We start from the raw sequence: 72,089 nt of genomic DNA, 5'->3' as shown, positions 1-72,089 counted from the left end.
CATCTCTCCTAGCATAAAATCCTAAGCAGATCCTTATCCTTAATCTAGCATGCAATTCTCATAACATATAACGTAATAAACATGTATGGATATTTTGGGAATCACTTACTTGAGCTCGGCCGATTGCACACATCACATCCCTTTCTTTTGTTAGAAATCCCTTTAATAAAATATTTGTTTTATGAAAATTCACCAAATCCTCAGTTTAGTTCAGACATACCTGAGAGTATGCTCGAATCCCTCAAACCAAGATTCTAATAAAAACTTGTAACATCCCGAAATCCATAAGGTAAAAGTTTCATTTCTAACATAATCAAAACATAAATTCCCTTTTTCTCAAAAATTTAAGGTGTTTCATAAATAAATAGTTATCAGAGTACAATCCCCAAAATATCTAAGATGCAGAAAAAACATGGGTGTATGCGCTGTGATGAAGTCAGGCTCTTCCCTTCTAAACCTGAAGTACTTGAAACCATAAACAACAAACTTTAAGCACAAACTTTAGTGAGTTCCCCAAGATACCACATATCATACATATCATTCATACAATAGAGAGTGTTATGTGCCAACCATAGTCTTGTTATTGTGCAATGAGTCGTGTCATGGTCTTTCCTTGCCAGGTCGGGGGCCAAAGTCATGGGTCTTACAGTCAAGTGCCATTAGCCACCTCCTGGTCTTCCATGCAAGCATCATAAAGACAACTAGCATACAATCTACAACTAACTATCTACTTAACTACCAGGGTCTGAACCCTGGTCTTGCATACAAATTTGCCAGGAGCAACCTTCAGATCTTTCATTCAATGCTAAGGGCCATCCCTTGGTCTTTTAAAAATACATAAGCTAATTGACTGGCATCGGTGCATTCGACCCATAGATACAGTGAGGAGACTCACCTCAAACCAAGATAACTGAACACTCGAACTGCTGCTACCGGAGACCTTGCACTGAAATCATCAAATAAGATTCCATCAATAATTGATTCTCGACCCAATCAATAATTCTAACCCAAAGACCAACCTTCAGGGTAAAAGTCCATTTTACCCTTTCCTTACTTTCCTAAAAATCCAAGGACCAATCCACTAGCATCAAAAAGCCCAAATATCCAAATTGGGCCCAAAACCGTCATGTGCCTAACCTGAGAAGGCTGAATAACCTAAAAGGATAAAAATATCCAATGGTCAACCTGGTTAAACTTCTGGTCAATGATCCAAGGTCAAAAAGTCAACGAATCAAGAAAACCCAACAGACTGAGTACGCCCAACGTACTCAGTTGGTACGCTCAGCGTACACCCATCTAACTTAGTACCCTGCGTACTCACCTTACCCATAACTAACTTAGAAGAAGTCTTAATCCCTTAACCCAAAGTTGTTAACTTTGAGCATTTGCATGGCTCAATGGGTCCCAAATCCAAGTTCTTACTTTACCACTTCAACAAAGAGGCTAATACATGCGCATGGGTTGATATCAACTATCAAAGATCACATTTTTATGCATTTGGGACACCTAAAACGTCTAGATCTAGTGTCCAAAGTCTTGGGGCAAGCTCAATCTCATAAATACAAACCAAAGGGACCAAAAATTGCCATAAACCACCCTAAACAAGATCTAACCAAAGAGATGCCAATATAAGAGCTTGTTTACCTTCAATAGGTTGCAAAAGGTGAGAAACTTTTGGATCTAAAATCCCCACGCCAAGAGACGATCCTTCAACAATCTTCAATCTCTTCAAAATGCGCAAGAACACTCCAAAATCACTCACAAGAGCTTAAGAACTCAAAGATGGTGGCTAGGGGTCGAGATTAGGGTTTAGGAGGTATGGAGGCTGATAAGAGATAAGGCTCATGGATTAAAAGATGTTTAAATAGGGGTAAAACTCTAAAAATGAGGGTTTTTAGCTGAAGGGAGTATGCCCCCGTACCCATTAGTACGCCCGACGTACTCAAAAGATAATCGCGATCCAACCACCCACTATGCCCAACGTAGTTGATGAGTACGCGCTGCGTGCTCGATCAAGCTCCAAACACTTAAACTTCATTTAGCCATAACTCCTTCGTTCTAAGTCCGTTTCCGACAAACTTTATATCTACAGAAAGGTGACGAGGAGCCCTACACTTCTAATAACTCTCCTCACCTTAACACTTCCCGAACAAAAACCCAAAATTCATAAAGGCCCGAACTACCAAATTATGATTATATCCTTGGGCTCCAAAACAAATTCAACACTCAAAACACTTAATGTATAATTCCCACATCCAAAAAGGGATAATTCTCTCTTCCCCCAAGGCACGCAGCCTTAAAATAACTGATGATCGGGTCACAAACCCGAATAATGAAGCGATTCGAAACCGAGTGTTACAATGGGACTAAAAGATGACATTTTCCACCCTAAAATGAGATCTAAGCTTGCAACGGTCAAGGTTTGAGATTTATACCTTCAATGGGTCAAAAATGGTGCCAAACTTCTAGATCTACAAGCTCTTCACACGTCCTTGCTTCTTCTCAAGCTTCCTTCTTCTTCAAAGGCTCTAAAGAACACCAAAAATCACTCAAGAAGCTCACAAATGCACTAAGGTGGCTTAGGTTTTGATATTTGCACTTCAAGTGAAAGGGAGGCTGAAAAGGTAAGGGCCCTAGGGGACTTAAGTGATGGGTTTTATACAAACAATCCTATGTGTGCATGCAACCCTGGATACAGATCTATATTTTCACTATTAAATACATAACATTATGAACACATGAAGAACCCTAGCATGCTCCTAGGTATTTTGAAATTCATGAAGTAGAAGGGATTACATACCTCTTGTTGTTATGTTGTAATAACAACCTAAATCTTCAATATTCTTGTCTTTGAAAGCAAGTACCACAAGTGTAGTACCTCTAATGGCTCACAAACACCAAGAGCAAATAGAGAGGCAAGAGAGAGAGCGGGGAGGTATAAAATTCGGCTCTAGGAACCCTAGGTATCAAGTCACCGAATTTCTTATGCCAATGGGTCTTTATATAGGTGTAGGAATTAGGGTTTCGGTCCTTATCTTTATCTGGTTGCTTAGCCACCAAGCAACCCAAAGGATAAACCTAGAAACCTTATCATGGACGAATTATAAGGCCTTATCCCCTTGAATTTGTCCACCCTATCATATAGGGCATCCTTTGCCCTACTTTGCAACTATCACATAATTACAGTTCAGTCCCCACCTAGTTTAATTAACTTCTTTTGATCACAAAATTAATTCTTAATTAATTCTTGACCAATGTTAATTAAACAAATATGATTTCTCTTTTAATATATTATTCTTATAATATATTAATAAACCATAATAACCTCTTTCTCTATTATTTCTCCAGTCAAGTTGCTTTGGTGAAGGCAACCCAAAAGGAGCATGCATAACCGGGTCAAGTACTTACAAAATATAGTTACGGGCTTAGACACTAATCTAACAGTCTTCCACATGGATAAGTTTAGTAATCATAAATGCAAGTAGAATCTGATTAGCAATCGTAGCTCTCAAAGACGCTATCGAACTCTGATCTTAGCAGCAACCTGTCCTTTAGACAAGGGATCATATATTCCTTCATTCTAGATATCGTATGAACTAATACATGGATATTAATCATACTCCCTGTTCACGTGTTGTTTCCCGATTTCCGATTTATGACGACTGACAACAGACTACAGTTGAACACATCAACTTAGGCTCGGCTTGGCCAAGCCCTTAGGGTGTCATCACTAAATCATCGAGGGGCCCACAGATATCACTTTTATACCACTTTGGGTAAAAGGAACGGATAAAATTCGACTCAATGCTCGCGTGTACTCACTCACCGAATCACACACAACAATACATTTTATAACACCAAGTTACTGGTGCATTTACATATTATCAATGTGTAACCGACTCGCAAGATACAACTCACACATCTCGGATTCAAGAATATAAGATATTACCGTCTCACCAATCACTCGTGATAAAATCCATGAAGCGATCCAAGTGAGCGTGGGTTTAATCCAATACTCTAATCTCATAGCAGCACTCATGAACTCTGCAGCAAACTTGTGCTATGTCTAAACGCTTTAGTCAATCTACAGACGGATTCATGATAGTCTTCTTTCATACTTACTTCCAAAGTATGTGCGACTGTGGAGGGTTTGAATAATCTTATTATTCGGGAAGTCAAAACATGCAAAGTGAAACACAAGAATAATACTAATCCCATATGGCCCCAAACTTTTGAGTATAAATAAAACACCTTTTATTTAATCACCATATTGATTACTCATTATTTGTTGTTTCGGGTAATCAACCTCTTACTTGAATTATAACAACAATTGTCCCATGCACCAAGCATGCACACTATGTTTACCTATGGTCTTTACTTTGTGAAATAGATCAAATGAACACATTTCCAATGATACTCATTTCACAATTCCTAATCTTAATCAATTAGCGTAAGAATACAAATTCTTGCCACTACTAAAATATGTTAGATTCTAACATTTTATGCAACGATCCTTTCGTAATACCACAACACCAAAGTCACCAAGACTTTGCCAATGAAATTACAAAGTACTCTATTAGAGATTGTTTCAAGACAATTTCATAGTCATGAAGTCTCACATTCAAAGTACATTCCTTTGAACATCCTTCTTGCATAAAAGTTTCTAATCTAGACATAGATTCTTAACGTCCAACTCCCAATAAGGAAACATTTCCATATTTTCCATATGACAACTCATTCTAAATAGAATCTTATATATTCATAATAATGTCATTATTCCATTCGTTACTATACTTCCAATTGTCCGCAAGTAACCAATCCTTAGATTGTCCTTGACAGATGTTTAATTATTTTACTCAAATCCGGTTCTATTCCCTTTTTCCGTTTGAATGCCCTAGGCATTTGGAAAAATTTTAGAACGGTCGAATATTATAGCATATGCAATCGATCATATACTGGAAGCGTATGGGATACGATTCATAATGAAAAACGTGATACTTTATCAGCTTCTTGCTATAATATTGTCATAATATTCCTATTTACCGTGTTCTCAAAATTCGAACTATGAAGAGGGATGTCGTAATCATAATCGAACTTTGAGAATGCAAATAATAAATATATCATTGACTAAATTCAATTAAAACTTCTCGATATAAGCTTTATATTGGAAACGAAGTACAACATTCTCTCCCTTAATTATAGCAAAAACAACTTTTCAACCCCTACAACTTTGCAAAGTGAAACTTTTGTTTTTCTATAATTAATATTGCCAACTTGCAATACTTAAAATAATAATAATCATGCTCCCACTAACATGATGATTATATCTATTCCAGCATAACATTTATACTCCCACTAGCTTTGACACGTATTTAGAAAATAGTTGGACTTCTAAAAGACAATACTTATTAACTTCCAAAGTTCATATTTCCAATACGATGTGCTTCGATAAGCCTTTATCTAAGCTTCTCAAAATCACACACCTTTCCTTAGACAGTTCATATGTGTGTCTAAACTAATTCAGAACTTATATTACTAAGTCCCAAATGTTCAGACTAATCGCCAAATCTCACAATTCTAACTATGAAGAGGGATGTCTTAACAATAATCAAATTTGAGAATGCAATTTACATAATCGCTATCTCCTTCAAATCTATCTTAGTGAAAGCGTTTCCTCACAATCATTTTCAGGAAGGAGAGAAACCTTATGACACTTAGATTTTATGGTGCATGTGTTCCTATCCATGCAAATTTGTCATAAGCATAATCATAAGATAATGTTTGTGACAAATTCAAACTCTTATGGACATAACTTGTTCATTCTTAATTTCTTGCCATCAAGGGTCTCACCATTGCTTCCAAGTTATTTAACAGCTCACCTATGCTAGTCAATGTACTTTCATTGAACAAGGTGTTTGCCCTTATGTAGTCAATTGAGAACTCGTAGAACTCATATGCATAAGTAACTTTATTGGAATGGCATAGAAATAAAATTTTGTCAACACAATAGGTTATAAACCTCAAGTCGTGTGCTAGCATTTAATAGGTTTACTTCTTGATTTGTTCTTGAAACTTTTTAAGATCTTTAGACTCCCACTGACCTCTTGATATATTAGATTCTCTTATCAAGAAACATTCCTTGACAAAACAAATATCCAAGAGTTAATGTGTGTCTATATCAAGACGAAGCCTACACACAATTTGGTACTAGTTGGTCTTTGTCTTATTCAAGACATCACAACTTACCAAAATGTGCAAGTGTAAGAGCATTCCTACTTAAGATTATGTCACTCAAGTCACAATCTTGGAGTATTACTCTAAGACTTGATTTAGAAATGAAGTACGATACATCTTATTGACTTAACCACTACAACAATTCTCAATTCCTCTTCTTAGCCAAACTAGTGCACTAAGGTGTCCTTAGAGGATGAATTGTGATATGGTTCTTAATTATTAAGACGATCATAAACATGATACAAAAGTACTCTCCCTTCTTCTTAGATTGGAGATATCTTTTATCTTTCTGCCTTCATTGATTCTTCTTATTCGTTCTGCCATTCATTGAAACTTTTCAATGCTTTAGAATTACACTTAATCTTGTAAGTATAACCACATTTACTAGACCTTTAGTAAATCACAATGAATAATGTTATTATTATTTATGGTGGACTTGACTAGTGCACAACATTGTGTACTAGTTCCTTTAGTCCTTCACTTGACTCACATACTTATGTGAACAAGGAATTAGTTTTAATTACTTAAGTACCAAGATTTCCATACATCACAAATACAAGTTGTATGATTCCAAGTTTCAGACCAATTGAAACTTGGGCGATGGGAATCTTTCCTTACTTAGAAAATTATGACACTACCATAAATAACATAACTAAGAATCACATCCATTTCAACATTGCTAATAATAGAAATATTCAAACATCAAATTTTCATACATGTCATTGCAAGGATAAATAATAAGACAAAATCAAAATTTATTTTATTGCGGAAAAATTTGTCCTTACAACGCAACTCAAATGAAAAACTATGATATTACATTTCTTAGCAATCTATCCTAACTCTAAAGTAGCAGCTCAAAATCCAATCATCGAATCATGCGATCGAAATCCATTTCTTCGTGATCAGACTCAGCTCACTTCTTCCTTTAAGCTTCCTCTCTTTTCTTCGATCCTTCAAAACATCAAAAATGCAATCTTATCCCATAAGGTACCGAGAATCAAAAATAGGAACTTATAAAGTTAGTTAATGGATTTTACCTAAAGTAGAGCCATACGTCTTGACTCTCCCATTTCTTAGATCTCTTAGGTAGACAGGACAACTTCGTCTCCAATGCCCCTTCTCTTGGCAATAAAAGCAAATTGACCTCTTTAGAACAGCACATGGAAGTACTTTAGACTTTGCCTTTCTCTTATGATTAAACTTTTCGACCATGGCATGTCTTTCGTTGCCATTGCCTATGTCCATGGAGGTTTGGAAGGCAGATCTACCAATCAACTTTGCTTCTCCGGTATGCCAAATCAATGCTGATTTGGTAGCAACAAGCAAATAGGTGAGATCGATGAGGGTCACGTTGTGGTCTATCATATAATACTCTCTTACGAACTCACTATATGAGTCAGGAAGCGACTGAAGAACCCAGTCAATAGCCAGCTTCTCACAGACGACTCCCAACATTCTTAACCTATCAATGTGTGACTTCATCTTTAAGACGTGTGCACACACTGACTTTCCTTCTTCATGTTTACTTGCCAAAATGGATCGAGTGAGCTTGAACTTTTCAAGCCTTTGAACTTGTGGGTTAGGGAGAACAATAGGAGGAGGTGGAGGAAGTGAAGCATGATCTCGTGTTCCTCGATCGAATCGTGGAATATCATCTTCATGTGGAAAGTTTGTTCCACGGGATTTGGGAAGACCATAGTTGTCATACTTTGACATCTACAAAACAGGAGAAAATTCAAGTTAGTTGATTGATTGAGTCCTTAATAAATCACCTAAATGAGATACTAATGCTAGGACCCAACACAATAATCTACAACTTGGGAGAGGGATGCCGTAACCCAAATTGCAGAACATTTGAAGGTAAGTGAATGAAGATTCACTAATTTTCCACCATGAAAAAGAGATTAAGTTTTAAATGTATTGAAAATTCCTAGATCCTTTGAGATTCATTGAACTTTTCAATGACATGTTTGTGACTGGGATGCCGAGGATCACAAAACAGGGTGTGAATAACCATGCAAATATACATGGTGCCCCCAATGTTACACTCACCTATTCGATTTGCCGGTTAACCACACACGCTCCACCAAACTATGACAAACATCGAGTCACCCTTTGCTACCTTTGCTTAGAACCCATTTAGTGTGTCGGTTAACCACACACGCTCCACTAACGTCTTAGCATGGTTACAAAGTGTAATTTCATGGAATTGCATCAAATTCACTTTTACCTAAAGTAACTAAGATTTGAGAATTTTATAAAACATCTAGTTACTTTATAATACATTATACTTTTAATGGAAAGGGTTTGCCCTATCCTACCCGTTCGGCTAACGACCCTCCACCAATCAAGGAAGCGGTGAGTGAGAGTGGACACCCATTAAACGACCATTTTATAGGCCATAACCTTATACCCCCTTTCATAGATCGGCTTCGTGAACGAGGCCTACTAACGGTAAGACTAGCATTTAAGTTATACATATATATAATATTAGACTTTTAATGTTATATATAGTATAAGGGTGCATTTTACACTTTTAAAATACTATGTGGTTTAATTTAATAAATTACACTTTTAATTAAATTAAATATAAACCATATCACTATGGATTTATTATTATTTTTTTAATTATACGCTTAATTAATTTAATAAAACCATAAGGGTGCAATTTGAACTTTTTCAAAATTAGGGTTTTAGAATTTAACATTTTAAAATTAAACTTTTAATTAAAATTTAAATTCCAAAATTTGAGGGCAAGTTTTGAAACATTTCAAATCATTAGGGTTTTAATCAAATTTAAAATTTCTAAAAATTAAAATCGTTTAATTTGAAATTTTAAATATTAAACTTTGATTTAATAATATCCCAAAATTAAACAATTAATTTGAATTATTAAATCTTGAAGGATTATCTTATTAAATTAAACAATTAATTTAATCGAATCCCTTAAATCCCCTAAAATTCGAAAATATGGGATGGGATAATTCAAAAATCTTTAATTACCAAATTAAACTATTAAATAGATAACCAAAAGATATGGAAATATCCAAATCCTTAATATTTAGGGATCTTATCTTGGGGAGGAGGCAAATTTCGAAACCCTGGGGTTGGATAACCTTAGAATTCAAAATCTTGGAGGCTACGGAAAGAGTTTGGGAAACCCTATCAAATTTCGAAATCTATGGTTTAAGAACCCTAATTTCGAAAATCATGCCTCCAGGGTTTATTGGCTATAAACCCTAATGTGTCAAATTCATACATTTGTATAAAGCTAATTGAAAACAAAAGCAAATGCTCTGATACCACTTATGGGTTTTATACAAACAATCCTATGTGTGCATGCAACCCTGGATACAGATCTATGTTTTCACTATTAGATACACAACATTATGAACACATGAAGAACCCTAGCATGCTCCTAGGTATTTCGAAATTCATGAAGTAGAAGGGATTACATACCTCTTGTAGTTATGTTGTAATAACAACCTAAATCTTCAATATTCTTGTCTTTGAAAGCAAGTACCACAAGTGTAGTACCTCTAATAGCTCACAAACACCAAGAGAAAATGGAAAGGCAAGAGAGAGAGGGGAGGTATGAAATTTGGCTCTAGGAACCCTAGGTATCAAGTCACCAAATTTTTTATGCCAAGGGGTCTTTATATAGGTGTAGGAATTAGGGTTTCAGTCCTTATCCTTATCTAGTTGCTTAGCCACCAAGCAGCCTAAAGGATAACCCTAGAAACCTTATCATGGATGAATTATAAGGCCTTATCCCCTTGAATTCGTCCACCCTATCATATAGGGCATCCTTTGCCCTACTTTGCAACTATCACATAATTACAGTTCAGTCCCCCTAGTTTAATTAACTTCTTTTGATCACAAAATTAATTCTTGACCAACGTTAATTAAAAAAATATGATTTCTCTTTTAATATATTATTCTTATAATATATTAATAAACCATAATAACCACTTTCTCTATTATTTCTCCAGTCAAGTTGCTTTGGTGAAGGCAACCCAAAAGGACCATGCATAACTGGGTCAAGTACTTACCAAATATGGTTACGAGCTTAGATACTAATCCAACATTAAGGTCCTTAAATAGGGTGCAAATGAAAGATCTAGTATGCTCAAGAGTCATATTAAAGTGATATTTCTAAACAACATATGATACTAATGGGTCACACTAACAACAAGTTGATACAATTGATTATTTATTAGAAATTGATTTTAATAAATATTCAATAAAACTCTTATAATTAAATTGAAAATTATTTGTTTCATGAAAATAATAATTTTCATTAGCAAGTAACATTATATTATTTCATATTGTATGAATTAATAAGGCATGCACAACATATTTCTAAACAACATATAAAGACCCTTTTTACAAACCTCAAATCTATGCAATCCTTTTGAAGAACACTCGTACATCTTTTCTATGCATTAGTGGGATAAATGATACCTAACCTCTTAGTATTATCTTTTGATGCCCGAGGTGTATTCGCGATTTCTATAACCAAGTTATAGGCCGATTACACAAGTTTTTTCAAATTGGACGATTTGATCGGAAATCTTTTGTGATAAAGGATACCTAAGCAAAAGAGTTCTGATGCATAGATGAGATCAAACATGTCTAATTAAATTTGTTATTAGCGATCCCATAAATCTAGGAATTATATAGCAATATATAATTGATAATCGATATCTACCGGGTTGAATTCAAATGGATGAGATAAAAGATACCTAACCATTTATCTGTTTTGCAACTTGGATCCTAGACTTTGATAATTAATGTTTTTTGAAACTAAAAGGGTATTAATTATTAAAGATTAAATATTGAAAAATACTACATGAATTTTGTTAAAAATTTTGTAGTTAAGCAATCCATTCTCATTATCATGTATTGTCATTTTCTTTGATCACTTAGTGAAACAATAACATTCAATGGATACAACTTCAATGAATGAGTTCATGTCTTAAGAGACAATCTCGTAAGAGATATTAAATTGTATACACTTCAAGGTCCTAGTCTAAAACTATTTGCTTTGAGCAATTAAACATGAACATGATACCTAGTAAAGGCCTCACTGTGATGCTTAAGATGTTTCTAACACCAAGCTAGGAATAGTTATTCATGACTTATAGGAAGTCTTGGATAATTTAAACATATATATTTGATGATATAACAGGTCAAGTAATATTCCAATAAATAAACTGATATTTTAGTTAAAGTTAGTTTAAACATTGGAATAATGCAAGGCTAAAAGAGTCACCTAGTGTGATCTAGAAGGCCCATGTTTTAGGGACTGAACACCTTTAAGCCCAAGAAATATACTAAAGCCTACATAGATGGATCTTGTTTCTTTTATGAAGAAACTGGACACTGGAAGAGGATTTACTCCACTTATTTGGAAAGAAAGTTTAGAAGAGACTAGTACTTCTTGTATCTACTAGATAGAACTCATACTTTTCATATAACACTTAGGTACTTGGCACTTAAATGTTAATCTAATGTTTGTAAATAGCTTGCAAATATTTATTGAAGAGTAACCAAGTTGGGCACAATGAAGTTGGAATTACACTCTAGGAGTTTAGTTTATGCTTAGAACATAAATTACTTGTAATGTAAAACAATATTTGTTTTGGAACAAAGTGTGTTTTAATTTAGCATGTCTAAATTTATGTCTCAGTTGTTTTATTCAAATGTTTGATTATTTACTTAATCGTTTTTCGTAACGATAATATTCATATTCTGGAATGATTAACTTCTAGTTATGAGACTAGATCTCTTAATAGAGTTGTGAAGTAAATATCAACATTTAATAAAAAGAATTAAGTTCTATATGAAAACACTTTTGACTTAAACTTGTTTTAAGTCAAACTCATCTTTGACATTGTTATCCTTATTATATAAATGTCATTCACATATTCCAACTTCAAGAAAGGGATCTTTGAAGGCAAATAATGTAGTTTATTTGACATATGTGAACCTTATTTATATGTAAGGGATTCCTAATGACATTTTCACTAAGGTGTAGAGAAAATGATTAAGGAACTATACACTTTAATGTATGACTTCCTTTCTAGTGAATGTCTGAGATTAAGCGCAAGATACCAAATCAACTTTGTTAACAACTATAGTAGTTTCAATTATATTTTACGTGGTAAAACATAATTATGAAATCTTGGTTGGAGGTTTCAAAATTTGAGATACAAACAGGTAATAACCATCTAAGGCCTTAATAATAATAAATGATGAATTAAATCTTACTTGGTATGATTTACTTTCTAATCGGTAGAAATATCATCCTTTAATCTTTTTGGGATAATACTTCAATCACTATTAATTGTATCTTGATACAAATACCAACTAATAAGTAGATTAAACATTTTATAAGATTAAGCATGGAAAGACTTCATCCTCATGTTACTTAATGTTTTATGGATTTGAAGCCTATGTTGGCTAAAGCTTCTAAACCCAAAATCTACTAAATACATATTTGTATAATACTCTAAATGTGGCTTAGATTGTAATATGCAAACCCACCAAGAATAGGTTCTCTTATTCTTATGAAAGCTAAGTTAGTAGAAAGCAAGCTTCTAATGACAAAGCAAGTGGGAGGTACATGGAACTTGAAGCAACTCAAAAACCATAACCTTATGTAGTAATAGTTGGTACTAGTTTTAACAAGGATTGTTAAACTTGAATGATAGCTATTCACAAACACAAATTGTTCACATTAATGGTAGAAATCATCCATGACTTGAGAAATGTGGAATCTCTCATTGACGAGCTTTTATTGATGGTTTATGGAAAATCCATCAAATACTAGGATGCTATGTCAGATCTCGAATCTGATAAATGACTTAGAGTCATGAACATGAGATGTAATCTATGTATGAGAATCAAGTATGTGCTTGATTAAATTTTATCCTTATAGCAAGGCTAGAAGGAGTAAATAATTCTTATAGAAAGAATAATTTACATGGATAATCGTACACATTTAAAGCAAGACTTGTAGTAAAAGGATTTTCTTATACTCGTGTCATTGACTATGGTCCTCATCATACTCATGACATTGACTGTGATCAAACCTTTTTCACAAGTAGCTATGAATAGATCAATAAGGATATTGTTTACTATAAATTCATATTCTTAATATGAGATATAGTATATAGATTTCAAGAAAGACCGATTTTCTTAATAGATATCTATTGGAAGATATCTATATAGATTAGCCTGGAGGTTTTCTTAATCCATGTTATCCTAACAAAATGTGTAGAGCTTGAGATCCACTTGTGGATATAAAACAAACACCTAAATGTTATAATCATCATTTTATGTAAAACCACAAGGTGTGTTTTATATCAAAATGAATAGAACATGTGTGTTTACTAAGAACTAGTGAGAGCATATGGAAATTCCTAATCTTGTATGAATGAGGCATATTAAAGTGATATTGCTAAACAACATATTATACTAATAGGTCACGCTAACAACAACTTGATACAATTCATTATTTATGAGAAATTAATTTTAATAAATATTCAATAAAACTCTTATAATTAAATTGGAAATTATTTGTTTCATGGAAATAATAATTTTCATTAGCAAGTAACATTATATTATTTCATATGACATGAATTAATAAGTCATACACAACTTTTTGGACTAGTTGAAAACCTTTTTGTCTTTTACTTAAAAGACAAAGTTTATATTTTATAAACCTTGAATTTATAAAATTTAAACTTTCTTCTTCTTTATGCAGTTTTTGAGATTTGCATAAAAGAAGAAGTGTATGACTTGTTTAATCATTCTTTAAAGGCATGAGAGACATGATTATGACAATGGAGGACAAGTTTTCTTAAAGTGCTAATGACTAATGGTTAATACCTTCACTTTTTGCATATAAATAATAGGGCTTTCACTTGGCTAGTTGCTCATTCTCTTCCTTTGAAGCTTGTGGTCGAAGTCCTTTCTTCTCCCTCATTTTCTCTTGTTTTGTTAAGAACACTTGAAGATTACTTTCATTAATACTCTCTTGAAGTTCATACTTTGGTTATGGACTTAAAGCTTGAGGGTTTAAGAGTTTTGGACTAGCATCTACATCAAGTTGAGTCATTGTTAGTGTCTTAAAGGTTCCACATTCTTCATCAACTTCCAAGCCTCCCAAGAGGACCCAAAGAACTACAAAGGTTGTTATTTCTTCACCTCTTCTTTGTTTGGGGTTTAAATCTTTCTATAACTTGCAATAAGATCCTTGATAGGTATAAAATGATTATGTTATTTCAAAATTTGAAGTCTTTCATTGCCATAATTTTCTAGTTTATGAAACTATTTTTGAACTAAAACCCAACAGCAAACCCTAAAAACTGGGGTTTGCTTAAGACATAAGTACGCCATGCATACACCACGTACGTCCAACATACATGGTTAGATCCGCGACCAAACTGTGGCTAGTACGCCCCACGTACTAACCAAGGGACTAAATGAAAGAGACTTTACATTAGGGACTTAAAGGGAACTTACAAAAAACTTGGATGTTATAGTATGACAATTTTATTTAGATTTTTAAATGATTATTGTGTAATTTTGATTTTGTATGACAATTTGTATGTTTATAATTATTCAACAACTTCATCCATCACAGTACAGAACAATAGGGTAATATGATCATTTTTCATCATTCGGTACAGTCAGTCAGATGTATAATCATACAACATGGTTTATTTCCTATTTCGAAAACTTTTTCAGACAACACTTTCTCAGACAACACTTTCTTGGACAACAAATATCAAAAGGGTATGGAGTGACTTTCACTCCATCTCTATTCCATACATATACAAGTTTTGTCCAGTGGACTTTTAAGTATCTAAAAACTTATACATATCATATTAAATCATACTATATGATTTAATAGCTAGTTATACTCTCTAAACTGTGATTTTCATAAAATAATATTTTTCATTATTATTTTCACAAAAATAATAATTTCTTTAAATTAAACACAAGAGTTGAATATATTTATTAATAATCAAGTTACTAATAAATATTTAATATGTGACAACTTGCTAAAAATATGACCCTATAGGATCATATTTTATTGGAAAACATTATTTTAAAATCATTATTGAACATATAGATCCAACAATAAAAAAAATTGAAGTCAAATAGGTGGGTGTATGCTTAAAACCAGGGTGATGTAGTAGTCTAGGTGCTTGTTCCCCGCTCTTTCATAGTGTTTGTATAGATTTTACTCGTTTACTTTTTTTTTCCATCATTTTCCTTCTCTCGTCACTCACATTTATTGCATGTATTTCTTTTAATTTCTTTTGTTTGTTTTTACTATATTATTTATATATTTTTTTTCTATAATGTTTGTTTGTACTCTATACTATATTTGCTTTTTATGAAAGTTTTTGTGTATTGGTTTCCAGATATTTGTTGTATCACATACACGTGCTTATGTTTTTCCCTTCTCCCAAGTTTGATATTTGCATCATTTAAAACAATCGTATATCCGCGGTTGGAGACGAAATTGAAACATCAATGAAAACAATCGTCAATCATCGGTTGTAGGCGAAACAACAAGTTAATGTTTTATACACCAAAGCCATCAATGAAAACAATCGGCTATCCTTGGTTGGAGGCGAAATTGCAACATCCGTATCCCTTTACTCTATTCATATGAGATTGTGAGTTTGATGATGATACTTACATAATTAAGTAATTAACTACCAAATGGTCTTTCGCCTAACGGTACCAAGTGACCTTCTTAATTGAGAGATAATAAGTTCAAGTTTCGTTTGAGACATATGTGATAGTTGGGAGTAGATTAGTTTAACTTTTTAAAAAAACAATTAACTCAAAAACAGAAAATGCATTGGATGGGGATGATTATGCAAATTACGAGTAGTTCAAGGGCATTTAGTGTAAATTTCTATGGAAAGGGTTTAAGCAGGGGATTTCATCCCGACTTCCCCGACTTCGTATCATTCAGATCCAATCGCCACATCAAGATGGCCAGCGCCGCCGCTGCCCGAACATTTTTTCGGTCAACTTCCGTCCGTAACGCCGCCGCTAGAATTTCCTCCGAAGCCAAATGCAAATCCGCCCCGTCTCCCTCTGCCTTCCGCTTCCCAACCACAAAACCTCTTTCTCATCGCATATTCAGGTGATACACAAATCACACTCATAAATTAGACATTCTTAATGTCTTTCATTACATATTTGCAAGAATTCATATTTTGTTTGGTGAATTTAAGGTGTCCAGTTGAAATGAGCGCTTGCTTGGAAACGATGCAACCTTTTCATTCAGTCACTGCTTCGGCTCTGATGACATCTATGCTCACTCTCTCTCGCGGAGGATACGGTTGGCTTCCTGAAGGTAATCAAATTCCACTGCTTCTCACTTTCAATCTATTTCTATTCGATCTTTCTGAACACAATCTGTTTGATGATACAATACCCTTTTTGCAATTTCAAGGTTTCGTTTAGTTCTTTACTTCCTTTACATGTCTACTCTTCTGTTGTAGCTTTAGTTATTGCAGGTTATTACCATCGAAGGTTTTTAGGAAACAATTTGATGTGGATTTTGTTGCAATCTAGCTCTAATATTCTCTTTTATTTGAAGTATTTGTTCTAAGTTTCAATGGAGTTTCTAATTCTTTGGAAAAGATTTCAAGAAATGGTATTAACTTTGAGTTGCAAAGTAGACCCTTTTCCTCAATAACTGAAATTAGTGTGATAAACTTGTTCTCTATTATTGGTAATTACTAATTAGCTAAAATTTAACATCTTTATTTGGACATATTTGCTATTAAAACTGTAACTTCTAGAAAACTATACTCAGATTCCTTTATCCATGATAGCAACATATGTTCATTTCTTTTCTGATAATAGCAATATGTAATAGTGAGAGAAAAGTATTTCAAAATTAGTAAATTAGTAAAAAAATATTGTGTTGATAAAATTGTACTTGCTTCATTTGTAGGAGTTGATGATACTAGCTGAAGATCAAGAAGCAAAAGAAGGATAAATTTGGAATTTTATTAGGTCCACCATAACATCACTTAAACTATTTTTGAAATATTGAAACATGTACTTTATGATATTTAATATTACAATTTAATTATTTCAAACTGCATGCCAAATACATCCAAATGGAAGAAGTAGTGATGTACTTTTATTTATTTGTTTATTTAGCATCCTGCTTTCATTTATTCGTATTACAGAACAAATTCTGTCTCATTGACATGTGTCAGTATCAGTCCAAATGTCAAATGCAGTACAACCTGTTTTGTCTTGTTAGCAAAGAGAGCAGTATATTATATGACACTGATGTTTGGTTTTGTGAACTCAATCAGCTTGCAATAATGATTTGTGATGGATAAGAGAGGGAGGATTCATGCAAAACTTTCTGAATGGATTCAGAAGAAGCTTTAGTCATCTCCTTATAAGACTTGATAACTCACATGTAGCTACTAATGTGTTGTTTCTTTTTTCACCTTGTGGATTTAATGGAGATTTAATTTAATTTTGTAAGCTATACACAAGTTTTTTTTAACTAATAATAAAAGCAAAAAATAACGACTTAATATAGAAAGTCAAAGAAACGAGGTTTTTCTTGTCAAACATTACTTTTTTATTTGCATATATATATGCCCTTATTTGAACTTTTCACTTCGATTTTCAAAATGTGCCAATTTCTCGAGATGGAATAAAATATGTTCTCTGAGTTGAAATAAAGGAAATAAAAGGTAAAACCAGTGTTTTTTCATGTTCTCAAAATTAGTGTCAAATTTGATGTCACATAGGTTTTTTTGTTATAAACATTTTTTTTTATCAAGGAAAATTGTATTTATTTTAAGAAGCTATACTATACAATAAGTTTGAAGCTAAACGACTTGCAACAAGTTCCAAGAAATTAAGAATGTCATACATATACCATGCAATGGTGTGAGAGACGGTTGAAACCACATAACAAAATTAACAAATACAACTTGGGATAGGGGTTGGCTAAAAGGACACTTCAATTTGCCATATAGAAGTGTCTTAAAAATAGTTTTAATCCCTTTTTTACGTATGTCATTATAATATAATTTTTCATAAATATTATGTCACGTGTCAGGGAGATTTATTAGGTAAATCATTATCACAATTAATGACGTTAAGACTTTAAATAATAGATTTTAAATTTTTATATAAACAATTACTTTTGTAGTTATATTCTAAATTTGAAGTTATAACTAATCTTAAAATTTTTGTATATCTCTTAATTAATAATTTATTTAAAATAACTTATTAATAATTATAAAATTTGACTATTAAAATTTAATTAATTTTATAAGTGTGTTTCCAATAGGTTATAAACTTTTTTTTTACATATATTACTTTTTGAATATTTGAAGATAAAATTGTAAAAGTGGTCTCTATGGTATGCATTGTTTTTAGGTTTTAGTTAAAACCTCAATTTTTTTGGATTAGTAGTCATTTTTTAGCTAGTTTTGTTGCAAATTTGATTAAACTGAAATGACTTTAATACCTTGGGTTATTTATTTTCTATTTTTCTTTAATTTTTCTTAAATCCAATAATTATTTATTTATTTAAATAAAAAAAAAAGAGGGCCCATCTCTCTCTCTCTCTCTCTCTCTCTCTCTCTCTCTCTCTCTCTCTCTCTCTCTCTCTCTCTCTCTCTCTCTCTCTCTCTCTCTCTCTCTCTCTCTCTCTCTCTCTCTCTCTCTCTCTCTCTCTCTCGATGTGATTCATTTTTAGTGGTGCTTGACACTGTAAGACGAAGCTTCATTTTTTTAGACCCACAAACAAACAGTGTAAATTCATCTTCAATCGATACCCAATGAAGAAAGCCAAACATTATTCTTCTTCTTCTCCATCGAAGTATCAAAGATTTGGAGGTGCTTGACAGATTCAACATCGAATGATGAAGAAACAAGGTTCAGATTCAACACCGGATGATGAACAATCACACACACATACACATGCAAATCGACTTCCTTATCAAAAGAAAGAAATAAACTTCTAGATCTAACAAAATCCTGTAGAAATTGATTTTTCAACCCTAACAAAACCCTATCGAAATTGATTTTGCTGTCCAACAAAACCCTGTAAAACAGATTGTATTTCCACTGTGTGCGTGAAATTGGGAAGATGATGAACATGTTGTATTTTTACAGTGTATTTTATTCTCACAAAAATCTCCTAAAGAAATTTGGTCCCCAGTAAAGCTGCAAGATTACGACTTCACCCAAGTAAAACTTGAACGAGATGAGTCTGAAATTTTTCTGGGTGTTCTTCAAACCCCTTTACCTTTTTGAAGGGTAAGGCTTCCATGCCTCACCATATGCATCACCGAGACTAAATCGTGTGTATCAGAGACTAATCGATGGTTTATCAGTTCCAATTCGAAATATTATTCATTAAACATCACCGAGACAATGGAATGGGATAAAAGGTGCAAGGAATTGGATCACCCACTGGGGGTCGATGAGGGTTCCCCTATACACGAAAATCCTCTTCGTACAAATAAGCTCCAAACTCCCGTTTATTCATCTTTTTTTACTCCAGAGTAGCTTATAGTTTTTCATCAATAATTTACAAGTTTATTGCATAACAATTGAGGTAGAAAATATGGGGAAAAAGAATATGGATTAGGGTGGGTTTTTTTTTTTGACTTTTTCTTTACACACACACAAAGATTACGAGTGGATCCAAATTAATTAATTAATTATTTTCTTTTTTACTTAAATTAAATAGAAAAAACATAAAAAAATAAATCAGAAAGATATTACAGTAATTCAATTTACTAATGAACTAAGCCTATGTTTGGCATGCCACAGCTAATTTATTTTTTGAGCTTTTTTAAATTGTTATGTGTGGCAAATCAAAAAGTAGCTGATAAGCTAGTTTTTTAAAAAACTACTTTGAGTAACTTTTTAGGAGCCTTTTTAAAAATTTCCCAAATGAACTCTTATTTAATTACAAAAAACGAATTCTTTTAAATGTCCATTTATGTTATTTTATAGGCTTCAACTAGTTTTTACCAAACGTTATTTTTTGTCAGCTAGTTTTTTAGTTATCAGCTAACTTTTTAGCTAATATACTAAACATAGCCTAAATACTCAAAAGGACCACTAATCTAAAAAAATTAAAGTTTAGACTAAAACATCAAAAAAAAAATACATCAGGACATTTTTGCAAATTTGTCATATTTGAATATCAGATTATTTATTATTTTGGGTATATTTACCTTTTAATTAAATTTTGAAAAATGAATAATAAAAATATAAAATAAAAATAAAATAATCGTTATAGAAAGGTCAAATTGAAAAAGAGTTGATTCAGATAATGAGGAATCTGAATCATCGTCATCATCCCTTCCAAGTTCCAACTACTACCAAGTACTACTAGTTCAAGTGCTCTTCTACGGCCGGCCATCATTTTCGCTCTTCCTTCTGAAATCTATCGATCAACAATAACAGAAAGATCAAAAACTCAAATGGGTTTCAATCAATACACCAAATTACTCCAAAGTCTCATCAATACCTCTCGATCAAGAACAACAAATTACACTTGTTCTTCGCTATATTCTAATCAATTGAGAAGATCAGTGACACCTTCTTCACCTTCTGCTTCCGATCACCCGAAAACGAAATCATTTTCAACAATCTCGAGTTCATCGTATCACCTGAACGGTGGACCATCGTATATGCGAGGAGCTGTTTTCTGGGAACCAAATAAGCCTATGACTTTTGAAGATTTTGAAATGCCTCGCCCTAAAGTCAACGAAGTGCTTATCAAAACTAAAGGTACGATATGCGAAAACAATCCCTTTCTGCTTTTGATTAGGCATTTTTCTTCTGATTTCAATAGCACAGCACTGAAAATTTGTGCCCTAAACCTTTCCTCTAATTTTTAGGGTTTACTTTTGACCAGATCATCATATGCATGTGTCAATTTGTAGTTCGAAAAGTTGGAATGCAGTAATTTTGACCATGTATATGTTCGAATAAGTAAAGAAATTCACTGGTTTCATATGAAATTATGGCTTGGAGAACTCTCATACATGATTAATTGGATCTTTTACTCTTGAAATGTATCAATATTCAGTGTAAAGAAGAACTAATCAAATGCAAGTATTTGACAAAGCTTGAAAATCAAAATAATGTGAGTTGTGATTTTTTACTTTAGGAATTTGGGAATTTTGGTTCTGCATGATGCTATGTATTGTACTTTCAATTTTTTTTTTTCTCTTATAAAGACATTATATATTCAAAAGTAAAAGGCTATAATAATAAACAAATCAATAAAACTACATTGCTATTTCTTCCATAATTTAATTTTTTTAATTTTTTTTCAGCTTGTGGTGTTTGTCATTCTGATCTTCATGTAATGAAGGGTGAACTCCCATTTCCATCACCATGTGTTGTGGGGCATGAAATCACTGGGGAGGTTGTTGAGCATGGGCCATTGACTGACACTAAAACAATCGAAAGGTTTTTATTTTATTTTTTTTATTTCTTTTTACCAAAAATCTATATCTCATTATAATTTATGTTTATTTTATAGGCTTCCTTTGGGAGCTCGTGTTGTGGGTGCATTTATTATGCCTTGTGGCAACTGCTTCTTTTGCACTAAGGTGACAAGATTCAACATTCATTGTAATCGGATTATCTCATTTCAATATTATACATATACATATATATATATATATATATATATATATATATATATATATATATATATATATATATATATATATATGCACACATAGATAAATTTATGTGTGTGTACATTCGATACATGCAAAACAGGGTCAAGATGATTTATGTGAAGCTTTTTTTGCTTATAATCGTGCAAAAGGTACACTCTATGATGGTGAAACACGTCTTTTTCTCCGTGGAAGTGGTAAGCGTGGCTTAAATTATCTACTAAAGGCCCAAACCAGAAAAGCCTAATAACTTTATTATGTAGGAAAACCGGTGTATATGTATAGTATGGGAGGTCTTGCTGAATACAGTGTGGTCCCCGCAAATGCTTTGGCTATTTTACCTCACACATTACCGTATGCTGAGTCAGCGGTAATTGGTTGTGCGGTTTTTACCGCCTATGGTGCCATGGCGCATGCCGCCCAAGTCCGCCCTGGTGATGCGGTTGCTGTAATTGGTGTTGGTGGTGTAGGATCAAGGTGAGAGAATATTATTTAATGCTGAATGATTCAAAGCTCTTAATGGTTGAGAGAAGCTAGGCTTCCTTAACTATTCAGAGGCTGTATCAAATATATTGAAATTTAAACAATTTTTATTCCCGGTTATCTGGTTTTGAAATGGGAAATTGTCAGAAAAGTCTTAATATTTTCGGAAAATCTACACTTTAGTCCGAAGTTTTTTTTTTTGAACATAAAAGTCCCGATTATTTGTAAAAACACAATAATATGTTATTTCTTGTTAAAAGAAAAAAATGATTTTTTTGTTAATTTGAGCCAAAATGAAATAATCGAGACTTTTTTGTTTAAAAAAAACTTGGGACTAAAGTGTAATTTTTTCGAAAATATATTTATGACTTTCCTGACAATTTTCTTTTTGAAATTGGGCAAAATATGGAAAAGTACATTATACATCCATCATTTTATTGATTTGGTAACTGATTATGTGGCTTAATTGGTAAAAAGTGATAGTTGAGGGGCTAAATTCGTAAAATAGTGAAAGTATGTAATGGGTTTTAGTATTTTTGCCCTATGGTAAATATAAGGTAAATTTGTTTATGCTATTGAGTTGGATATAAAGGAAAAAGACGTGTTATGTTTTAGATGTTTTTCGTTTTTGTCGAGGTGAAGAGGAAGAGAAAGAAAACTAAAAGTTTAAAATTACAATTTTACCCTTCTTGTGTGCTTTTGTCGTTTCATAAGTTTAGTGAGAAACAAAACAAAACCTGATTATTTTATTTCGAGTAAATTATTGAAATCGTTTCTATGGTTTGGTCAAAATTGCATGTTTAGTCCCTAACTTTCTTTTTGCACTCGGATCGTCCCTGTGGTTTGATTTTGTTGCGCTTTTCGTCCCATACATACATAAACTTAGGGACCAAACATATAATTTTGACCAAACCATAGGGACGAAAAACGCAACAAAATCAAACCACAGAAACAATCCGAGTGCAAAAAGAAAGTTAGGGACCAAACTTACAATTTTGACCAAACCATATGAACGATTTCAGTTATTTACTCTTTTATTTCTTTAAATTAGAATCACCAACATATTTTTTTTTGGTGTTTTTGTTCCAGTTGTTTACAAATAGCACGTGCATTTGGTGCATCCGAGATTATCGCTGTTGATATACAAGATGATAAACTCGAGAAAGCTAAAATATTCGGAGCTACTCATGTTGTAAATGCTAAAAATGAAGATGCTGTTTCAAGGATCAAAGTATTTTATAAATGATATCATTTTCTTTTCTTATTTTCATAACAATGGTTTTGACACGTGTGTTGAAATTATTGGACAGGAAATAACGGGAGGAATGGGTGTTGACACGTGTGTTGAAGCATTGGGAAATCCAAAAACATTTATGCAATGTGTACAAAGTGTAAGAGATGGTGGAAAAGCTGTAATGATTGGTCTTACACTCTCGGGAGCCAAAGGTGAAATAGATATAAATCATTTGGTTCGTAGACAGGTATGTTTTAATAATATAATAATATATATATATATATATATATATATATATATATATATATTTTTTGTTTTTATTAAAATACACAAATATTAATTATTATTATTATAAAAAAAACAGATAAAAGTAATGGGATCTTATGGAGGAAGGGCGAGACATGATCTTCCGAAGCTTGTGAAATTGGCAGAAAGTGGGATATTTAATCTTGATGCGGCTGTTTCAAGAAAATGTAAGTTTGAGGAGGCAGGAAAAGCGTATGAAGATTTAAATAAGGGAAGTATTATAGGTCGTGCTGTGGTTGAGATTATGTAATTCTGTAAAAAAAATTATTACAATTTGTGACTTTTAATTTTCTTAACTTTTCTGTTTCCATGGATGTTGTAGAGTTTTAGTGTTTGATAAAACTGAATCATTTAGAGGCTTTTGATTTGTTGTTGTATCAAAATGACTCATTAAAAGGTGACCTCTTATATCATTCGGTGTACATAACTAGAAAATTGAGTTTGGGTTGTGTAATATTGGGTAAGTTTACATGTTAATGGGCTTATTGTGGAAATTGGAATCAATCTTTTGTTTTTTTTAATTTTTCTTACTAAAGAGATTTATTTTCTTTAAAGTTTCAAGTATAAAAACTGGACATTAAGAACTTATTTAAATAAGCAAGGAAAATTAAGAGGTTTAAACAGTGGAGTGTTAACCAAATGAATATTTGGATAATTTTACTCGATAGTAATCAACTTTTACAATTCTTAGACTTGGGTTTTTCAAAATTTATTATAAAGATTACAAGTAGTAAGTTTCATTTTTGTTTCATTGTTGTCTTTTGCAGCATCTATGTTCTTCCGTTTTCAAATGGGATAATACTGTTTATGTCCAACTATTTAAATCTACTCAAAAGTACTAGTTTTCACACTATAACAATATAGAGGTAACCGACAACTTGTATCCATTATGGCTTTATGGATGTGTTCGGCAAAACTAGCTGGTAGTGGGTAGGGGTTAGTTGGTAGCGAGTAGCGAATAACGTTTGATTTTGGAGCGTTTTGTTTAGGTTAAAAACTAAACGCTTCTGTCAACGAACGAGACTTTTTATTTTTTATTAGCGTTTTCTTAAAAGCTAAAAATCAGAAGCTCCCAAACACTGCGTGCCGAACACGCCCTATCCCTCACGACCTACAGGCTACAAGAGCTCGTTTACCACATTATCTGTCACTTCAATTGGTACATTTACCATAATGCATGTAGTCATTATCTTATGTTGATTTCAATTGTAAGCTTTTATAAATATGTTACCTGTTTCAAATCTTTATTATGTATTTAATTTTTTTTATATGAATACGATAAATAGATATTAAATATTATATTTGTGATTAATTAATATAATTTGATATATAACAAGATTTTATAAATATTAAATATTAAATTTAAATTATATAAACTAGAAATGTATAGAATAAAAGACAGACAAAATCGACAACTGAAACTTCAATTCCATTTTTAGAGAAATGAAAATCGACAACTGAAACTTCAATTCCATTTTTAGAGAAATGAATGATGTTCCTCGTTATTTGAAGGAATACTATTTATATCTAAAAAAAATAGAGACATAAATGCGCTAGGATTGAAGGAGAATAAAAGACAAAATAAGAAAAAAGAAATAAAATTTGGGGATGATTTAAAGATGCTCTTAGAAAAATGACAAAAAAAAACTACTTTTCTACACAATTTAAAGAAATTTTCCCAATAACCACTAAAGAAGGCACTATGAAGCTTATAGAGCGCTGTAATTTGATGTTTAAAGTGGGGCCTTGCCAAATGGGTACTCCAATGCAAAATTAACTATAATATAAGACAAACTAGTGCAGACTCCCCTTTTTTTTTTTTTTTCTTTTTTTTTTGGGGGGGGGGGGGGGGGGGGTGGGGGAGGCATGCAATTATAAACTCTTTTGGTCATGAAGTGTGTACAATGACATGTTGAGGATAACATTTGATTTATTTATGAACAGCCGCAAGAAAGACCAAAAAATGTCTATGATACACATTTATTGTACAACATAAACTGAAACAATTCCTTTTTGGATAACTTTTTAATCAAGTGTTACATATTTTCCAATGACATAAATGCAAGAAATAACAATATACTTGTTATTTCCTTCTATTACAGCATTGTACTTTCATTTTTTTCTTTATAAAACATTTAACTCTAACCAATAATAGTGGTGTACTTTCAACAAAATTTTCCTTATAAGGATGTTATGCTTTAAAAAATTTCGCAATAATAGCAACAAAAAACTACGTTGTATTGGATCTACAATGCCACTTCTAGAACTTCCAATCCCTTTGCCTGTGACATATATATATATATATATATATATATATATATATATATATATATCTTCTAGCATCAAGTAACCTTAGAAGTAAATCTTTCTTTCATATTAATATAATATTTACACAAATTGAAACAGAACATTGTTTGTAAAAAGATTCACTTTCTTCTTCATGACTCCAGAAACAAAGCTACCAAGTTCATGGCTTAGACCTAATTTGTTACTACACTCACAAAGAAAAGTAAGAGTAATTTACACTTTCGGTCCTAAAAAGCTCTCTTGTTAATTTCTTGGATCCAAAGTGAAAGTAGTCATTTTGATTTGGAAGATGGACGAAAAAGGTTTTAAGAACCTCAATTAATGAAAAAGAATTACAAAGCGAAAAGTTTTAGGGACCAAAATTGTGAAAATAAACTATACTCCTATACTAAAATGTAATTTACTATAGAAGTAAGTACGTAATAATAGATGCCAAATGTAATTTACTATAGAAGTAAGTATCTAGGTAATTAGGCTACAAAAACACACACACACACAACTCGTAATCTTTAATTCAAGCAAAAAAAAAGACCTGTAACAAAAATATTTACCTTCACAACAGCAAAGATACCAAATAGGTCTGTTTCTTTAAATACAAATTGATCCAAAAAAGAGACCAAACCATAGCATCAGACGATGAAGCTAAAGACATAAGATTGTATAAAAGCTCCATAGGGATTCTCAAGAAAATGTTCAAACCTAGTTATTCGAAACAAAATTCTAAATATCATTAACTTGAAGGAGGCAATAAACACCCATAGTTTTTTTTTATAATGAACAATTATCTTATCAGATGTAGTGTACCTCTAATACAGATGGCTAAAGTGAACTCAAAAAGGCTCTATCTGAAACATAACTTAATTCAATTGCCACATTTGATCTATCTAACGGTTTATCTAACACAATTTAAAGTAGAAAGTGAATACACTACAAGAATACCAAGCTACGGCGACGACACCTATCCCGACGCCGATAGTCGTCGCTACAGGTCTACCTATGCCGACGACAAGTTGTTGCCATAGCTTTTGGAACGTTTGACCAGCTTTCTTTGACCGCAATATCTGTGCAGACGACAAGTCGTCGCCATAGGTCCGGCGGGAACGACGAAAATATTGGCGGTAATATGAAAATATATACCGACGACGTGTCGTCGGTATAGGTAGCAAAAAAATGACTTTCTATTTATTTTTATTCCAAGTGCCAGAAAAAGGAAAACGACATAGTTTTTGGACATCCTATGCCGACGACAAGTCGTCGGGACAGGTTTTTTAATTTACATTTATATTTATATTCCAGGATTAAGTTATACGTCGTCGTTTATGTCAACCCTATGCCGACGACATGTCGTCGGCATAGGGGTATACCCTAAAACAGATACGCAGCTTTCTTTCATTTGCACACAGCGATTGTTTTCTGCACTTTCTCCTCCCAAGCGACGAAATCGAGTTCCCAGCTTCAATTTCCGGCGATTTGTCGAATCCAAGGTCATTTCTACCCTTAATTTGTTTGTTATTGTTGTTTGATATTGATTTTTACCCCTAATTTGGGGGGTTTTTTTGGTGTGTAGCAACCGGTGGTGAAGCTCCACCTATCTATTGACTGCCTCACCTTCCACCACCTAGTGTTGCCGTCGGAAATCACCACCAGCCGCCACCTTGCTTCGTTGACTAGCAAAAAAAGCAGAACATCGGTTTAATTCCAAAAGGTTAGTTTTTTTTTTTCTAATTTTTTTTGAAATTGAAGTTGAATTGTGTTGAAATTGTTTGTTGTTTGTATATATAGATATATATGTGTGATTGTGTTGTATATATACGTGATTGTGTTGTTGTTTGTTGTTTTTTTCTAATTGTATTGTTTGTTATACGTTCAGGTTGTTTGATGGATGCTATAGAGTTTTTATTCAATTTTTTTTTGTTTGGTTTGCAATTTATAAATTTGCATAATGGTCAATTTATAAATACTTTCAAAGTACACTGCTATAATACGTGTGAAAGTTTTTTTGTTTTTGAAATTTTCGTCATTGTGACATGTTTTGCTCCATAGGCCAAGTATTCTTTTTAATTCAATTATATGGTAACATTCCAGGGGCATAATCGTCATTTTTTTAATAGGTCCATAATTGTTATTTTTTGTTTAGGGGCATAATCGTCATTGTTTTCCATCTTACTTTACTACTATTATATTTCTTAATGATTTGTCTATTTAAAGGTTTTATTTTTATGGCAACCCATCAACAGTCTTGTGTTTGTTGTTGTGTATATATGTATGTATGTGACTGTGTGCAAGAAAGTACTTTGTTATATTGCTATATAATGTGAAAGGGCGTGTTATTGTAACCTGTTGAGAAATCTGAAATTTATGTATATCGCCCTTAATTAAAATTGCTTTCTTATCATTTTAGTCCTTCAACCTTACTTATTTTTACAATTCACTTTTATTCTTTAATAACCATAAAAAATTAACCACAAAACAAACTTGAAATCCAATTTAATGGTATAGTTTATACAAATATAGTCTTTATGATTTTCATCCATAAATTCTTGTGTAAATACCAACTAATAACACAATTTAACAATATCATCAAATATTAATTTGTAAAAAACATAATATAGTATATACATCAAACGTACTCGAATAATGAATATTATTCCAATATAAATCATATTAATTTATTCTATAGTGAATATATAAAAAACACTCACAAAAAGATATTCATGATTGAATCCAATATGGTAAAAGATATTCAATAGCCTCAATCGACCCAAAATTCATAAACAAATTCATAACTCTAAAATTTATCTTTAACAACATGTTATATCTTAACCCTCATGGTAACCCAATTTAAGTTTAGTACTCCTAGTTAAATATTTATAAATAATGAAAAACATGAATCTATAAAATGTAGGGTTTTTGTGGAATACACCTAGTTTAACCGTTGGTAATCGGTTTTAGGCTGAAATAACAAAAAATAAGTAAAAATTTGATTTTTTTTTTCCAAAACAGAAAAGTCAACATATAAAGTTTTTTTTATATAATAAACATATTTTATATTATAAATTTTGTTTTGATCACACATCAACAAACGTTACTAATAGCAACATAAAAAGAAAATATAAAAATATTTAAACTAATAAAAGTATGTTTATTGAGAGTAAACAAAATATATAAGTATTTAAACTAATAAAAGTACATTTATTGTAACTATGTATACAATCTAATTTTTTATAACTAAACAGTAATGACGATCGATAAGAGTTGGATTCGGGAACACCGAACGTCCCCAAAATTCTTGGAAGGTCTTAAAAACTTTATGGAGATTGCTAGGAAACATGTTGACTCTGAAGACAAAGTGCATTGTCCGTGCGTAAGGTGTGTGAATATGTATCGACAGTTGTTGAGTACGGTTTATGCCCATATACATGACCGTGGGTTTCTAAAATCGTATACTATATGGATTTATCACGGTGAGAAGCATTCTGTTTCGGATTTGGGCTACAATTCGACTCCAATAAACATTCCAACAAATAATGAAATGTTTGATGTAATTGATGATGTTACAGCGGAACAAAATACAAATGAAGAAAATACAGACGATGAAGGACAAGGCATGGACCCAGAATTTGATGCTTTATTTGAGCAACTCAATACCAAGTTACACCCTGATTGTGAGATGTCTTCTTTAAACTTTTTGGCAAAGTTGTTGCATATTAAAGTGATCAATAAATGGACAAATAGTTCATTTGACCAACTTTTAGAGTTGCTAGGAGTTGCTTTCCCGAAGAGCAAGATTCCAACTTCACACTATGAAGCTAAGAAAAATTTGAGAAAGATAGGGTTAGGATATGAGTCCATCCATGCTTGCAAATATGACTGTGCTTTGTTTTGGAAGGAGAATGCTTCCATGCAGAATTGCCCGATTTGTAACGAGAGTAGATGGGTGGACACAACCACAAAGGGGAAGCGAGTACCACAAAAAGTGTTGCGGTACTTTCCTTTGACTCCAAGACTTCGACGGATGTATAGTTCCAGATTCACAACTAAAGATATGATTTGACATAATACTGGAAGATCAACGAATGGTATGATGTATCATCCGGTAGATGGGAAGTCATGGCAAGAATTTGATAAGAGATATCCAGAGTTTGCCAAAGAACCTAGAAATGTTCGTCTAGGTTTAGCTGCTGATGGCTTTAATCCATTCGGCAACTTTAATAACAATTATAGTATTTGGCCGGTTATATTGACTACCTACAATACACCACCATGGATATGTATGAAAGAGTCTTCTTTCATGCTAACTTTGCTAATTCCTGGTTCTAGATCACCCGCAAAGGACATTGATGTTTACTTGAGGCCTTTGGTGGATGAGTTGAAAATGTTGTGGTTTGAAGGAGTCCAAATGAGAGATGCATCAACCAACACTGTATTTAATATGCGTGCGATGTTGTTATGGACTATCAATGATTTCCCAGCACGTAGTAGTCTGTCTGGATGGAGTGGTCAAGGTTATTTAGCATGCCCTACTTGTAACGAAGACACATCTTCCATTTATGTGACCAACAAGATGTCTTACGTTGGTCACAGACGATTCTTGAATATAAACCATAGTTGGAGGGAGAGTCTATTGTTTGATGGTCAACCTGAGACAAGACCGCGTCCTAGAAGATTCAGTAATGCAACTATATTAAAGCAAGTAAATTGTCTCTCTGATCGAATTCCAGGGAAACATCCTGATTATGGGGGCAAAAAAAGAAAGCGCGACGATGAAAGGAAAAAGAGAGAGTTAAATTGGACAAAACGAAGTATCTTCTTTGAGCTTGAGTATTGGTCTTCCCTCGATCTAAAACACAATTTCGATGTTATGCATATTTCAAAGAATGTGAATGAGAGTGTGTTGAATACTGCACTGATGAATGATAAAAGCAAAGACAAAAAAGAAGCAAGAATTGACTTGAAAAATATGGGCATTAGACCAGATCAATGGCCAAAAGAGAAAGTCAAGAAGATGAAGAAAAACAACAAGGAAGAAAACAAGAAGAAGGAAATACTCCCACATGCTTCTTACTCTTTCAAACCAATTGATCGACAACGTTTCTGTCAATTCATTAAAGGAGTGAGACTACCCGATGGTTTTGGATCGAACTTTAAGAAGAAGGTTAATGATACCGAATCAAATTTGGTTGGGCTGAAGTCTCACGATCATCACATCCTCATTAATTATTAGATATATTAATGTTTTAAATTTCTAAATTTCCAATTGTATATGTAAATATAGCGCAAGCGAAGAATGTGAATGTGCGTGGCAAAGGAAGAAACTTAAATTTGTACGATGAGTATGAAAAAAACAAGTGTAAGCCTTTAGAATTGCTAATTGATATCTCCGGGCGGACGTATCGAGTTATAGGGGACAACGGGCAACTGTTTGTCAGACTGATCTCAAATCTGGTGGGATCAAAGGTACCGTTGCATTATCATACTTGGCGTCGTGTTCCTGCCAAGTACAAAGTTGATTTATATCCCGAGCTAGAGGTAAATATATAATACATTTTATATGTATTGAATTTTACACTTATTAAATATTTTTTTACTAATCAAATATGTTTTTCCTTTTGCAGACTTATTTTGATATTGATAGGTATCGGGGCACAAACTTGTGGGAACCCCTTCGAGCGGGTATCCAAGCAGATATGCAAAGAGCTTATCGAGAGCGCAAGTATCAGATGAAAAAACATTTTGATAGAGTTGGTGGATATCGTAATGTGGAAAGGGCAAGAAGATGTCCACCGGATGATTGGACCACCAAAGCTTGGAACGATATGATTGATTTGTTGTTTTTGACCAAGGAATACAGACGCACGTCGGAAAAAAATAAAGTTACTAGGTCGAAACTTCCACACACAAGTGCTCACGGATGTAGACCGTATGCTCAACGACGTTATTTAGAGGTAATAAAATACATTAGTATTATTTAAAATTGTTATTAACATTTGTATAAATACATTTATTGTTTTTTCACTTATTATAGGAACAAATGAGAATCAAGCCGCAACATATTGAGGGTTGGAGACAAATGCGCTACAAAGAAGGTTCGGGTTGGTGTACAAGTCGAGCAGAAGAAGACTGAGTAAGTGATAAACGAAATGAATATGTTGTTTAAATATATTATTATTAATTATAGTTTCCTGTTTAAGGAATATTATTATTTTTTGAATGTTTAAGTTTAGTTGTTTGTTTTAATTAACGTATGTCAACTGTTTTCTTTATTTTAGGAGAAAATTCAAAATGAATATGAGAAAATGCAAAACGAGGTTGGAGAAGGAGGAGAAGTAAACGAGGAAGAATGTTTAGAACGTGCCCTTGGGACGAGACGTGGACATGCTCGCGGGGTGGGTAGGAGACCAACCGCCAACTTCGGTTTAATTCCAAATGAACGGCCTTCCACTTCCAAATCGTCTCAATCTCAACCCCAATCTCAATCCCAATTCGATGCACAACAAATGCAAGAATATTTGCAACAATATAATGCATCATTGGCGGCTTGTATTCCGAACTTCCAACCACCACCATTTCCTAACTTTCTATTCAACTATAACACACAAGCAAGTAGCTCTCAACAATTTGCCGAAAGGATGGAAGAAGAAGGAGAAGGAGAAGAAGAAGGAGAAGAAGAAGGAGAAGAAGAAGAAGGAGAAGACGATTATGATAATGATGATTGATGTTTTTTTAGTATTATGAACAATGTTAGTTAACTACTTATTGTAATATTAAACTTGAATTTGATGTTTTGAATTTGAACAATGGTACCTAGTTAATGTTGAAACGACCCAAAAATACGACCCAAAAATTTCGTTTTTCAACATAACCAAAAACCATAATCTGAGTGTCATATCATAAACCATACATGATGTATCTCAAAATAATAATAAAACACTATGCGAAAAACTGTATCATATCCATGTTATATAAAAATCAAGAACCAATCAACTCCCAGGATAAAAGCTAAAGCTGTGGTGTGTGCGATGCCATCATCCCGAGCTCCTCTCTCTACAAGCGGAAGTACCTGAAACAAAACTGAAACTGTAAGCACGAAGCTTAGTGAGCTCCCCCAAACTACCACATACCATACAATACATATAAATCACATACTGGGCCTTGCCCACTGCATCAGACCGAGGTCTGGAACTAGCTGCATCGGACCGAAGTCCGGAACTGACCGGGACCTTGTCCCCTGCATCGGACCAGAGTCCGGAACTAACTGCATCGGACCGGAGTCCGGAACTAACTGCATCGGACCGAAGTCCGGAACTGACTGCATCGGACCGAAGTCCGGAACTGACTGCATCGGACCGAAGTCCGGAACTAACTGCATCGGACCGAAGTCCGGAACACATAACACAAATATGCTTGAATCACAAAGACGTCAAGCCAGCTAGCTACTATATCAAACTAAAGACCGGACTACTGATAATTACACGGGCCGGCATTGTGGCCGTAGACCCGATCCTACTGAAGGGAGACTCACCTCGTGAACTGGCTGCTGAGTGAATAGCTCTGAGGGCTAACTGCTGCTGCTCCGGTATCTCCCCGGCTACAAGACCATAAACATACTCAATCAAATACTAAACACTGCACTGGGTAAAATGACTCTTTTACCCCAGGTCAAAGTCAACTCTCAGACAAAGTCAACTCTCGGTCAAAGTCAACCCATAGTTGACCTGACTCGCCGAGTTGGGCCGCCAACTCGCCGAGTCCCTATTCTCACTCCTCGAATTAACTCGCTGCTACTCATCGAGTATGGCATCGACTCGACGAGTACTCTCCCGATCCAAGAACTCAGACAATCTTCATCCGACTCGCCGAGTCCTATGAACAACTCGACGAGTTGTTCTTGAGCTTAAGAAGATTGCCTTGGACTCGCCGAGTTGTATGAACAACTCGCCGAGTCCCTCCATCACTGAGTCTACTCTCAACTCGCTGAGTCCACTCTCTAACTCACTAGATCCACTCGACACTGATAAAATGAAGGAATCGGGGACTCGCGACCCAACTCGCCGAGTCGTTCTTCCCGACTCGCCGAGTTGCCGCCATGCAACTGATTTTTACTCGATTTTGTTTGAATCCAACACATACAATTGATAGATCTGAGTCCAATAAGCTGATTTACCACGTAAAGTTTCCAACTTTACGTGTACAACCTCATGAGTAAGGGAAATAAGGCTAAAAGATGCACAAAATGGGTAGATCTATGGTTAATATGCAAAGTAACTCCAAAAAGACAGTAGATCTGGGCTCTACAACACCCCATCATTCAGATCTAAAGATATCTCGACTTATTAAGGCATTCATGCACACATAAGGCTTGGAACAAGCATCAACTAGCTCTTAGGAGAGCCCTAATGGAAGTTTAAAGCATATAACAAGAGGGAACTCCGAAAATACCTCAAATAACTCAGACTTGCCCTTGGATCTTTGCACTCCAACTCTTCTCCTTGCTTCTTTCTTCTTCTCCTTCTTCACACCTTCACAAAATGGCACCAAAAACACTTATAAGCTCTCAAGGGAGGATTAGGGTTTTCTCACTGCGTTCACAGGGTGAGGGAGGCGAGAATGGGGTTATAAGGTGGTTTAAATAGTGGGCAACCCGGGGATTTAGGGTTTCACCCAGAAGGATGGACTCGCCGAGTCCCCGGCTCACGCGTGCTCGCAGCCGCGACCCTACTCGGTGAGTCAGGCTATGAACTCGCCGAGTTCCTCTTGCAAAACTTACAACAATTACCAATGAATTAACATACCGGAAACGGGTCGTTACAAATGTATTTCAATTGATATATGCTGTAATGTTTTTTGGATTTGTTAAAAATGCAGGAATGGTAATGTACAAAACCTATAAAGCTAAAAAAAAACAAACAGTAGCTATCCCGACGACTAGTCGTCGCTATAGGTCCATAACCATTAACTGATAAAACCCTTTAACGACGACACGTCGTCGTAATAGCCTCAACTTGTCCCGACGACATGTCGTCGCCATAGCTATCCCGACGATAGGTCGTCGCCATAGGATTTTAATAAAACATTATTTTTTTTCGTCGAAAATGTCGTTGACAAAATCTGTGCCGACGACATGTCGTCGCCATAGAGTTGGCTATACCGACGACATCTATGCTGACGACTTAACAGACCTATGCCGACACACCTATGCCGACGACTTTTTGCCGACGACTTGTCGTCGCCATACCCTATCCCGACGACTTGTCGTCGGCATAGGGTCTAAAATCGTCGTCTGCACAGGGTCCGAATGTTGTAGTGATATTTATCAGTTCTAATGCATAAGCATCATTTTATGTTAGTATATTATCATAAAAAAAATAAGAAATTACATAATTTTCTTCCATGTTTGTTTATGTTAACCTTCTAACATATGAGGGTTGGAGTTGAATGAAGATGCGAACCTGTATTGAAGATAGATTAATCAAGAGACGACAATGAAAGCTAATAGAAACAACAACGAAAGACAAAAGAAAAACATTCAGAAGCATAGAAAAGGAAAAAAGAAAGAAAAGAAGTCGAAAAGAATACCAAGCAGGGAATGGAAGCAGAAAAGACGGAAAATTGAGGAACTGATTAACTGTAGCAAGGCACTTACACCCCGCTCTCGAGTTCATTTAAAGAGAGAAAAGAAAGGAAATGGACGGAAATGAGAAGAAAGTAAGAGAGATTGGTGCTCCGAGTTTCATTAAAGGAAGGAAGCGGAAGGAAATGGAAGGAAAACTTTATCTTCTAACTTTCCTTCCGATTTGGGAGAATTTGAAAATAAAGAACAAAATGTTTAACTTTCCTTCCATTTCTTTCTAGCTCGGGAGCACAAATGACAAATTTGTTTTCCTTTCTTTTCTCTCCTTACTTTCTTTTCTTTTCTCTTCTTTTCTTTGCTACAACTCGGGAGCGGGGTGTTAAAGCAGACGAAGAAGATGACGAAAGAGGAGAAAACGCAAAATCGAAGAATAGATTATATATATATATATATATATATATATATATATATATATATATATATATATATATATAATTTTAAGGTTTCTCTTTCATTTTATACCGAAAATGAATTTTGAAATCTTTTTCAACCCTAACTCCAAACTCGGATATTGGTTGAAATATCATAGCATACATGTAATGATTCCAAGTTTATCAAAATATAGGAAACTGGTATGTAGAATATGTGAATATAATTTTTTAATGCATTTGCTTGATGTATCTTTTGTACATGCCATTTCTAATGTAGAAAATGGCTACTTTGCAGATCCACACTACAGAGAGTATTATGAAGTGATCATTTTCCACACTAAAAAGTGTCCCTCTTTCACAACAGTGACGGTCCTGGGATGTGCGGACGGTACGGTCGTACGGGGTTTTCAAATTTTAGGACAAATATAGTTATGGTGTTGGTATTTTTGTAAAAGACATTTTTATGTGTTATCATTAAAGAAAATTAGTCGTGTCGGTTACTTATATACATAATATAACATTTATTCGTAATCGTAAAGTCATTTTAATTATGAAGAAAATTAAAAAAAATCAAAATCTAATTATAACTTGAATCTATTGGTTCATTGGAACCAAAGTTTAAACAATACATTGGCTAAGTAAATTATCTAAGCAAACAACTTCTTATTTAGGAATAAATCTATTGGTTGATTTGATTTTATAACTGATATGATTATATGGTATCATATATTGGCTAAAAGTAAATTACCTGAGCAAACAACTTAAATCTAGGACTATCCATAGAGTTATAACTTCTTATTTAGGAATGGATCGAGTGTTTATTAAAAAAAGTAATTAAAGAAGAATTTAAAAAATGATGAGAGTGACGTTGGGTCATCAGAATCAGTACATAAACTTTCACCTCAATAGTCATTGATGATTCAATATTCTGTGTACATAGTTGATCAAGCTATTGGTTCATTGGAACGAAAGTTTGAACAATACAGACAAAATGAAGACATTTTTGGCTTTTTATTTACTAGTGAATTAAAGACAAGTTACAAAAATCTTGAAAGATGTAGCAAAGTGGTCATATCTCAGACATCAATGCTCATGATTTATCCAACTAACTGAAATTGTTACAAAAATTTATCAGTTGAAAATAATACAACTAATAGAATACTAAATTTCTTAAAAACGATATACACTTATCTAATTTTTGTCTAAGATACACAATATTGGTGATTGTTTCCATTACCATTGTATCAACACAAAAAGCTTTTCAAAACTAAATTTTTTTATAATATTATTTACGCTTGATCATGTCTCAAGAGAGATTAAAAGTTTTGGCTTTAATTTCAACTGAAAACAAATTTATCGATAATATTGATTGTGAAAGTTTAATAGATGAATTTTTTCTAAAAATGCTAGAAAATCAATGTTTATAAAATATTATTCCACTGATTTTTTTTTTATAAAGAAAAAGTTGCTTGTAACAATTAAAATTTATTACTAATTAGTGAAGAAATGATGTTGTGGTACTGAATTTACTAGATGTTTGTTAACAAGTTTAAAATTTGTATTTAATGGTAGCAAAATCACTTAATAATATCTTACCAAAAAAATTATGGGGGCTCATTTTCATTTTCGGATTAGGCTTCCGAAAAGTCAGGACTGGGCCTGTTTCACATTAGCTTCATTACGTAGTACGTAGTATTTAGTTTACGTTTTGTAGGTTTTGGGCAGTTAAGTTGTCAACAAACTACAAAAAATATCCATTATGGAAGCCCCTTCATGTGTTGGGTCTTTCGGTGGAGATTGGTTGGAAATCATGGTTGTCTCTAACGGTTGAAAGTTCGCAAGAATATAAAGTAAAAAAAATCACGGATAATCTAGTGCATGAAGGCCACTAGAAGACCATAAATATATAGAGTAAACATACCCGATTTTTTTTTGTGGAACCAACAAATTTTATTAAGAAATAGAAGATAGAAGAAAACCTAGCCTAAACAACATATAGGTTGGGAGGAGAAAAAGAAAACCACTCCACATCATACAAGATAGAACCCCCTATTGCTACTGTTACATAAGTGGATTCATATACTATTCTTGCTGATTATAAACTTCATTCTACTTTTATGTTTGCACCATAAGAATACAATTGACTGAACAATGACCACAATCTTAGTTGGTGTAATCCTTGCTTGATTGAACGTTCTATCATTGTTCACTTTCCACAGACCAAATCATTCCGTAGCAAATACCCATAAAAACTTTTTTTTTTCACAGATTCCCCATGTAGCCCCAAACTCTAACACCTCAGTTATCTTATCAAATGAAGGCATATAGATGCTACACCATATAAAGATCCATTACTATGTCTATTTGGCAAAGGGACAAACACATAAAATGTGATAAGCTAACTCCACGGCTAAGTTACATTCGCTATAATTAACAATAACTATACTGATTCCTTGGTTTTTGAGTGCCAAAGCAAAAGGAATATAGTTTTGAACTGCCCTCCAGACAAAGCATGCCACCTTTATAGGTACTTACTTAAGCCACACAATTGAGCTTATGTCTGATCCACTTTAAGACTGGGTTAGTCTCTGCCTACATGTTGCCACCAAAAAGTACCCGTTTGAAACTAAATTGCTTGAACATAAAAGTCCTGATTATTTTATTTTGGCTCAAATTTACAAAAAAATACTTTTTTTTTCTTTTAACGAGAAATAACATATTATCGCGTTTTTACAAATAATCGGGACTTTTATGTTCAAAAAAAATCTTGGAACTAAAGTGTATCTTTTCTGAAAGTATTGAGATTTTTCTGACAATTTCTCGAATATAAATACTCAAATGTATTTTTTTTCTAATTAATGAAGAAAGTTAATTAAACAAATTTTATTTAAGTAATCATGTTCAAAGTATTTACTTATTTATTTATTTTGTATATAAATAACTATTATTTTATTATTTATGTTAAATTGACAAATAATAAATCTATATACTAATAATTTTATTATTTATTTGTTCGTATTATAAGTGGTTTAATATGTAATTCTATAAATTCATCAACAAAAACAATAAACAAAATTGCACAAATGATCTCGTGGTATGTCGAAAATTGTCTCTTCATCCAAAAAGGTTTAGACTAGAACTAAAGGTCCAAAGTTTTCATTTTGTTGCAAGTTTGGTCCAATTTGTTTTGAATTTTTTAAAATACAAATTTCGCCCTTGGTATTTTTTATTAGTTTTATTTATTAAACAAAATAGAAAAAGAAAATGTAAACACCCTCCTCCCTGTTTGCCTTTTTTTATTTTTATGAATTCCTCTCTATCAATTAACACCACATCACCGTTCAAGTACAATCACTACAACCATCATTACTAGAAGCCACCCGCCGGTAGCACAACCACCACCACTTGAAGTTGTCGCCGGTAGGAGGGAGATGGAAAGACACAACCAAAACTAAGGAGATAAAGAGAGACGTAAATGCGAGTGGGAGAGACACATTTTCAGATCGATGTTTGCACATATTCGATGTTTCGATTTTTAGATCGATGTTTCGCTTAGATCGACAGTGCTGCAATGTAACATCCCAAAATACGACCCAACTTTTTTTTTTTGTTTTAACACTACTGAAAATCATATGCTAAAAGTTATTTCATAAAAACCATGCATCAATATCTCAAACCAAAAACAAGTATCATGATAAAAATTGTATCAAATCACATCTAAGGAAAAACTGAACAATCTCCCAAGAATAAAAACTAAAGCTGTGGTGTGTGCGATGCCATCATCCTGAGCTCTTCCCTTTGTTTGCGGAAGTACCTGAAACCAAAACTGAAAACCGTAAGCACGAAGCTTAGTGAGCTCCCCCAAACTACCACATACCATACAAACATATAAACAACTATTGGGCCTTGCCCACTGCATCAGACCGAAGTCCGGAAACTGCATCGGACCGAAGTACGTAAACTGCATCGGACCGGAGTCCGGAACTAACCAGGGCCTTGCCCTCTGCATCGGACCGAAGTCTGGAAACTGCATTGGACCGAAGTCCGGAACTACTTCATCGGACCGAAGTACGAAACTGTCTGGGGCCTTGCCCCCTGCATCGGACCGAAGTCCGGAAACTACATCAGACTGAAGTCCGGAACTAACTGAACATAGCAAAGCATAAATATATCAACTAGCATAAACACATATACTGCATACTGCATCGGGCTGTAGCCCAGAACACATAACACATAAATCTTGTCTGAGCCACGAAGGCATCAGACATACTAACTACTGCATCGGACCGAAGTCCGGAAACTGCTGCTAACTAAACGGGCCGGCATTGTGGCCGTAGACCCGTTCCTACAGGAAGGAAACTCACCTCGTAATCTGGCTGCTGAATGAACTGCTCGGGAAACTGTCTGCTGTTGCTCCGGTATCTCCCTGGCTACAATTTCCATATGTACACTCAATCAATTACTGATAACTATACTGAGGGTAAAATGACTATTTTACCCCTAGTAAAAGTCAACCTCTTGGTCAAAGTCAACATACAGTTGACCTGACTCGTCGAGTTGGGCCGCCAACTCGTCGAGTCCCTATTCTCACTTCTCGCTTCTGCTTGCTACTACTCGTCAAGTTTGACATAGACTCGACGAGTTCCTCTTCGATACTAACACTCAGTAACTCTGCATCCAACTTGCCGAGTTGTATGAACAACTCGTCGAGCTCTCCTTCATCACATGAACACTCTGGCTGTGACTCGCCGAGTTGTATGAACAATTCGTCGAGTCTGTTCTTGAGGTATGAAGATTGCCTTGGACTCGCCGAGTCAGGGCATTGACTCGCCGAGTCCCTCCATGAATGAGTCCGATCTCCGACTCACTGAGTCCACCTATAATCCACTGGTTCCACTCGACATTACACATAAAAGGGGAATAAATCGTGGACTCGCGACTCGACTCGCCGAGTCTGAAGAACAACTCGCCGAGTCGGTTGCATGCAACACTACTCCGATGATGCTGCTCAAATCCAATGCATACAACTTATAGATCTGAGTTCCTAAAGCTTGATTAACACGTAAAGTTTCCAACTTTACGTGTATATAGGCATCAATGCGGGTTTAAAGGCTCAAAATACACTAAAAGAATAGATCTAAGGTGTTCATGCAAAAAGGGTTACATAAAGGCAAAAGATTTGAGCTTCTGGAGCTCAAACATAGATTAATCTGAAGGCTATTCGACAACACATGCTTTCAATATTACTACCAAGCCAAAAATGATAAAAACAAGCCAAACAAGAGATCTAATTGAGGAATAACAAAGGTTTGAGCTTGATACCTCAAAGAAGACTATGATACCACCAAAAACTCGGATCTATTTGCTTCTTCCTTGATTCCTCCTCTTCTCTTCTCTTCTTCTATTCCACAAATGAACCACAACTTCACAAAGTGAGAAAATCACACCAAAAGGATATGGGTGGCTAGGGTTTTCATACGAGGCTCTTCTATGGGTGAGGGAGGCTACTGAATGCCCAAAGAGTCATTTAAATAGGGTACAAACTCGGGGATTTAGGGTTTCATTTAGACTGATGGACTCGCCGAGTCCCGAATGTGGACTCGTCGAGTCGCCCACTTACACGTGCTCGAAATCCCGTCTCTACTCGACGAGTCGGGCTACCGACTCGTCGAGTCCCTCTTGAAACTCGAAAAAAAATAATATTAAATAACATACCAGAATCGGGGCGTTACATGCAATGTCCTTATCTACGGTCGTAGTTCGTTTATTACCTTTCTCAGTTTGTCCACCACTGACCAAAAACCCTAGATCTTTCAGATCTTGGTTCTTCTTCTTCGCCGGTTCTTCTCTAAGTGACGAAGGCTTTCAAATCGAAGGGTTTTCCAGATCGTAGGGTTTCAAATCAAAGCGGTGACGGTGTTGACGGCTCCGCCGAAGGTTTTCCAGATTGAAGGTTCGGACGACTCTGATGGCTCCATCGAAGGGTCGTAGTGATCTTAAATGACCGGAGAAAGTGGTTGACGGCTCCGGTGAAGATATGGGATGAAGAGGAGTGTGTTTTTTTTGTTTTAAGATTGGAGGTTTTTTTTGCCTTCATCGGAAAATCGGGTGTGTTTTTGTTTCTTCCAGAAAATCGATGGTTACGGTGGTTATTTTGACATGTGTTGGTGGTACAAACGGTGGTGGTGGCAAAGGAGACAACAAAATGGGTGATACTGCTAAAGTCCTCGCTGGCCCCGGAAAAATGAGGGTTTAAGTGTGTTTAATGTAGAGATACACAAAGAGGGGGGGGGGATAAGACATCATATTTTTTAATAGTGTTTATTTATTTATTGTAATAAAAGAAATAAAAAAATTAAAAAATAAAAAAATATACTAAGGGTAAACTCGTCATTCAGAACAAGTCAAAACAAAACGGACTAAACTCGTAATAAAATGAAAACTTTGGACCATTAGTGCTAATTCAAACATTTTTGGAACAAAATGATAATTTTTGACATACCACAAGCGGGACCATTTGTGCAATTTAGTCAAAACAATACACTTAATATTTTATATACTTAACATATTAATTCCAAAACCATGCTCACTTGTGTTGTGCCTCTTCAATTTTAAGATTTCATGATATTCTTTTTAAAAAAAAGTTTTGTGCACTTTAGTCAAAACAATACACTTAATATTTTACTAGGTTATAACCCACAAGAACTACGGATAACAGATTTATAAAACATTTATATTATCAATAGGATTTAAGTTTTTTAAAACTTTTTGTATTGATTATTTAATATATATATATATATATATATATATATATATATATATATATATATATGTTTGAATATCCGATAGACATTATGTATGTGTAGACATCTAATATAATTATGATTTATAGAACAGAATATAAATTTGAGTAGATTGTAAACAAAAATACAATCAAATATCAATAATAGAAATGACACGAATAAATCAATGACACTCTTAATCTCGTGCTTAATTAAAAATTCATCATATCTATTTAAAAAGGTATGAACCGAATGAAAAAGATAATATTATACAGGGTAAATAAATGGAAGAAATGGAATTTACAGGAAAATAAATTAAAAAGAAAAAGATTGCAAGGCTAATAAATGGTCTTTTGTTTTTGATTTTGTTTAATAAAATGGGTTATCTTAATATTGGATTTTGGAATAGTAGAACAAACGTATAACATGAAGAAGTATGGATATGAAGTATCAAGAGCCTCGAACAAGTCTCGAAGGAGGAGACAACTGATATTACAATACCCAAAATATTGAGTATCAAAAATGCGGAAAGGGTAAATTACAGAATACTAATTTACTTTTATAATCACATAAACAGATAGAGATAGTCACTTACAATCATAAACACATAAAGAAAAGTAGAATGCTATGATCATTCTTAAATATACTAAAATACTAAGGCTAACGTGTGATATTAGAATGATATTGAAACTGCAGCCACGTGAAGCTGTTTATCTGTGAGGAAGAAGCTATAGGATGATAAATATATACAGAGCATTTATTCCAATTTAAATACTTACAGGATGGTAAATATATACATGAATTACAGGATTACAAGATGGTAAATATATATGAGACATTATTGTATGTTTTCATTCCGATTTAATTACCTATTTTTTGGAATTAGACATTATTTTAGAATTCAAATTCAAATTAATAATTGCATAGACATTTCGAATATAGAGGAATGCATTTCAAATATATGTAATATGTAAGCATATATATTTTCGTAGAGATAAATAGATAACAAATATAGGAAACAAATAAGGGACTTATTCTGAAAAAAGGACGAAAGACATTATGACCTATTCACAATAAAAGAAAAATAGATGTATAGCAATGCCACGTGTACAAAAGACTTTTTTATTAATAACGGAGATGTAAGCATGTATATTTTTTGTAGACAAAATATTTTCGTAGAGATAACTATAAGAAACAAATAAGGGACTTATACTGAAAAAAGTAGGAAGGACATTATGGTTTATTCACAAGAAAAGAAAAATAGATCCATGTGATAAGGGAGATATACTTCGCATATTAATTCGAAAGCCATGCTCATTTGTGTCGTGCCTCTTCAATTTAAAGATTTTATGATATTCTTATTAAATAAAATAAAAATTAATAGACAAATGGATTGAACAAGAAAAAAGGAATCTCGACAAAAATAACATTATTTATTTAGGGTTTGAAGACAGCTTGACCTTTAAAGCCTATATTTAATGTTATTTTCAAAACGTGTACAAGTTGAATACAAATTGAGAAATTAAATATCATTTTATTTTATTTATTATTTTATTTATTTATTTGTTATCATTTTGAATGTTGATAAACTAATTAAAAAGAATATTAATTTTATTAAATATAACAGTGCCATGTTGAAATTTTTTTTGCAAGGATATTTGATTTCCCATACAAATTATTTTCTCATACAACTTATTTAGGTTTCAATACAAATCGATAAATGGTTATTTTAATCCATATTTATTGCAATCTTTTTGGACGCTCAATTATCCTCAGTCGCACAATTATCCTACTACTGTTTTGCATGTCTCAAGCAAAACGCTTTTATCCTCCCAATTGCATCTTCAAGTACTTTCGGTTCTGAAGCAAAACTCACTCGGACCCAGTTCTTCAAACCGACAGCATACCCTACAACGACATTATAATACACCAATTAATACAGTAATATAAAGGAAGGACCACTATTTGCGTTTAGGATTGCGAGAGATTATGAGGGTGTTCTTTTACCTGGAAAAAGGATCATCGATTCCTCTTTAGCCAACTTCATACAGAAATCCGTATCATCTACTACGTCATCAAAAGCTGATATATTTATCTTGACCTGAAGAAGCATATCATATGCATTATTTTAAAAACTTCTATATAGAACCAATACTAGTTACATTATGATAAATCTTTACCATGGCAAACATTGAGCCTTCGGGTTTATGTGGGCATTCAAGAAGGGGTATCTCCATAAGTCTCTCATAAAACAAGTCCGCTGCCTCCTTTAGTAACCTGTTGATGTTCAAGAAGAAAGACTCTGGTGTGTTCTCCATAATGTGAGGAACTGCCGCCTGTAGATGGTGGATAAATGATTAAATTAACTGAACATGAAATTATACTCATTAAGATCGAAGACTGTTGAATCATATACCTGAATTACAGTAGGTGGGTCTGCTGTTAACTCGAGACAACTCTTTATGGAACTAGAAATCTGACACGATCATAAATGTAGCAAAAAAGGAAAACTTGATATGTGCTCTAGAAGTATACAAATTAAAATATGATAAATGTTCAAGAAAGTGGCTAGAAAGACAAAAGGAATAGAGAAAAACCCCAGTTTTGTGAAGAATGCCAGTTGGATCAGTTATTGCTATCCAACCAAAGCGCCAACCTGGAACAATCCATCGTTTTGATAATGTCCCAAGCGTCACAACTGGTGCTATATCTCCAAATACTCCCATGGGGATGAATGGGTTTTCTCCAAAAACTTGATAGGCATAAACTTCGTCTGCTATCACCAAAATCCCAAGTTGTCTTGCTGTTTCTGCTATCTTGAATTATGGAAAAAAAGAAAGAAGTGTAACAAAAGGATCAAATAAACGTGTCTTAATGTTTTTCTTTGGTTTGACATGTTATCAACCAAAAGGTATCACATAAAATTTATCTTGTCTTTAAAATCTAAAATACACTATGGAAAGAAATGAAGTTACACGCAATGAGGCAATAATAACCACACCTTTTGCATATGCTCAAATGTGAAAACGTTTCCACAAGGATTCCCTGGGTTAATGAGAACTATAGCCACCGTGTTATCGTCTGCCAATGCTTTGACACCATCAATATCAACTTCCCAACCTTTCTCAGCGACGAGATCAAAATGACGAACCTCAAGTAGATTACATCGACTTTGAGCTTCATATAATGAATAGTTAGGTCTAGGAAAGAGTATATTTCCACCGGGTCTAGCAAGAACTTTCATTAAAACTTCGATAGCATGGTTTGCTCCAACTGTTAGAAATATGTCATCGGTTGTTAACTTGTAGGGAAGGTCTCTTGATAGATGCTCCGCAACAGCCCTATTAATTATCGAAGCAAAAAGATAACTCCTTTTTTGTAACCCACAAAGATAGTTTAAGGTTTGTTCCCCAAAACTCAAGCTCAAAATCAAAATATGGAAATGTTGATGAATCTTTAGATGAAAAGTATTAAGTTAAAGAAAGGTAGCAAACCTTCTTGCAGGAATAATTCCAACTCCTGGAGCATAACAGTTATACTTGGAGGATCGAATGGCTTCAACAAGTGCATCTTCGACTACTGTAGATGTTTGAAAGCAAGGATAAACAGAAGGATCACCATGTCCAAGATGAATCATTGGTTTTTCAGTCCGTGTTTCATCAATGTTTCCAATGATGGCTTGAAGGATGTTTCTGACTGTTATAGCTGCAGCAGCATGCAGCTCATGGTTCTCCTTGAAACCCCATTTCTGCTTCTCCATTCTTCTTCGTCTTCTTCCACTATATTTCGTTCGTTTAAGATAGCAATCGAGTGATTTATGAGCGCTCAAATGTGGTTGTTGGGGACAGGTGGGTCCCTACACAACTATACGTGCTTGGACTTGCTGCAGGTAACTGGTATTTTCCTCGGCATCTTCCTCGCATTTACACAAGCATGATGATGGGAGTATTGTTCGAAGTTATTTTGACTCTGGAATGTTTATTGAAGATAACATTTTGAACTCTTTACTTATCTTTGGAGGTGTCTTTTGGCGTGATTATATTTTTTTGTCATCTTCTAATTAAGTTACCTAACCAACAAAATAGAAAACAATAAATCTTTTATGATTAAATTGTATATATTTCAAAATAAGTAAATAACTTTCGCAAATTGTGGTTGAGAGATTCTTTTATTCAAAATCGGAACAAAAGAAGAGAATTTACAAACGTACTATTACAAGAAAAACAATCATATGTAGTTAATCTAGTCCGTCTCTTTATTCTATGTAATTTAAGAAGAGTTTTCTAAGTTGTCGAAAACACCATATTTTTAGACCACATGACGTGCAATTTGATGCTTTTTTGACAAATAGCATGTTGTAAAAGGTCATTTTATGGCATGTCTCTTATATTGGGAATAACTCTTCCCTCGGCTGCATTTACCTCTTATGTATTTGTGTGTTTATTGTAGCGTTTAATCTTCCGGTTGCCATTGTAACCTGTCGTTTTTGGGTGTATAAACGAGGCTTTGTTGGAAAAATAGTTCAACAAATAATTTGTTTATACTAATTTTTCTTTATAGATGTTGACTTGTGAGTTTTCTTATTGATTTTACTATTTTCTATAAGAATTGAACAATATTGCTAATTGAGGTATCTATTATTTCTTGTTTTATTTTGCACTGTTTGTTTGATCATGACAGAGAAGTGTATTTTTGGTACCGATAAGAGTAGCCTGATGGATTGCTAAAACGATGAAACATATATATCTTTGTTCGTGAAAATCTTTCCTGATTGAAAATGAAAAATGATAAATAAGAATTAGTGGAAATGAATTATCTCAATTTAAATTATTTGAGTGTTTGTTTTCATTGGTGCATTGTAGTTTTTATTAAATGCATTATGTAATATTACATAATTGTTCAGCAAATATCATATATTGTAAATTTTTTTCCATGTTACAACTATTAGACACCACACATTATTATTATTATGTATAACTTTCTACGAACTTAGTATGATTCCATTACCTTTCCAAGAAACAAACATAGCTTTCTATATATTTTGATCATCATTTACCTTGTCTACTTTGATTACTTTTTCTCAATAAAATTTACGCCCCAAAAAATGGAAATACGTTTGGTCAATTTATCCACGTTATTATTATTATTATCTTATATTATTATTTTAAAGAATATGTCTCGCTACATTGAGTCAATTTGATATTTACATTTAATTTATATACTATGATTACTTTGGTCATTTTATCCATATTAGTATTATTCTCATATATTATTATTTTAAAGAGTACTTGTTACTATATTAAGTTACCTTAAGTACTTTGATTAGTTTTTTCAATAAAATTTAGGTCCTGAAAAATGGAAATGAGTTTAGCTCATTTATCCATATTAAAATTTAGGTCCTGAAAAATAGAAATGAGTTAAGTCAATTTATCCATATTATTATATTAAAGTGTAGTCTTCATTACATTGAGTCTTTTTAATTGCCAAGCATTACCGTATTATGATAAAGACGGTCATGGTTATTTATCATTTAAGAGTAGTCATAATTACATTTTGTCTTTTTTAGTTGCAAAAAGTCTTATGAATTTGAAGAGGCTGATATTTCCTATATTTATTGATAATGTATTTAGTTTTGATCTTTACATTTACTTATGTAATTTGATTACTTTTGTTAGTAAAATTTAGGCCCTGAAAAATAGAAACACATGCTCTCACCAAATACACCAACATTCAAAATGTGCTAAAACATGCTCTCCATAAAGAGAAAAATATCAAGGAGAAGATTAGGAAGGTTTTTAGTGGTGTTAGCAAAGAGTATGAAGCGATTGATAAATTGTTGGATGAAATCAAATATTTGTTTGACTCGCTAGAGCACTTGATATTATAAAGGTTTCTCATTGATCTAAAGAAAAAATATTTGTAGACAACGAGGGCTTTGTTGCATGTTCTTATATTCATTGAAAAGTCGATCTAGGAGCAACAAATGTTACTTTTAGTTGATGTTTAATTTAGATTAGTTTAAAAAACAACTAAGAGGATCCAAATAGACGAACTAAAAAGATAATAACAACCATAGGAAGTTAAGGAGATAACATTTGAAGCCTTTGATCCCATTTGGAATTAGGGCGTTGATGAAGATAGCAAAAACTCAAGAAAACGTTTCTCTAAAATCATCCACCATCAAGAGTAAGGCACTTGGAATGCTTGTTCCTATCTTTCATAAAGTGATTTATTAAGCCTTTACATGCTTTTCTCAAATAAGAACTAAAAGGGAAACTGTTGGAATAGTGTCTAAGGCTGCAACTATATTAGGCAAGTATTTGACCCGGTTGTGCATGGTCCTTTTGGGTTGCCTTCACCATAGCAACTTGACAGGATGATTTATTATGAGAGAATAAATATTATTAATATATTATGAGAATAATATAAGGAATAATAATATTGTTATTTGATTAATATAAGTCATAAATTAATTAGTATTAATTTGGTGACTTAAAGAGATTAATTAAATAAGAGGGTATAAACTGTCAATTGTTTGATAGTTACACTTTAGACTGTAAATCCTTTGTGGATAGAGGTTGGACGAATTCTAGGAGCTAAGGATAGCTCAAAATCGTCCAAGGTTATCTAAGGAATGGATTTAGATTGCTTTAAGGAAAGATTATCCAACTAGGGTTTAAGGTGAAACCCTTAAGGAGTCTACAAGTATAAATAGACCCTATGGCAAAGGGAAATCGGCATCTCATCTCATCTCAAGTAGAGAACCCCTGGCCGAATTTCCTCCCCTCTCCTCTCTCTCAAATCATCCTCCTTGCTAGTTGGTGTTTGTAAGCCATTAGAGGAGTGACAATTGTGACTCTAGAGCTCCAAGACAACAAGATCAAACAAGAGATTCAAAGGTAAACTTCTAGATCTGATTTTGTATTGTTCTTATACCTAATTAGTCATTAGAAGTCTTGAATTCAAAGCATGTTTAAATTAGAAAGCCTAGATCCGAGCATTAGGGTTTTGCATGCGCACATAGAAAAGTTCTTATGGCTAAAACCCATCAGTGGTATCAGAGCCTAGCTTGGTTTCTATTAAATTGATGCTTGTTTGTTTGATTCTTAACTGCAAAATTTGATTTTTATGTTTCTGAGTCATGGACTCGGCGAGTCCCATAGTGGACTCGGCGAGTTGGCTTGACTCGGCGAGTCCCTTGGTGCACTCGACGAGTCCAAGCGTCAGGAATGGCCAGATTCGGGATTTCTTGATGATTATCTTATGGAAACTTACCTTAATCATATTAGATCAACCCTAACCCGATTTTTTGATATATATGACTATAATCTTGATCTAATTAAAGATATTTATCAACTAATAAAATATTTAATTTCCTTATATGATAATTAATTAATTATTTTGATTAAATTGGTAATTATCTTACAAGAAATCTTGAATAAATCAAATATAGATAATTATGGAATTAATTGTTGATTAAAATTATTTGTTATTTGATCCTCCATGTTTTAAATGTTTTAAAACTTGTCCTCAAGTTTTGAAATTTATGTTTTGTGATTCAAAGTTTTAATTTAGACAATTTAAATTTCAAACACTAGATTTTAAAAGTTTAAAATACAACCCTATACTAGTATAATATTACAAGATTAATATATATATATATATATATATGTATGTATAACTAAAATGCTAGTCTTACCGTTAGTAGGCCTCATTCACGAAGCCAATCTATAAGGTGGGTATAAGGTTGCGGCCTATAAAATGGCGCTTAATGGGTGTACACTCACACTCACCGCTTGCTTGATCGGTGGAGGGTCGTTAGCCGAACGGGTAGGATAGGGCAACCTCATCTTCTCATTAAAAGTATAATAAGAAATATAAAGTAACTACATATTTTTAAAAAATTTCCCAATCTTAGTTACTTTAGGAAAAGTGAATTGATGCAATCCCAAATTACACTTTGCACCCTTGCTAAGAAGTTAGTGGAGCGTGTGTGGTTTACCGGCACACTAATTGGTTCTAAGCAAAGGTGGAAAAGGGTGATTCATTGTTTATCATAGTTCGATGGAACGTGTGTGGTTTACCGGCACATCGAATAGGTGATCGTTACAATGAAGGCACCATGTGAATTTGCATGGTAATTCACACCCGCTTTGTGATCCTCGGTATCCCAGTCACAAATAAGAGGGGCATATCGAGATTTAAACATGCCATTGAATAGTTTCAATGAATCTCATCCGAACCTAGGAATTCTCAATACATTTAGGACTTAAAGTTATGTTTTTGTGGTGGAGAATTAGTGAATTGTCATTCACTTACCTTCATATTATTTGCATGTTGGATTATGGCATCCCTTTTCTAATTTGTAAATATTGTTGTTGGATCCTAACCCTAATTTTTCTTATTGGGTGATAATTAGGGATTCATATTCTAATCTATCTTTGTCCTTTCTATTTGTAGATGTCGAACGCAAACAACGCTGCTGCTAGTTCTTTCACATTGATGAGCCTTTGTCAAAAGGTCACTTTCGATGGGACGAACTTTAGCGAATGGATAAGATACATTCGCACCATTGCTCGCTATGAGGATAAGGAGTATGTCCTCGATGAGAAGCTCGAGAAGATTAACCCTGAAATCGCTACTCCGGCTGAAATGACCGCTTTTGAAACTCATGAGCGCGATGCAACGAAGGTACATTGCATCATGATAGCCACTATGAACTCCGAATTCCAAAAGTCCTATGAGGACATGTACCCGTACGAGATGCATCAAGACTTATTGGAGAGATACCACCAAAACGCGAGACAAGAGCATTATGAGATTTTCACTAACATGATTTCCGCTAAGATGGGTCATGGAGAGTCTCTTACCGTGCACCTGCAAAAGATGCAAAGGTATGTTGACCGCCTTCGCAAGTTGAATGTTGACTTTGGGGAAGACTTGGCGATCGACATGGTGCTTCACTCTTTGCCTCCGAGCTACAATCAATTTAGGATGACCTACCACATGAACAAAGTGGAGGTCACCCTAAGCAAACTCCAAGGTCTCTTGAGGGTCGCTGAGAGCAACTTCAAGGATAAGTCTGCTGCACCAACTCCCAATCCACCCGCTGCTCCTGTCTTGGCTATTGGACAAGGAAAGGGAAAGAAGAGGAAGGCTTCATCTAAGAACTATCGCAAGGTTAAAGCCCGAGATGGTGCCTCTTCTAGTGGGACCAAAGTTGATCCTGCTAAGCCTTGCCCTAACCCAAAGGAGGCAGAGTGCCACCACTGCCACAAGATAGGACATTGGACGAGAAGCTGCCCAGAGTACCTGCAAGCCATCAAGGAAGGAAAGATCAAGCCGTCTTTCGCAGGTATATATACAATTAAATGTAATGAATCATCTCACACTATTTCTTGGGTTCTTGATACCGGTTGTGGTTACCACATTTGTTCTAATGTGCAGGGACTAAGAAGAAATAGGGATGTGGAGGCTGGAAGAATAAATCTAATCATGGGGAACAGAAGATCGTCGCCTGTGACCAAGATTGGAGTGTATTCTTTAGTGCTTAGGAATGGTTTAAGTTTAGATTTTGAACAATTGTTGCTATTCGCCAGAAATGGATAGAAACATCATTTCATTTCATGGTTTGTTCAGACAAGGTTTTAGATTTTCTTTAAATAATGAGAATGGTTCTATTTTAGCTTATCTAAATGGTGTCTTTTATTTTGAAGCTATACCATGCAATGGAATTTATGAAGTTGTCATGATTGTTGATAACATAGGAAATGATGTTTTTGACATAGATTCTTCCAATAGTATGGATAAGGCATCCTTGTGGCATTGTCGCCTTGGACATGTCAACAAGAAACGCATAGCCCAACTCCAAAAGGATGGAGTGTTGGAGTCATTCGACCTTAGGGAAGATGACACATGCGAGTCTTGTTTGCTTGGAAAGATGACTAAGTCACCCATCGCTGGTTCTTGCGAAAGGGGTGAGGGTTTGTTGGACCTAATACATACCGATGTATGTGGACCATTTAGCTCAACCACGAAGGATGGGAACCGCTTCTATGTGACTTTTACCGATGAATATAGTAGATATGGGTATATCTACTTAATCAAGCAAAAGTCAGAAACTTTTGAAAAGTTCAAAGAGTTCAAGAATGAAGTGGAGAATCAATTGGGCAGGAAAATCAAGATGCTTCGATCCGATCGAGGATGAGAGTACCTAAGTCTTGAATTCCACGATTATCTCAAGGAGTGTGGAATAGTTTCACAAATGACGCCACCTAGGACACCACAATTGAATGGTGTGGCAGAAAGGCGTAATCGAACCTTATTGGATAGGGTTCGCTCTATGATGAGTCGTGCTTCACTACCTATCTCTTTTTGGGGGTATGCCTTAGAGACTGCCGCCCATATCCTTAACCGAGTCCCTACTAAGAAGGTTGCCAAAACACTTCACGAGATGTGGACATGGAAAGCTCCCTCGTTGGCACATATGTCACACCCCAAAACCGGAACGACGGAAACGTTCTGGGGTGGATGACGTCATGTCAAGTATCACAACACATGCATTATAGTAATCAAAGTACAACAAGACATTGCATTAATAGTAATAATTTTACATGGTTATATTACAACAATTCAAAGTAATACAGACAAATATAATAAGTACAGCAAGGTAATAAGCTATCTTCGTCAACAACTCCGAGACGTATCTGTCTAAATGCTAACCTGAGAATACAAGTTATTTGAAAAGCGAGTATCAGCATTTTTACAAATGCTGGTGAGTTCATAAGTATTTAGTGACATTTCATTCAAATAACTTTATAAAGTAATAGTTTAAGTGATTTCAGTGTATTAGAGTCTTTTCCAGAAAATCCTATATTTTCTTTAAATAAAGCAGCCTTCTACTAAGACTGGTCAGTGATGTGTGGTAAAAAGTAGTTTTCCCTAAGTTGCTATCATTATCAAAATACTGAATATGATTATTGAGGAAAGCAAACGACATCGGGGAATATCATATGCCTCAGCTGTGAGGACTGCTGACTAAGGCAGGGAACCATAGACTCCAGGAAGGTATCAAACGAACGACACGCCTGGTTCAGTCTAAAAAGTGAAGACACGGACCCCAGAAGGTACCAAATGCAAGGTACAACTAGTAAGGTCCAGAACAGTGAATACAGACCGCAGACAATATCAAATGAAAGATACGTCTAGCAAGGTCTAAAACAGTGAATACAGTGAATACTGTGAATACAGTGGATACAGACCCCAGACAGCATCAAATGAGAGATACGTCTTGTAAGGTCAAAACAGAGGAGACAGACCCCATACAGTATCAATTGAAAGATACGTCTTGTAAGGTCAAAACAGTGTGACTCTGAAAATGAATTACCAGCATACAGTGTAATTTGCTGGTGAAATACCGTTACCTTAAGGCCATGAATTATAAGGTAACCCGGGATACTTGTAACCATACTAACCGACACTAGAGTACCAGACGCCCTACAAGCGTCTATATAATGTGACATTTGTCACCCCTTGGCTTGGTGAGCCGTGTACTGTAGCTAGCAGTCAGGGTGCGGGGGTGTCAATCCCGTATAGATCTATACACACAATGTCCGCTGTCCTTACAGGAGACTCTGGTTACCAACTAGACGACGGAGAAGGCCGTGTCCTGAAGATGCATCCCAAATAGTGGGTTTCTATTGAAAGTGCTGAACTAGAGGTAGAGACTTCCCAATAGTGGGTTTCTAATGTAAGTGTAGACTTGAGGTAGAGACTCTTAACTGAACTGACTGAAGTAACCCGTATGCCTAAGCTTGTATACATAGTATATAACTAATGAATCAAATGACCTTCGGATGGACATCCGATCCCACCAGACCACATCTCAACGAAGAAAAGGAAATAGGGCGGATAAACCTTCCTAATTCCTTCAACCATTATTTATATGCATCTACACAAGCACAGACATACATCTAATTATGCTTGAGTGGGTATCAAGTAAAAGTGATTCTCGTGAAGTAGGAGTGTCTAACAAGTGAAGTAAGAGCGGTCGCAAGTGAAGTATAAGTTTCGAATAAGTATAAGCGTATTGCAAAGTGGAGATGACAACAAGTGAAGTAAGAGCGTATCAAGTATAAGTGAAGTAGAGTCGATCTCAAGTATAAGCGAAGTAGACTCGTATCAATAAGTAAGAGTGTGAATAAGTATAAGCGTCATCAGGTATAAGTGACTTCAGGTATAAGTGAAAGCGTTACAGAGTAGGAGTATAAAATAAGTATAAGCGAAGCAGCAGTAACTAACAAGTAAAAGTATACATGAAAACCTTGGAAGAACCTTTATACTCAGGAAAATCACATTTGTATTCTTTGGTAAAATAAGTATGAAAACCTTAGAAATCTTTGGGAATCTTTCATAAACCAGTTTGAAAATGGAACTTTGATAAAGCAATAAAAGTAAGAACTTGAACAACCGAAAACACTTTTTGAAAGCCATTTATAGTGTCCTACTCGGTAAAACAGTGTTCAGTGGTAAAATCTTGTGCATGCATGTTATCAATCACATGTGATTGATATGATAACTGGCATGTTTAACTTGTATTCCCCCCTATAAAACATGTAAAAACATTTAAAAGGTTCATTCAGGGGTATGAACTCACCTGGTGTAAGTAGTTCTAACGAAGGTACCGTTTGGGCGTTCAGTGTCACGCAAGGACTCGAACACAAACAATGGCCTATTTAACATATGATAACATATGTTCACACACAATTAGCATATATAATACTAATTAATCACATATACGTGCTCACAAGAGCGGAAAACACTTTGGCTAAGTGTTTGGGGTGCCCTGGGTAGCGTTTAAGGGTGTGTATGACTAAGGAATGGAGTTTACCTTCCAAGAATAAACCCTTATCAACTAGTTTACGGCCCAGGGACCTCTCACCATGAGTTTACGGCCGTAAACTCATGGTGATGAGTTCTAGGGTGTTTAAGGCTTCTACTAGCATCATGGAATTATTCTAAGCACTTTTCCCAAAAGGCATGAATGGATTTGAGGCTTCTAAGGGCTTTATAATGGAGTTTACGGCCTAGGAACAACTCCTAAAGGATTTTACGGCCGTAAAATCTAAATCATTGATTTAAGTGAAGTTTTAAGCCCCTATTACCTTTCTAGCAATTTCTAATGAAGTGTGATGCTATTTTGGGGGTTTAAATCTAACATTTGGATGAGTTTTGGGGAGTTTACGGCCTAGGTACTTGCTTGGGCCATAAACTCCAAGTCACCCCATATTTCCTTGTGTTTAAGCCCTTAAATCCTTCCTAGCATTTTATAGAAATAGCCTATGGTCATTTGGGGGGCAAAAACCACATTTTGGGGAGTTTACGACCTTGGTTTAGACCTGGGCCGTAAACTCCTTTTTATCCTTCATTTTTATGTGTTTAAGTGATCTAAAGCCAAAGAACTAAGCCCTTAATTTATATGCTAAGCCCTAGTGTGGTTTGGGAGTGTTTTGGAGGCATTTTAACAAGGTTTTGAGGGGTTTACGGCCCAATCTTGTGCTTGGGCCGTAAACTCACTTTTATGCCCTAAATCATTGTGTTTTGATGTTTAAACACTCCTAGGCTAGATCCCCTATTAGTTTCCAAGCTTAAGGGCAAGTTTAAAGGCATGTTTGGCACCATTTTAGGGGTTTATGGCCCTAGAGTGTTCCTGGGCCGTAAACTCCTTATCCCATGCCTTCTTGGATGGTTTTTGGGCTATAATTATAGTTAGTAATGTTTAGAACAAGCTAGGGTAAGCGGACTTACAATTTGGAAGCGGTTGGTTGCGGATTCGGGGTGAAAACGGGTCTAGAGAGAGAGAGTATAGAGAGAGAGAGTGTAAAAAGTCTCCAAATGGACTCCACTCACCCCTATATAGGGTTCCGGGTCGGGGCTCAGTGGAATTTTACCCGATACTGCCGTTAAACGGGGCTTTTGGTCGCACCCGATTTAGTGGTCGTAATAATAAAACTTGACATTTTCCCCAATAAATGGAAATGTGTGTCCTGTGTTTTTATTTCCTTTTATCACGACTTAACGGCATGCTAAATGTAACCCAATGGAAAGTTTATTAAATTGACGCCCTCTAATTAACGGAACTCTTATACAGTGGAATATTCCGTTAACGGTAACGGGGAAATGTAACGGGACAACTTGGGTTGTCACATAATCCCCCCGTTAGAGGGAATTTCGTCCCGAAATTCAGGTCTAAGCAAGGAAGTAGGTATGAATGGCCAAGTAGAGGTAAGGGAGTACTTCCTATACGGTTGCCCTCGCATTCCCATGTGATCTCTGGTCTGTGTTTGTCATTCCGACAGACCTTCACGTACGGGATGCGGATTCCGTCTAGTGTAGCTAGTGGGTTACAAATGGTGTATCTACAAGGTTAGAGTTCTCAATGGATTCTATCAAGATGATTGAGGCACGAAGAGTGTTGTCGGGAATCATATATCGAGTCTAAGAAGTGAATCGATCGGGTGTGAATCTTGTGGCATATCCGAAGGTAGTAGCGGCCTGAAAAGGGTTGGACCATGTCTCCATGAGGATTTTTGGATGGTCCTACGCTCTCGGAAGGGTATAGATTTTCAGTACTTAGAACATAGTATACTTCTATGGCAAGATCATCACTGGCGTGATCGCCATTTCGAAGTTCCTAACGTTCTCTCTCGTACCGGTAGTGTAGTCCTTCAAGTTGGTTCTTAGAAATCTCAGGGGGTCTTTGGTTTCGTGTTTCCGATCAACTGGCTGATAGAGACTTTCTAGATCGTCGAGTGGGTTGCGTGACTATGGTTATTCTTTTGCTATAGAGTGTCTATCTCGCGCTTGTGCAACATGAACCTGCACTAACGAAGCTTGAGATACGGAAACCCTGAGGGTCGGGGAGATAGGGTTTCACTAGACGAGTGTTGGACTATCTCGGGAGGTGGTTCTACTATCTCTATGTGAGATGGTATTCGTGGAACACCTAATAGTCCAATGAATCTCTAAGACTGTGGTTTATTCTAGCGTGGAAAGTGCATGTTCCTGCATAACCCCTCGACTAACACCAATGCTGGTGTCAAGTCTATATCCTCTTCGGGATCTGGGTCATGAGGCTTAACGCAACTACGTTCACACTTTACCAAGTATTCTTGTCCGCGAAGGTTATCCTGTGGTTCTCGGTATCCTAGTGTTCACTTCGGAGAATGAAGTCTATCGTCTACAGGGCGACGACGATTTCCCCCATACGAGAGGGTGGAGGATGATAGGCACTGCTCGTCTATAACTGGGCGGACAAAGTGCCTGAGTAACGCGAGCATAATCTACAACTACTCCTCCGAAGGTTCTGAGTTTTCTCGGTTTAGGTCAAATCTAGTGGGTATAGGGTCTCCCGGGGGATTCTACGGAGTATGCTTTGGATGGTGGTCGTCTTCTTAGAGTATCTGTAGTGCCTTTTGCTTCGGTGTTTATTCTGACTACGAGGGGTCGGTCAACAGTGTACGGTACCCTCTCCTGGGTACTTCAGAAAGTTTGAGTTAAGAGGGACGATTGACGGATCGCATTATGTTTGATTATTTGTGTTAGGTTTAGGTTCGGGGGAACCTTTATTTGCCGACATGGCTTCGGAGAAAATTCTTTTTGCACAGCACTAAGGACGTACGCATGGTTGCACAAAGTCAAACCATGATCAATAGAGTCGTCAAAGTTGGCACACTCCGACATGATGTAAAGTGAAGATCGATAGAGTCATGTGCCGAACAGGCACACAAGTTCTAGGCGTCTCGGGTTTCGTCCTACGTATCACTACCGCGGATACTTGGACCGATAGAGTCGACGCGGAACTATAGAGAGTTCTAAGTGTTTCCGAATAGAGTATCCTTTCATGAACGGATTCTCACGAGGCATTTCTATAATCGCCTCACATATACTAGTCATGTATATTTAAGGTGGGGAGGACTGCTGACTGAGCGACCCCGCCCTAAATCCACAACCAAACGAGGAACAGGAAATGAGGCGGCATTCGCTCACTCTAGGTCTGTCCATCTTAAATAGACATGGCCGTAGTGTATATGTTTGGCCACTATAGTTTTACCTGATGAATTTTTAAATCTTATAATAGTGCTGCGACTTTCGCCTTACTGGGAAGAATTTACATTTGAATTAGTCTTTTATTGTTCTTAGTTTAGTTATCCTAGATCGAGAGACGCACCAAAAATCTAACGAGCCCCTTGCTGCTTTTCCCTAAGCAGTAGTGTCAGGCTCCTTCTGTGTCTTTGTCTTTCCTTCGGTTGGGCAGTCCTTCTTGAAGTGTCCCAATTCACCGCATAAGTGGCAAACTGTACGGGTCGCCACATTGGTGGTTGATGTAATGAACTCAACCGGGGTTCTGCAAACGCGAGCAGTATGCCCCAACATGTGGCACCTAGCACAATAGAGCTCCCGGCAGGCACCATGATGATGGTAGCTGCACTTGCTGCAGTGGGGAAGGTCTCCTAGGTACGGTCTTCTTGAGGTCGGGAGGGAAGGATTGACAGGGGTATAGATTGCCTCAGTTCGTTGCCCATCGGAAGGTCCTTGAGCCGAGGTACTTCCCTCCTCTATCTTGAGTTTTCTCTTTAGTGGGTTTGAGTGAGGTTCTTGGGTGGCTGAGTATGGAAGTGTTGGTTGCTGCTGTCCATCGCCAGGATCGGAATTCCCGACAGGGCCCTTGCTAACATTTGCGGTGTTAGCATTCAGGTGAGCCATGACAGCTGCTACGGCTGCTGAGACTGTAGCTTGGAACGTAGCTTCATCGAATAGGGGAGTAGGTTTCTTGCTTGTGGATTGGTTACGCTTCTTCGGTGGCATGATTTTCCTACACGGAAAGGAATACAAGGTAATGAGAGGCGATGGTTAACCCTGGACATTTCTGTCCTTAGCGTATTAGGCATAAATTTTCCCGTGCCTCGGATGTTGGTTGTCTGAGTGTCGACCTACATCCCTATGATGTAGTCCTGGTAATCGAAGTGGGTGTATGAATATCGGAAAAAGGCCATAAGATGCGAGTCATTCCTACTAAGTTACCTTTATACTGGAGAAGGTTTCACTCTCCGATCTGGAGAGATTTGAGAACGGTTCGGAACGAAACTGCGGAAAGAGAGGCTCACAAGGGCAGATGGCTAAAATTCTCTCAATAGAGATGCGGGGATCTGCCCTAATCGTGTATCTGGCAACGGGAAACGACGATTTACTTAACACATAACGTGAGTAGTGTAACCACTAACTCATTAAATTGTATTATTTTAAGGGTGAATTATCGTGACGAATACGAGGAAAAGACAATTCTCGGGTTTCATGTACCGGCTCCCTCGGTCTGCCTCGTATCTTTGACTGGGATCGGCGTTGGTTTCCTTCGGGTAGTTTCCTAGGGTTCTCTTCTCGTATGGACATATTGAATTTCTACTCTGCCTTTCTTCTGATTCCAACTCTGGGTGTCATCACTTCATGATGGATGACTGAGAATTTTCGAAGTTTAGGCGAATCTCTCACCACTGTCCCTAAGAGAATATGGGCACTTGGTGCATTCAATAGTCTCGACCCAGTTCATTTATTTCCGAACAGGAAATCTTCTCAATGAATCTCCGCGGGGTCGGAATCAACTCTTCTGTCAAGCACTGAAGTGGGTAGGGTTTTCTACAGGGTTCGCGCGAGAATGGAAATGTCTAAAGAATCCTAAGAGATTATTAACATTTCACTGTATGATCCATATCGAGTCCTGCTACGATTACACTGGGTATACAAATCATATATAGCTTAGATCCGATAGGCCTTCGAATATGTGATACTACTCTAGAACCACATCCCAACGAGGAAAAGGAAACAGAGCGAAATCACACATTCTCAGCCTATGGGATCCTTATTATATACAACCTTGGGAGTATACCCTCTATAGTTGTAGGTATATCAATAAGGATCTTTTTAGTTATTCACGCAAGGTTGTTAATGGATCCTAAAATACCCCTATGGTATTTTAATTCTTGTTTGAGTCTTATCTTCTGATTATGATTCTGGGATTAGTGTAGATCTTTTATTGTTCTAAAATACTCCTATAGTATTTTAATCTTTATGTCTGGCTCTAGCATTCCTAGTTGGTAAGTTTCAGACCTGTTGTACACCACTATCACTCCCAAGCACACGTTCATCGCATCTCGGATAAATGTAGTTGATCAGGTTACATTTATCCTAGCTTGCGATTACATAACTGCCCAGGTTTGACTGTAGTGCTCAACATCCGAAGACTTTTATTATTGTTCTTCTTGTGATACTTTTGTTCGAGTGTTTAGATTCTGGATTGTTATTATACTTTGGTAAAATATGGTTATATTTTAAAGTATAATTCTTGGTCAGAGTGTTTTATCCCATTGTGTTTATAGGTTGTATATCTTTTATGAATTGATATACTTAGCTCACTATAAACAATGCTCTGATACCAATCTGTCACACCCCAAAACCGGAACGGCGGAAACGTTCTGGGGTGGATGACGTCATGTCAAGTATCACAACACATGCATTATAGTAATCAAAGTACAACAAGACATTGCATTAATAGTAATAATTTTACATGGTTATATTACAACAATTCAAAGTAATACAGACAAATATAATAAGTACAGCAAGGTAATAAGCTATCTTCGTCAACAGCTCCGAGACGTATCTGTCTAAATGCTAACCTGAGAATACAAGTTATTTGAAAAGCGAGTATCAGCATTTTTACAAATGCTGGTGAGTTCATAAGTATTTAGTGACATTTCATTCAAATAACTTTATAAAGTAATAGTTTAAGTGATTTCAGTGTATTAGAGTCTTTTCCAGAAAATCCTATATTTTCTTTAAATAAAGCAGCCTTCTACTAAGACTGGTCAGTGATGTGTGGTAAAAAGTAGTTTTCCCTAAGTTGCTATCATTATCAAAATACTGAATATGATTATTGAGGAAAGCAAACGACATCGGGGAATATCACATGCCTCAACTGTGAGGACTGCTGACTAAGGCAGGGAACCATAGACTCCAGGAAGGTATCAAACGAACGACACGCCTGGTTCAGTCTAAAAAGTGAAGACACGGACCCCAGAAGGTACCAAATGCAAGGTACAACTAGTAAGGTCCAGAACAGTGAATACAGACCGCAGACAATATCAAATGAAAGATACGTCTAGCAAGGTCTAAAACAGTGAATACAGTGAATACTGTGAATACAGTGGATACAGACCCCATACAGCATCAAATGAGAGATACGTCTTGTAAGGTCAAAACAGACGAGACAGACCCCAGACAGTATCAATTGAAAGATACGTCTTGTAAGGTCAAAACAGTGTGACTCTGAAAATGAATTACCAGCATACAGTGTAATTTGCTGGCGAAATACCGTTACCTTAAGGCCATGAATTATAAGGTAACCCGGGATACTTGTAACCATACTAACCGACACTAGAGTACCAGACGCCCTACAAGCGTCTATATAATGTGACATTTGTCACCCCTTGGCTTGGTGAGCCGTGTACTGTAGCTAGCAGTCAGGGTGCGGGGGTGTCAATCCCGTATAGATCTATACACACAATGTCCGCTGTCCTTACAGGAGACTCTGGTTACCAACTAGACGACGGAGAAGGCCGTGTCCTGAAGATGCATCCCAAATAGTGGGTTTCTAATGAAAGTGCTGAACTAGAGGTAGAGACTTCCCAATAGTGGGTTTCTAATGTAAGTGTTGACTTGAGGTAGAGACTCTTAACTGAACTGACTGAAGTAACCCGTATGCCTAAGCTTGTATACATAGTATATAACTAATGAATCAAATGACCTTCGGATGGACATCCGATCCCACCAGACCACATCTCAACGAAGAAAAGGAAATAGGGCGGATAAACCTTCCTAATTCCTTCAACCATTATTTATATGCATCTACACAAGCAAAGACATACATCTAATTATGCTTGAGTGGGTATCAAGTAAAAGTGATTCTCGTGAAGTAGGAGTGTCTAACAAGTGAAGTAAGAGCGGTCACAAGTGAAGTATAAGTGTCGAATAAGTATAAGCGTATCGCGAAGTGGAGATGACAACAAGTGAAGTAAGAGCGTATCAAGTATAAGTGAAGTAGAGTCGATCTCAAGTATAAGCGAAGTAGACTCGTATCAATAAGTAAGAGTGTGAATAAGTATAAGCGTCATCAGGTATAAGTGACTTCAGGTATAAGTGAAAGCGTTACAGAGTAGGAGTATAAAATAAGTATAAGCGAAGCAGCAGTAACTAACAAGTAAAAGTATACATGAAAACCTTGGAAGAACCTTTATACTCAGGAAAATCACATTTGTATTCTTTGGTAAAATAAGTATGAAAACCTTAGAAATCTTTGGGAATCTTTCATAAACCAGTTTGAAAATGGAACTTTGATAAAGCAATAAAAGTAAGAACTTGAACAAGCGAAACCCTTTTTGAAAGCCATTTATAGTGTCCTACTCAGTAAAACAGTGTTCAGTGGTAAAATCTTGTGCATGCAGGTTATCAATCACATGTGATTGATATGATAACTGGCATGTTTAACTTGTATTCCCCCCTATAAAACATGTAAAAACATTTAAAAGGTTTATTCAGGGGTATGAACTCACCTGGTGTAAGTAGTTCTGACGAAGGTACCGTTTGGGCGTTCAGTGTCACGCAAGGACTCGAACACACACAATGGCCTATTTAACATATGATAACATATGTTCACACACAATTAGCATATATAATACTAATTAATCACATATACGCGCTCACAAGAGCGGAAAACACTTTGGCTAAGTGTTTGGGGTGTCCTGGGTAGCGTTTAAGGGTGTGTATGACTAAGGAATGGAGTTTACCTTCCAAGAATAAACCCTTATCAACTAGTTTACGGCCCAGGGACCTCTCACCATGAGTTTACGGCCGTAAACTCATGGTGATGAGTTCTAGGGTGTTTAAGGCTTCTACTAGCATCATGGAATTATTCTAAGCACTTTTCCCAAAAGGCATGAATGGATTTGATGCTTCTAAGGGCTTTATAATGGAGTTTATGCTAGTGACATATTACTCATAGGAAACGACATCCCAACTGTGCAGGAGGTTATGTCCTGGCTCGGGAAGTGCTTCGCTATGAAGGACCTCGAAGAGGCTTCCTATATTTTGGGAATAAGGATAGTGAGAGAAAGAAGTAAGAGACTAATAGGACTTAGTCAGAACACTTACTTAGAGAAGGTACTAAAATGTTTTAGTATGGAAAACTCGAAGAAGGGAGAATTACCGATACAAAGTAGTGCCAAGTTGAGTAAGACTCAAAGTCCGAGTACCGAAGCTGAAATAGCAGAAATGAGCCGAGTACCATATGCTTCCGCTGTTGGCTCTATCATGTACGCTATGACTTGTACTCGCCCTGATGTAGCCTTTGCTTTGAGCATGGTTAGCAGATATCAAGGGAATCCTGGCAGAGCCCACTAGATTGCGGTGAAGAATATCCTTAAGTACCTTCGGAGAACGAAGGAATGGTTCTTAGTCCTCGGAGGGAGTGATGACTTGAAGGTGCGAGGGTACAGTGACGCCAAATTTCAGACCGACAGGGACAACTACCGTTCGCAGTCGGGCTGGGTCTTTACCCTGAATGGAGGAGCAGTGACTTGGAAAAGTTCCAAGCAGGAAACCGTGGCTGATTCAACATGTGAATTAGAGTACATTGCAGCGAGCGAAGCATCGAAGGAGGCAATATGGCTGAAGAACTTCATTGGTGATCTTGGAGTTGTACCTGCCATAAAGGAGCCCATGGAGATTTTCTGTGATAATGAAGGAGCGGTTGCCTTGACCAAGGAACCGAGGGATCATGGTAGATCATGACATATCGACAGGAAATATCATTTTATTAGACGTCGTGTAGAAGAAGGACAACTCGTAGTGAAAAGGATATCATCAGAAGATAACCCAGCAGATCCGCTTACAAAGGGACTGAGTAGGGTTAAGCACTTGCAGCATGCTAGGAATATTGGGCTGAAGGATGATATTAGCATAGATTAGATAGTATTAGAAACGTGTAATAGATAAATGTAATTAAAATTTGATGATTAAATAAAGGAGTTTTATTTATGAGTAATGTTACTATCTTATGTTAATTGTTTAACTATTGTTTCACTTTTCATGTTTTGACTTCCAGAATAATTGAATTTATTAAGAATAATCGAATTATTCAAATTGTCCATAATCGTTTGTATGTTGGAAGTAGATATGAATGAAGATTGTCATGAATTGGTGTGTAGATTGTCTAAATGGTGTTAGACATAGCAAAGGGTTGCTGCAACATTCATGAGTGCTTATGAACTGGTTTTGAGCATTGGAACAAACCCGTGCTTGCTGGAATCACCTTATGGAATATGATATAAAAGGTGATCGCAAGACGATAATATCATATAGTCTTAAAACCTAGATATATGGTTTGTTATTTGTTAATTAGTTATACATTGATAATGCGAAAACGCATCAGTAACTCAGTGTTATAAAACGCATTGTTGTGTATAGTTGGTTAATGAATAAGTAAATGCATATAAGTCGAAGTTTATCTGTAACTTTTATTCCAAGAAGGTAAAAGCAATATCTCGGCCGCTCGATGATTTGATTTGACTTATGTTCCGGGCCCGGTCAGAACTGAATTGATGTGTTCGATTAAGTTCTATGTCGAATAAATCGGAGATCGAGAAACCTAAATGCTTGACTAATCATTCCATAGAATTGTCAGCATGATATCTAACAGAGGACTGTACGATCCCTTATCTGAAGGACAAGATTGATTAGATCAGAGTTTGACAACGTCTATGAGAGCTACGATTGCAAATTGGATTGTACTTGTGCATATAGTGACTAGACTTATCCAAGTGGGAGACTGTTGGAATAGTGTCTAAGGCTGCAACTATATTAGGCAAGTATTTGACCCGGTTGTGCATGGTCCTTTTGGGTTGCCTTCACCATAGCAACTTGACAGGATGATTTATTATGAGAGAATAAATATTATTAATATATTATGAGAATAATATAAGGAATAATAATATTCTTATTTGATTAATATAAGTCATAAATTAATTAGTATTAATTTGGTGACTTAAAGAGATTAAATAAATAAGAGAGTATAAACTGTCAATTGTTTGATAGTTACACTTTAGACTGTAAATCCTTTGTGGATAGAGGTTGGACGAATTCTAGAAGCTAAGGATAGCTCAAAATCGTCCAAGGTTATCTAAGGAATGGATTTGGATTGCTTTAAGGAAAGATTATCCAACTAGGGTTTAAGGTGAAACCCTTAAGGAGTCTACAAGTATAAATAGACCCTATGGCAAAGGGAAATCGGCATCTCATCTCATCTCAGGTAGAGAACCCCTGGCTGAATTTCCTCCCCTCTCCTCTCTCTCAAATCATCCTCCTTGCTAGTTGGTGTTTGTAAGCCATTAGAGGAGTGACAATTGTGACTCTAGAGCTCCAAGACAACAAGATCAAACAAGAGATTCAAAGGTAAACTTCTAGATCTGATTTTGTATTGTTCTTATACCTAATTAGTCATTAGAAGTCTTGGATTCAAAGCATGTTTAATTAGAAAGCCTAGATCCGAGCATTAGGGTTTTGCATGCGCACATAGGAAAGTTCTTATGGCTAAAACCCATCAGAAACAATTATAAACACCTAAAGTCTTGCAACAAGCTTCAAAAGAACAAGAGAGGGAGAGAGGAATAAGGCTATGATTTTGGAGCTTCACAAGGCCAAAATAACTAGTTAGCTTATGCACAACACTCACTTATATATCCCCATGCAAGTAAAGCAAATCCCCTATAATAGTCTAATAAAATATATAGGAAAGTAAGCATGGTTACAAGTAAGGGGAGGTTGACAAGAAACCTCCCATGCTCATAGAAAACCTCGGCCATATGGTCAAAAGAAGATGACAAAAAGTTAGCGTAGTTTCTTCAACTAAAAAACTAACTAACTAGTAAGTCCATAGTTAACCAAAGTTTCTAAAACATTTGTATATGACTTATTAATCGTACTATATGATATAATAATTAGTTATACTCTCTTTAATTAGTATTTTCATAGAAATAATAATTATTCCCTAATTAAATACAAGAGTTGATATAATTTATTATTAATCATATTAATAATAAACATTCAAAATGTGTCAATTCGACAAATATGTGACCCTATATGATCATTTGTTATTAGTAATATCATTTAATAATGATTCTTGAGGAAATAAATCTAACAATCTCCCACTTTCACATGATTCATTACAAATTGACATAGACAGTAATTGATGTCTAGCAACAGACTAGTCCCCTAACAACACACGAAGGGGTTCCATCTTGTCAACAACCATTTCCAGGAGCTGAAATTTATAATTGTTGTTAAAGGTGTGGTATCAGTTATTCCTTTGTCTCTGACATCATGTATATAATTATATATATATATATATATATATATATATATATATATATATATATATATATATATATATATCGATCAAAATCATGTGGTATTCAAATTTTAGTAACACCTTAGATGTTAACTATCAATGAATAAAAAGAACATATCCCATATTGACTACATATGCCTATCATGTAGATCATATTATACCTAATGATGACCCTTATAACTGAATTTTACGAAACAATTTTAAACCATGTCAAAGCATATCAATTCCTACACTCAAGTCCTAAATATGTATCTCAGGTGGACGTATTAAAGGATACTACCTTGATTAAAACATCACTCATGACTACGATAAATAAAGTGATTTTGATGCGGATCACGTCCAATACTTATTCTCCTAATCAAGTACCTATGAATTTTGTAACAGCTCTTGGTATTTTCATCTCCACGAAAATCAACCAATCCATTTATATTAGTCTTACCTCATAGGTTCTCCTACAACTATGAATGACTACGGGAATTTAGAATAACCAAGTTATTTAAGGATTAAACAGGCTAATATAGAACACAAAAATTATCTAATGAAAAGAATATATCCAATATATAAAGCCATTACAATATATGTTGTTTGTATTGTTCCAATATCCAAATTCTAACTTTATATCATTTCCAATCATTTAGAACAACAAGGTTATATATCACCAACTTGACTTTCATACTTTAGCTAATAAAGGAACTTATTTTAGTAGATTTGGCAAACTTGATGTGTGTAAACTTTACGAATACCAACATTTTCATTATATATATATATATATATACTTATGAAGAACTGAAGAAATATATATAATATGACTTAGATACCGGTATTGGTGTAATGAGATTACTCATGGTCACAATGAATAAATCATTTAAGTATCTTCATATGTGGTTCCCCGAACAACAATCTATTCCAACTTGATGTGCAACTCTAATTAAAATATGCATGAAACTCTTATCCATGAAATTTCACCTTCATTCTTAATGAGGACACACCTGATTGTGATTAAGGAGCATCTCAATCTATTTGGAAGTTTAGCACATGTGTAATAGTTAAAAAATAGATTTCTTTCAAATACTCGGCAGATTAGGAATATTTCTTCAGTTCTTCGTTAGTACTTTAGAATGTTTCTATCAATCGTATGATGACTTATTCTCGGATTATACTGGTATTTATTCGTCATGCTCCCGACATATGATTTATCTAGTTTTCATGCATAACATGCCATATACGATTAATCCAATTTCACTAGCATATGAAATATAATCATACTATCTAGTTCAACTATAGTACTATGATTCTAAGGCATGCTCAAAATCATGTCATGCAGTATTGACAAGATAAACTCTCTTAGAGTCTTGTATCTTAAGTTCTTTATGAACTCTGTCAATTAATGCAATTTTACTTAATCTTTTAAGTTTCCACGATCTAATTATATAGATCTTTATTCCAAGAATTAGTACACCGATCACATACAAGGCTAGGAATGTTTCTACGCTCCCAATAGCTTTGTAGTAAACACAAGAGTCATCTTGATTTATAATTAAATCACCATATGTAATTATCTGATAAGAAAGAAGATTCTTACTTTGAGATGTCGTCTTAAATCTCTAAATATTTCCATCCATGTATGTTTTTTCCTTTGAAAACTTACTTACTCTTTATAGTCAATCTATATCGAGGAAGATTAATCAAGCCCATACCTGATAATCATACACAAATTCATCTATATGTGTTTCATTAAATTCTGATAAACTATTGAATATGTTAAACACCATCTAAATAACTTGCTAGTTCCAAACTATGATGCATTTAGTTTATGGTTCCTTAGCTCCTAAAGTTCAATATTTCTCCTATTTAGAAGAAGAACTTTCTAAGTACTTGTCTTCTGGAATGACAATCAATGAGATGATATAAAGTTCATCATAAACAATCATTTAGGATAGTCTCCATAAATGAAATTAATAGATTTCAGGTTGAGTTATGCTTGTTACATAACATAAGCATCATAACTCTATACCTTTTATATAAGTATAGAAATTTTAATCATTTTTCTAAAGAAAGTATTTAATCTACTTGTTTGGTTGGAAATATATATTCAATGTATATTTATTGTAGTGAGCATAACTCAAAAAGTTATATAAAATAAATAGTTCTTTAAATAATATAGCAGGTTGTAAGGTCTGATTTATCATATTCAAAAACATGTACTATCGATATTCAATTAGCGGCCAAGTGACCCTATCCCACTAGAGAACACGGAAGCTACCTTGAGCATCAGAAGACAAATCCACGCGCCCAGGTAATCCTGTGACACAAGAACTGTACAAATAACAAGTGAGTGTTCTTTGAAGGAATGAGTTATGAACCGATTCCACAATTCCAAAGATGTTCCAACAAGACTTGGTTTAAAAACTCATTTTTATTTATCATAATGAAAGTTTAATGATGGTCTCATTAAGTTGTATTTCAATTTTCATAATGAAAAAATTTTAGAATATCAAAAGTTTCAACAATAACAAATAAAATTCGTTAGTGAAATTGATTAAGTATCTATCACAAAATCTATTCATGGACCGTAAAAATTACATACATCACAATTTATAATTCTTTATCAAGCCCTTTGTCCTTTATTAAGAATAAAGAAAGACACCTGTTAATCATCTTCCCGTATAAATAGGATTCACATATATCATATGAATTAAACTTATTTGCCTTCAAAATCCCATTCTTTGAATTTTCTATATATGTTTCTTGTTTATAGAGTCACGATGATAATGACACATATTATTTTGAATCAAATATCATTTGATTATATATGTGTTATCATTAGGATTATTACTTTAGTGAAATCTTATAGATTTACTTCATAAATAACATTTTGAGAAAATATTCTTAACATAGAATATATCATTTCAAAAGACAAATATAACCATACATTAAACGATAAGTAAATCTTAATTTGTTCAAAGTTTTCAACAATTACATTTTCCTATAAGAATATGTACAAAATATCTATTGTTTAAATACAAATTATTTGGTCATCAAAAGTTCCTAGAACATCAATAACAACTCTTGTTACCATCATGGAATAACATTTGTTTGTAATTAGTTAGTTATTTCTTCCTATCATCGGCACATAATATCAAGTATTAGTGTCACCTGCAGTATTAGATACTCAAGTGAATGATGGAAAAATAATTAGTTTTATAATATAGATATATGAAGTTGTAGTTATGCCAGACTTCCTCATCTCAATGATATAAGAGGAACAATTCCTCTTTCGTTGTCCAGTTTCTCCATAATAGAAACAACACTGGTCACTTGGGCCCTTTCATGATTTATTGGGTTTATGATGTATTTTCCTTTACTGAACTATAGGTCTATTAGAGTACACAATCTCTTAGACTCTCCTTTTATTCAATGATTGAACAGGCTTGAAGCAGGTTCTACTATTCAGAATGAATATTTGCTTTACTTGATGAAGCATCAGGTATGCTTCATAAGTATCCAAGACTTTCTGTAGGCTAAGGGTAGTTATTCCCGTATGATATGAGATACATCAACATCATCAAAATAATACTTCCCTCAAAGAATTCTAATCAGACAAACTATTTTGTAGACGTTGTTTAGGAATGGGACATTTTAGTATGTATAATTTTTGTTTATCCTCGAGGAAAAAACTCAAGGAATTATACCACTTATAGAAATTATAACCATCAAATGTTACTATCTCTTGAAAGTCATCAAGAGAAAGGTTTATAGGGGCTTATAGAGTATTAACAGTCATATATAGAATTTAACAAAATTTCCTTTAGTATTTTTCAATATTAAGTCCTAAAAAATTAATACATTTTTATTGCTTCTAAAACATTAATTTGTTAAAGTCTAGGATCCAAGTAAGGAAACAAGTAATTGGTTAGGTGACCTTTATCCTATTCACTTAATCCAACTCGATAGGTAGCGATTACCAACTGCATAAAATATGTGATTCCTAGATAATGGGATCCTAAACAACTACTGTTTAACTTGGCATGTTTGATCCCATCTATGCTTTGGGCTTCTCATGCTTAGGCCTTTATCACACAAGATTCCTGATCAAATCTTCCTCATTGAAAATAGCATTGTAACTAACCACTGACTAGGTCACCCATTTGGCACTAGAAAACACAAATCCACCTCTAACACAATAAGACAAAATCCTAATGACAAGGTGACCCAATGTCACCAAGACCGTACAAACGACGAGCGAGTGTTCTTAAAAAGGATGACGTTGACTTACATTTTTAAGAAAATGTTTTATAAATATAGTTATAAAAACACGGTCCCATTAATATTCATACATCCAACAATTCATGTACCTTTTTTAAAAAAATCATATCACTTGTATAAGGTTCTTTAGGTTCCAAATAAAACTTTATTTTATTAACCGCTACCCGCGATTAATTATAAAATAATATATTATATTTAGATTTTAGTCGTATAGTGCTTTAAGAAATGGTTAT

General features: G+C 34.9%; 5 protein-coding genes across 7 annotated transcripts; 4 read left to right on the top strand and 1 right to left on the bottom strand.

The window, feature by feature from the left end:
• The first annotated feature begins 16,212 nt into the window (after positions 1–16,212).
• On the top strand, positions 16,213–17,792 carry LOC145071004 (protein NUCLEAR FUSION DEFECTIVE 6, mitochondrial-like). Of its 3 annotated transcripts, XM_079017955.1 has the most exons (4): positions 16,213–16,411; positions 16,503–16,624; positions 17,231–17,292; positions 17,604–17,792. In XM_079017955.1, the coding sequence occupies exons 1-3, from the start codon at positions 16,257–16,259 to the stop codon at positions 17,248–17,250; spliced, it is 297 nt and encodes a 98-aa protein (XP_078874081.1). In that variant the 5' UTR covers positions 16,213–16,256; the 3' UTR covers positions 17,251–17,292; positions 17,604–17,792. The 3 variants fall into 3 exon arrangements, with proteins under 3 accessions (XP_078874081.1, XP_078874082.1, XP_078874080.1); XM_079017956.1 differs by lacking the exon at positions 17,231–17,292; XM_079017954.1 differs by lacking the exon at positions 17,604–17,792 and having other exon boundaries at positions 17,231–17,429.
• A 2,792-nt stretch (positions 17,793–20,584) lies between these two features.
• Positions 20,585–24,401, top strand: LOC145066358 (GroES-like zinc-binding alcohol dehydrogenase family protein). Its single transcript, XM_079013590.1, has 8 exons — positions 20,585–21,063; positions 21,615–21,750; positions 21,824–21,893; positions 22,069–22,162; positions 22,229–22,442; positions 23,538–23,679; positions 23,759–23,929; positions 24,047–24,401. The coding sequence occupies exons 1-8, from the start codon at positions 20,754–20,756 to the stop codon at positions 24,236–24,238; spliced, it is 1,329 nt and encodes a 442-aa protein (XP_078869716.1). The 5' UTR covers positions 20,585–20,753; the 3' UTR covers positions 24,239–24,401.
• Positions 24,402–27,223: 2,822 nt separating this feature from the next.
• On the top strand, positions 27,224–31,519 carry LOC145067949 (uncharacterized). The gene is made up of 3 exons (XM_079014971.1): positions 27,224–27,779; positions 27,863–28,000; positions 29,532–31,519. The coding sequence occupies exon 3, from the start codon at positions 30,377–30,379 to the stop codon at positions 31,517–31,519; it is 1,143 nt and encodes a 380-aa protein (XP_078871097.1). The 5' UTR covers positions 27,224–27,779; positions 27,863–28,000; positions 29,532–30,376.
• Positions 31,520–31,588: 69 nt separating this feature from the next.
• On the top strand, positions 31,589–32,419 carry LOC145067947 (uncharacterized). Its single transcript, XM_079014970.1, has 4 exons — positions 31,589–31,597; positions 31,645–31,824; positions 31,911–32,240; positions 32,321–32,419. Exons 1-4 carry the CDS (start codon positions 31,589–31,591, stop codon positions 32,417–32,419), a joined length of 618 nt encoding a protein of 205 aa, XP_078871096.1.
• A 12,253-nt stretch (positions 32,420–44,672) lies between these two features.
• Positions 44,673–47,011, bottom strand: LOC145070147 (nicotianamine aminotransferase 1-like). Its single transcript, XM_079017090.1, has 7 exons — positions 46,574–47,011; positions 46,081–46,420; positions 45,677–45,895; positions 45,496–45,555; positions 45,260–45,415; positions 45,087–45,180; positions 44,673–44,987 (listed from the first exon to the last, which is right to left on the bottom strand). Exons 1-7 carry the CDS (start codon positions 46,837–46,839, stop codon positions 44,872–44,874), a joined length of 1,251 nt encoding a protein of 416 aa, XP_078873216.1. The 5' UTR covers positions 46,840–47,011; the 3' UTR covers positions 44,673–44,871.
• Between the last annotated feature and the right edge of the window lie 25,078 nt (positions 47,012–72,089).

Source organism: Lactuca serriola, chromosome 8 (genome assembly GCF_051521515.1).
Source record: "Lactuca serriola cultivar US96UC23 chromosome 8, Lser_US96UC23_V15, whole genome shotgun sequence".
NCBI lineage: Eukaryota > Viridiplantae > Streptophyta > Magnoliopsida > Asterales > Asteraceae > Lactuca > Lactuca serriola.
Note: the sequence above shows the minus strand (reverse complement) of the source record. Positions and strands in the feature narration are given on the sequence as shown.

What these genes read in the sequence shown, in the direction of transcription:
- LOC145066358 (XM_079013590.1), top strand. Translation starts at nt 20,754, where the DNA reads ATGGGTTTCAATCAATACACCAAATTACTCCAAAGTCTCATCAATACC. An exon ending in ACTGCTTCTTTTGCACTAAG is followed by an intron (nt 21,894 to 22,068) that starts GTGACAAGATTC and finishes CATGCAAAACAG; the next exon opens with GGTCAAGATGATTTATGTGA. An exon ending in TCTTTTTCTCCGTGGAAGTG is followed by an intron (nt 22,163 to 22,228) that starts GTAAGCGTGGCT and finishes TTTATTATGTAG; the next exon opens with GAAAACCGGTGTATATGTAT.
- LOC145070147 (XM_079017090.1), bottom strand. Translation starts at nt 46,839, where the DNA reads ATGGAGAAGCAGAAATGGGGTTTCAAGGAGAACCATGAGCTGCATGCT. An exon ending in GCATTCTTCACAAAACTGGG is followed by an intron (nt 45,556 to 45,676) that starts GTTTTTCTCTAT and finishes TGATCGTGTCAG; the next exon opens with ATTTCTAGTTCCATAAAGAG. An exon ending in AAGGCTCAATGTTTGCCATG is followed by an intron (nt 45,181 to 45,259) that starts GTAAAGATTTAT and finishes ATGCTTCTTCAG; the next exon opens with GTCAAGATAAATATATCAGC.
- LOC145067947 (XM_079014970.1), top strand. An exon ending in ATTTATATCCCGAGCTAGAG is followed by an intron (nt 31,825 to 31,910) that starts GTAAATATATAA and finishes TTCCTTTTGCAG; the next exon opens with ACTTATTTTGATATTGATAG. An exon ending in CTCAACGACGTTATTTAGAG is followed by an intron (nt 32,241 to 32,320) that starts GTAATAAAATAC and finishes CACTTATTATAG; the next exon opens with GAACAAATGAGAATCAAGCC.
- LOC145071004 (XM_079017956.1), top strand. Translation starts at nt 16,257, where the DNA reads ATGGCCAGCGCCGCCGCTGCCCGAACATTTTTTCGGTCAACTTCCGTC. An exon ending in CTTTCTCATCGCATATTCAG is followed by an intron (nt 16,412 to 16,502) that starts GTGATACACAAA and finishes GGTGAATTTAAG; the next exon opens with GTGTCCAGTTGAAATGAGCG. An exon ending in ATACGGTTGGCTTCCTGAAG is followed by an intron (nt 16,625 to 17,603) that starts GTAATCAAATTC and finishes GAACTCAATCAG; the next exon opens with CTTGCAATAATGATTTGTGA.
- LOC145067949 (XM_079014971.1), top strand. Translation starts at nt 30,377, where the DNA reads ATGATGTATCATCCGGTAGATGGGAAGTCATGGCAAGAATTTGATAAG.